General features: G+C 44.7%; 4 protein-coding genes across 9 annotated transcripts in view; all 4 read right to left on the bottom strand.

Moving 5' to 3' along the window:
* Positions 1–14,949, bottom strand: part of LOC121646583 (sorting nexin-19-like) — a 107,502-nt gene extending 92,553 nt beyond the window's left edge. For 5 of the 6 annotated variants that reach the window (XM_041995657.1, XM_041995661.1, XM_041995659.1 and 2 more), the window contains exons 1-4: positions 14,903–14,945; positions 13,642–13,910; positions 13,361–13,555; positions 1–683 (exon numbers count right to left, since the gene is read on the bottom strand). The exon at positions 1–683 is cut by the window's left edge and continues 523 nt beyond it. In XM_041995657.1, coding sequence (XP_041851591.1) covers positions 1–683; positions 13,361–13,555; positions 13,642–13,845 — 1,082 coding nt within the window. In that variant the 5' untranslated portion in view covers positions 13,846–13,910; positions 14,903–14,945. Of the gene's footprint in view, positions 684–13,360; positions 13,556–13,641; positions 13,911–14,902 lie in introns of all 6 variants that reach the window. The other variant, XM_041995658.1, reaches the window with a different exon arrangement.
* A 10,191-nt stretch (positions 14,950–25,140) lies between these two features.
* LOC121646052 lies at positions 25,141–26,940 on the bottom strand. Its single transcript, XM_041994930.1, has 4 exons — positions 26,299–26,940; positions 26,019–26,094; positions 25,633–25,815; positions 25,141–25,173 (listed from the first exon to the last, which is right to left on the bottom strand). Exons 1-4 carry the CDS (start codon positions 26,868–26,870, stop codon positions 25,141–25,143), a joined length of 864 nt encoding a protein of 287 aa, XP_041850864.1. The 5' UTR covers positions 26,871–26,940.
* Positions 26,941–27,366: 426 nt separating this feature from the next.
* LOC121646051 lies at positions 27,367–28,531 on the bottom strand. Its single transcript, XM_041994929.1, has 2 exons — positions 28,010–28,531; positions 27,367–27,916 (listed from the first exon to the last, which is right to left on the bottom strand). The coding sequence occupies exons 1-2, from the start codon at positions 28,255–28,257 to the stop codon at positions 27,367–27,369; spliced, it is 798 nt and encodes a 265-aa protein (XP_041850863.1). The 5' UTR covers positions 28,258–28,531.
* Positions 28,532–34,574: 6,043 nt separating this feature from the next.
* LOC121646062 (ATP-binding cassette sub-family G member 4-like) lies at positions 34,575–65,281 on the bottom strand. The gene is made up of 14 exons (XM_041994946.1): positions 65,032–65,281; positions 52,921–53,038; positions 52,702–52,834; positions 52,491–52,541; positions 50,190–50,335; positions 45,156–45,279; positions 44,956–45,070; positions 44,726–44,868; positions 43,378–43,476; positions 43,108–43,276; positions 42,872–42,972; positions 39,109–39,267; positions 38,899–39,017; positions 34,575–34,800 (listed from the first exon to the last, which is right to left on the bottom strand). The coding sequence occupies exons 1-14, from the start codon at positions 65,279–65,281 to the stop codon at positions 34,575–34,577; spliced, it is 1,953 nt and encodes a 650-aa protein (XP_041850880.1).
* Between the last annotated feature and the right edge of the window lie 6,267 nt (positions 65,282–71,548).

The raw sequence follows: 71,548 nt of genomic DNA, 5'->3' as shown, positions 1-71,548 counted from the left end.
GAGTCCAGGTCCAAGTTGTTGTCCTGGTAGAATGGGTTTGACTTGTTACCTCTCATGTAATGCCTTAAAAAGGGTCGAGTTGTCTCGTCTTCTTCAGGAAGACTGTGAGTAAACTCCACCTCCTCTGAGTCAGTAACATCGTAGGTAACGTGCTCATGCATGGCCAGGTCCGAGTCATTGATCGGCTCCGACTCGGCTCTCTGTAGAGGAGCCTCACTCCTCGTTTGAGGCGTATTTGTTGCGCATTGAGCCAGATAGGTCTCGGGTTCAGCAGGAGGAGGCTGGGAGGACATCAGTGGCTCTGCTGCGACTGTCTCCTGCTGAATGGCCGATTTATCTAATATTTCAATGATGAGGAGGTTCAACCAATCAGGATCAGAGAGTTTGGCAATGAGAGGGAGCAGGACGTTGCAGGTGATGAGCTCTCCAACAACAAACCGTCCGGTGCGGGTTTCTAAATAAGGCCAAGGCACCAAAATGTGAAGCAACAAATTAATGAGTGCTCTGACGTAGCTGACTTCCAGCACATGGCTCCGGGTGGCTCGGTGGGGTGTGGTGATGCTGGAGTATGCTCTCCACAGCTGCCCGCTCCCAGTGCAGGGCACTCCTGTCCCCTGCTGCTGGGCTCGGAGGAAGTCCTGCAGGTGGCCACCAAACAGGTTCAGGACCTTCTGCGTCAGTTCCTGCAGGAATTCAAAAGGTAGAAACACGTGCTTTAGTAAATATAAAATGTGCATTAAGCTGCTTTAAAACCAATATCGTTTTCCATTAGCTAATAATGGTGAAACACAGAAAGGATCAATAACTGTTGGTTATCTGGAAATTATCTCCAACTTCGCTGACTGAAAGATCGGAAGGATCAGGGGCAGTGTGTACGAAACATCGGATGATCACATTAATGAAGGACAAGACTTGATAGTAGTTCCCGAATCCATTATTTTACTGACAAAATCATTGTTGCATCTGAACTCATTTCACATCTCCATCGTATTCCAAAACATCTCTCTGGGATTCAAACAAGTCAGACTGGTGTCCCTCAGCAGCTGATGTGCCTCAGACCTGTGATGGAGGTGCTGTCCTCGTTTTCTCTGCCTCCTGACATGTGGATGGTGTGTCGTGATGCTGCAGCTTACTGCAGCAGTTTAAACTTTTTCCTTTTTTGTTGCCACTGGTTACCACCCACGGCTTCCTGTTTATTTCTTTTATTAGGCTAAATCATAAACACTGGACCAGGCTTCACAGTTCTCTGTACAGAGAACACAATATCAACACTGTCAAAAAGATCATCACATACACAGTGGTAAACTCCAGGTTTAGACCGAGACTGTAGCTGGTTGCCTATTAGAAGTTGTAAGTATTTATGTGCCCCACTTGGTTCATCACTCCACCCACAACTTCAGCGGATGAGTCTCTAACTGCAGTTACCTTCTCAGTAATTGTGAGAAAACTCTACAGGTCAATATCCAGCATATGCTCACTATCTGCTGGCGAGAAGAAGAATGCTGTCTGAACTAGCGGGCCAGGGCTCCAAAATGCAATGAAATGGTGGCATTTTGCGACTAAAATGTGAGACAGTTTGAGTGAATTTTTCATCAACTCTACAACGGTGACAATACATCTACCGATCTTTTTCTTGTAGGACTTATAATTTAACTTATTTAGTCGCTAACAAACTTCTGCTCCCCACTTCAGCCCAGTAGTTCAGTAATAACAAATTAGCTGCTGGTTTGCCTCAAACTAACTTCAATACGAGAAAAGGAGAGGAACACCAACGAAGAAGACGACAGCCAATGTGTATGTGAGCAGGGACGAGCGAGCACTGTGACTGGCTGATGTGTAGAAAGAGGCGGGTCTTGGAGGAATTTATTATTCCTCAGTGTTGCCAGCCTAGCGACTTTGTGGCTGTATTTAGCGAGTTTTCAGACCCTCTAGCGAGTTTTTCAGGTGTTATTGAAGACTTTTGGAGACGGAGGTGAATGAAGGGAGTTTATCTTTCCAACGAGGAGCGGTGCTGTGCAGACCCTCTCATACGAGGCTTGGTCTTCTCGCAGCAGCAGCAGCTGCATTCAGACGACGTTCACCTCTGTTTCATGACCAGGCTGGAAATGAAACGTAAAAGCTGCTGCTGGAGGATCCTGCCAGTTTACCATCACAGTAACGTCTGTTAATGAAGAGTGTTAATGAATGTGAATGTTTGCTTTGCAAGGTGATTTCAGTGTGCGTCCCTAAATTTTCTGCTTGCACTCCTAAAAATTTTAGTTAGGGGCCGCCGTGCTCCTCGTGAGAAAAGTTAGCCTGGAATCCTGCTGGGACGTGTTCAGCCATTCTGACAAGCAGCAGACCAGTTAACAAGCAGGCTGCATGACTTTCTGTGTTTCCCTAGTTATGTGTACGTTCCACAAACAATAATTTCTCCACAAACACAGATTCCTTCAACATTCCTGTACATTTAAAGTAAATACCAACACATATTGAATGCACGCCAAGCATGCTGGGAAGCTCCGCCCACTACCTTCAACACGCTACAAGTGTGTGTGTGTTACAACTGATTCCACCACATCACTTCGATATTGAGGGAAATAATTCTTCATTTTTGACGTTTCTGGTGTTTTTGCGGTTGTTTGGAGAAAAGGTGAAAACATGCAGCTTTACTCTTGTTTCCATATTAATTGATGGGAGGAGACGAGGCATCCTGGAGCACTCCAAGTCAGCTGGTAGGAATCACAGAAAGATGCTGAGGAAAAGAGACAGCATCACCCCCGTCTTCATGTCTCTGCATTGGCTTCCAGTAGAAGTAAGATCGGCTCATGTTTGGAAAGCCGTAGAAGGTGCAGGACCCATGACGTTTTTCAACTATTCTGCCACTAGATGTCTTAGATCTTCGGATTGTGTTGGTTCCCTCATCTAGAAGAGTGAGAAAAGGGGATCCTGCTGTTTTCCAAAGCTTTTGGAACACCTTCCTATTTCAGTCAGACTCCATCCATCCATCTTCTGCCACTTATCCAGAGTTGGGTCGCAGGACAGCTGCCTAAGCAGGGAAACCCAGACTTCCCTCTCCCGGCCACATTCACCAGCTCATCCGGAGGGATCCCGAGGCGTTCCCAGGCCAGCCGAGAGATGTAATCGGTCCAGCGTGTCCTGGGTCTTCCCCTCCCAGCGGGGTATGTCCAGAACACCTCACCAGGGAGGCGTCCAGGAGGCATCCTGACCAGATGCCCGAGCCACCTCATCTGGCTCCTCTCGATGTGGAGGAGCAGTGACTCTACTCTGAGCCCCTCCCGGATCACCGAGCTTCTCACCCTCTAAGGGAGAGCCCAGCCACCCTGCGGAGAAAACTCATTTTGGCGGCTTGTACTCGCGATCTTGTTCGTTTGGTCACTACCCACAGCTGGTGACCATAGGTGAGGGTAGGATCGTAGATCGACCGGTAAATCGAGAGCTTTGTCTTTTGGCTCAGCTCCTTCTTCACCACGATAGACTGAAGCAGAGTCCGCATCACTGCAGACGCCGCACCGATCCGCCTGTCGATCTCCAGCTCCATCCTTCCCTCACTCCTGAACAAGACCCCGAGATACGTGAACTCCTCCACTTGGGGCAGGACCCTATTACAGATCCAGAGAGAGCACTCCACCCTTTTCCGGCTGAGGACCATGGTCTCGGACTTGGACGTACTGATTCTCATCCCAGCCGCTTCACACTCGGCTCCAATGAGAGCTGAAGATCACGGCCTGATGAAGCCAACAGAACCACATCATCCACAAATAGCAGAGACCCAATCCTGAGGCCACCGAACCGGATCCCCTCAACACCTCGGCTGCGCCTAGAAATTCTGTCCATAAAAGTTATGAACAGAATCGGTGACAGAGGACAGCCTTGGCGGAGTCCAACCCGCACTAGAAACGATTCTGATTTACTGCCGGCAATGCGGACCAAGCTCTGACCCCGGTCGTACAGGAACTGCTGACTTGAGGCAGTCAGACTCAGCATCCATAAATATCTTTTTCTTTTTTAAACCCTTTGTTCTTAGTCTTTTAAAAACTTATTGTTTTCTATTGCTGTCATGACTTTTACTGTATTTGCTTTTATAAGTGATTTACTGATGTTTGTCTTTTGCTTCTGGAAACAGTAAAGGCACATCTCGGTTGTTTTTTTACATGTGCTGTATGGACAGATTGGTACATCTGAAAACGTAAACACTGTCCCAGCCTTGGCCGTGTACCATCATTCAGTATGAAAATGATGCCATCCTTTGCAGATGAGGCCCCTGGTGCAGACAGACTTCAGCTTCATGGAGTTTAGTTGTTATGGACCAACATTGCATGTATAAGGGCTGGTTTGAATGTTTTGGCTCATCAGAGCATTTGTGAGAACATTAAATAGTTTATGCCTGTAAACCTTACTGCTGATGCAGGTGGAGAAGAAGCTGAGAACAGAGGACAGCACATTAACTCTGGATTTATCTGATCTGTTGGTTCAGACATAATCTGTCATGATAATAATAATAATAATAACAATAATAACAAGAATAAAAATAATAATAACAATAATAACAACAACAACAATAATAAAAATAATAATAATAATAAAAATAAAAACAATAATAATAATAATAGTAGTAACAATAATAATATTAATAATAATAATAATGATAATAAAATAATAATAATTTATTTATAGATGCCTTTCCAACAACCTAAAAATGGAAGAGAACATTTGGGGACTTTTGTGATTTTTGTCCTGCCCAGCATCATAGCAGCAAAATGATAATCTGGTTTCTGTATCGTGCTGAACAAATTTGCTCTGCCAAGGGGAGGCCTATGGGTAAGGCTCCTCTTGATAATCTGATTCATTTATTTATTTATTTACTTTGAATCACAGAATCTATGTAATCTTGCTGGACCTGACCAGAGGGGACAGAAAAAGATGGAAAATAGCAAAAAGAGCAAAAGGGAAAGAAGAAAAGAGACAAAAAGATCACAGAAAGAAGCAACGACCCTTCAATCCACACCATCACCAGACAACAAACTGTTACACCTGTACATGAACACACCAGAAAATTTCCTACAACTTTTACAAAAGCAGAAACACACACATAGAAAAAACAGGGCTGCTAGTCATTAAGAGTTTTTAAATAATAACCAAATCAAAAAGACATAACAGCGACCAGATACTAACTCACAGGAAAAATAAAAAAAAATAATTATCTCTTAGTATTAAAACCCACTGGACAACTCAGTGACTGTGTCAGCATGAGAAACAAGGAGTGATCAGTGATGAAGAGTGATCAATGATGAGTGAGATCATACAAAATATATATACAAAATAACAAAATACAAATCATACAAATGCGACCACGCCTCCACGGAGGCCAGAGGCAGACCAGGGCCAGAGGCCCGGGCCCCCAGCAGCAGACCCAGAGCACCAACCCAAGTCACCCCACCACAAAGACGACACCAGCCCCCAAAGGCAGAGGGACCGCAAAATGCCTAGGAGGACCAGGCCCCCCCAGACAGCCACCCGGCGTAGGCCAGCACACACCCCGATGTTCCAGCCGCACACCCCGGGAACCAGGGTGCTGTCGGCCCCCTCCCCCCACTCCCCATCTGCACCCTATATAACCCCACACTCACACCCTCCCCCACGCCGCACCCACAATCACTCACCACCACACAGTCACGCCACACACAACCCACCCACCATGCCCCGTGGGGAACACCCCAGGCGGACCAGAGGACAGCGAGCCCCAAGCACCCCCCTTGACCCAACACCCACAGAGCCAGCAGCCCACCAGCGCAGCCACCCCGGGACCCGGCCCCGGGGACACCACCGCCCCCCGCCCGCCCCCGGCCACACACAGGGGGAACAGGGGTGTGAGAGGTCCCCAATACCCTATCCCTCCCCGCTCCTGACTGTTTAGGTAGAGTGCGTTGTGTGCAATTAAAATTGAGGGGCAGTGACTGCAATGAGCCGGGAGCCGGGCCACCTAAGTGGCCCCGCCCGACATGCACCGCATGCCATGCCCCCCAGGTGTTGTTTGTGTGTTGTGTTTCTTGTGTTTTGGTGTCTTGGTGCAATTAAAACTGAGAGGCGAGTCGCCACGGGGTGCATCCAAGGAGACCACTGAATGGTCTCCTCCGCTCCTCCCCGCATGGCTCCACGCCTCCCAACTCCCTACGTGTGTGTATGTGTGTGTGAGACAGAGAGAGCGGGAAGTAAGAGGGGTCCGGGGATGTACGTCCAGAGGGAAGCAAACTTCCCTCTGGATGATGAGCCTCTACTGGCATTAGGCACCCCCGCTCCCCAGAAGGCCCCCCAGGGCAAGACAGGCCAGACGAGGCCGCCCCCCACGACCGGGCCACTCAGGGACCACAGCCAGTGAGCCGTCACCAACCCTAGATAGTACCCACCCTCCCACATCCCTAATGGGGAATGAGAGGATGGGGACAGACCCACGGCCCACCACCCCCAGGCCCGCCCCAAAAGTGCACTTAACCCCGACCCAACCACACACAGAAACACATGCACACACCTGTTTCCTTGCACACTCCCGCTCATCCTAACTCATATATGCCCTCTCAGCCCCACCCACACAATATAAACACTCACACAGCATCCAACCCTCCCACTCTCACTCCCGAGACACACCCCCACTCATCCTAACACATGCATACACATGCACACAAACATACCCCCACATCCACACAAACATCATCCAAAGTACATACACACACAACATACAAGCATCCCTGTCTCACACCCCAGCACCTCCCCTTATAATCCCCCGAATCCCACTCAACCCTCCTTCAAACCCCTGCCCCCCCCCCTGCCCCCGGGCCATACCCTGGGTCCCAGGGCATCAACCAGACACCAGGACATGCACCAACCCACACCACGGCAGCACATCTGGGCAGGCCCAGACCCCCGGCACACACGGACCCCACCACCCCGGAGGGAGGAGTACCACCCCCGGGCACCAGAGCCCAGAACCCCCGCCCAGCCCGCCCCAGAATAGCCCGGCCGCCCAGCCCCACCAACCCAGGCGCCACCAGTGGCCTCACCCCCCGCCACGAGACGATTCCAACCGCTGGCCCCCACAGCCCCCAACGAGGCCAGAGCCACCCCCACCGCAGCCCGGTCCCGCACCACAGGCAACCACAAAGAACCCGCAACTACCAGTCTCTCCCGGCCATTTCCCAAACCCCCATAGCAATGAGGTCACAGTCCTCCACCTACACTAAGTGATGGAACTAAGCACAGGGGACCAGAGGGAATGAGATTCAGCTAAATAGTTCTTTGAGGAGGCAGACATTGTCTCACTACTGATGTGGTCAACTAAGAGATTCCTAAACTGCTGAATACACAGATTATTTTTGGTTTTCCAGTTCACAATGATAGTTTTCTTTACAATGCACAATGCTGTGTGTATCATGTGTGCAGAGTTAATTGCCATATTAATGTCACCCAAGTCACCTAGCAGACATAGTGCGGGGTTTGCAGGAATATTACATTTAAACCATGTTGACATGTCCACACATACCTGAAGCCAGAACCTGCGGACAGGTGGGCAGGACCACAAGGCATGGAGATAGTTGTCTGGTGTGTTTTCATTTCAGTGTGTGCAGATGTTTGATTGTGACAGACCCATCCTGAACATCCTTTGTCCTGTATAATGAGTTCTATGCAGAATTTTGAATTGTATTAGTTGCATATTTGAATTCTTAGTCATTTTAAAGGTGTTTAAACATATTTGTGACCATTTATCTTTATTAAAGTTACTGGATAAGTCACCCTCCCATTTTGAAGTTGGAAGACTGATTGAGTCTTCTAGTTTGGATAATAGTCTATGTGTTTTTGATAATAGCTTTGGGGCATTGAGATCCATGAATTCTGCCACCCTAATAGGTAGCTGTAAGTTTAATTGATTAATGGTATATTTTTTACATATAATAGATTTAAGCTGGTGATATTCTAAAAATGTTTTGCTACTGATTCCATATTGTGAAGTGAGAATATTAAATGATAAGAAGTTTCCATTTTCTATTATATGTTCTAACTGTTTTATTCCTTTATTTTTCCATTGAGTAAAATTGATAAGCTTTTTGTTTTGCAGGATGTCAGGGTTGTTCCAGAGGGGTGTAAACTTACATGGAAAAAGTGAGGATTTGGTTATTTTTAGAAAATCCCACCAAGCCACTAAAGAGGAACTGATATTAATACTTTTAAATCACTGATGTGTTTTGATGGTTGAGCTGATGAATGGCAGGTCAGAGATAAACAGATCCTCACATAATGCTTGCTCTACATCTAACCATGGTTCATCCAGACTGCTAGGTTTAAGCCATTTGGAGATATACTGCAGCTTGTTAGCTAAGAAAAAGTAATTAAAGTTGGGTAGCTCCAATCCGCTTCTATCTTTAGTCTGTTGTAAAGGTTTTAGACTGATACGTGATGGCTTATTTTTCCATAAAAATTTAGATATATGTGAGTCCAGTGACTTAAACCAGCTGGAGGATGGTTTAGTGGGTATCATTGAAAACAGGTAGTTTACTTTAGATAGAACCATCATTTTAACTGTGGCAACCCTCCCCATGAGTGATATGGGTAAGCGCCTCCACCGTGAGAGATCATCCTCTATTGCTTTAAGTAGCTGGACATAATTTAGCTTTGTTAGTTCTGATAACCTGGGGGAAATGTTTATGCCTAGATATCTAATGTTTCCAGACTGTATTGTAGTATTGGGTATGTTTTGTAGGTCACAGTTAATTGGCATAATAATAGTCTTAGACCAGTTAATAGAGTAGTCAGATATTGATGATAATGTGTTGATAAGTGTGATTGTCTGGGGGAGAGATGTCGTAAGATGTCGTAATACGAACAGTAATACGTCATCAGCATAAAGACTTATCCTATGTTCTACATTTTTGGCATGGATTCCTTTAATCTCTTTATTTTGTCTTATGGCAGCAGCTAGGGGTTCAATAAAAATAGCAAAGAGTGATGGAGAAAGCGGGCAGCCCTGTCTGGTTCCTCTCTGCAAACAGAAGCTTGGAGAGGTTTGATCATTGGTCTTCACACATTGGGTTGTTATATGATAATTTTATCTAATCTATGAAAGATGACCCAAACCCAAATTTGTTTAATGTTGCAAATAAAAATTTCCAGTTTACTCGGTCAAACGCTTTTTCTGCATCTAAAGAAATGACTGTGGATTCCAGGTTATGTAGAGTAGAATAATCTATGATGTTAATTAATCTACGCATGTTAGTAGAGGAATGTCTACCTTTAATAAAGCCTGTTTGGTCAGGATGTATTATTAGAGGGGTTATTTTTTCTATCCTTCTGGCCAAAGCTTTGCTAATTATTTTGAGATCTACATTTATTAATGAAATTGGACGGTAACTGGATGGAAGTGTCGGGTCTTTACCTGGTTTTAATAGTAGAGTAATATTGGCTAGGTTCATATTTGAAGGTATTTTTTGTTTTTCCTTTATTTCTAATATCATATTGTAGAAAGTGGGTGCCAGCATTGTCCAGAATTCTTTGCAGAATTCTGCTGGGTAACCATCTAGACCTAGACCATGTGGGCCTAGACCATCTGGACCTGGAGCTTTATTGTTGGACATATACTGGAGAGCTTCTTGGAGTTCGCCGACTGAAAGGGGGGAATCCAAGACCATTTTATTTTCATGTTTTAATTTTGGAAGATTGATGTTACTAAGAAATTTATCAATATTGTCATCTGTTGTAGTTAGTTGTGATGTATATAAAGTTTTATAGAATTCTTTGAAAGTGTTATTTATCTTGTCAGGGTCGTGGCTGATGTTTCCTTCTGGATCTCTGACAGAGGAGATGGTTGTTTTCTCCTTATTTGTTTTTAACTGATTAGCCAGGAACCTTCCAGATTTGTTGCCATGCTCAAAGTTCTCCAAGCGAAGTCTTTGCACCAAGAATTGCATCTTTTTATCTATTATTTCATTAAATTCAAGTTTAGCTTTCCTTATAGCCTTTAGTGTGTGTTCTTCTAGGGAGACATGGTAAGCTCCTCTAAGGATTTAATTCTGAGTTCTAACTCTGAAATTCTCAAAGTTTCCTTCTTTTTCTTATGAGAAGAAAAGGAAATTATTTTCCCTCTCATTACTGCTTTTCCTGCTTCCCAAAGAACACACGCTGAAGTTTCTGGCAAGTCGTTATTTTCTAGATATAAGGACCATTCTCTTTTAAAGTAGCTGATAAACTCAGGATCTTTGAGTAATGACGTATTAAATCTCCAGTTTCTAGTTGCTGGTTTATTGCTCTTACTTCTCAGAGTGAATGATACTGGTGCGTGATCACTAATGCTAATAGGATGGATTCTGATTTCTGACATGTCATTCATCAGCGAGCTGCTAGTTAAGAAATAATCTAATCTAGAATAGGAATGGTGGACTGAAGAGAAGAAGGTGTATTCTCTTAGTGTGGGATGGTGAGAGCGCCAAGCATCACACAGACCAAAATCCTTCATGTTTAACAGTTTCTGAGGATTTCCAGACTCAATGAGCTCCTGTGGTTCTATGTTTGTCCAGTATAATGTTAAAATCACCTCCTATAATTAATGTGTTATCTGAGTGACCATAGAGGCGAAGAGGGAGTGAAAGAAGGAGGATCATCTACATTTGGACCAGATATATTTGCAATACATAACTTAACATTTTAATAGATAATGTAATTATTATAAATCTGCCTTCTGGATCTATGATTGTATTATCTATGTCAAAATTTAACCTTCTATTAATAAGAGTTGCTGCTCCTCTCTGCCTAGAATTATAACAAGCTGAATACACGTGTGGAAACTGGGTTGTTGAGAGAAGATCTATTGTTGAGTTTGATAAATGAGTCTCTTGGAGTAATATTATATCTGCTTTCATTTCTTACAAACGATTAAAAATGTTTAACCTCTTTTCCCTTGTGCCAGCTCCACGCACATTCCAAGTGACAAATGTGAGTTCGTTCATGAACCAACCACAGAAATGAGGCTATATGCATATTACTGAAGCGTGTGTGCGTGCATCCCACTGCTTCTCCGCGTGCATGTGTATCTGCCAGCTGGTTGTGACAGGGATGTATGTGCGCTTGTGCTGTTCTGTGTGTGTTCCTGTGAATCATGAAAAGTGCTGATGTGTATATAATATAATGACAAGTGTTACCGTTAACCGTTAAAGGGTCGGAGAGAAGAAGTGTAAAGAGTGAAAAGAGCGACAGTGCCAAATGAAAAAAGTAATTTAAAAAACTCATCTGTGCTGAGAGCAGTGTAGTGGAGACGGGCAGTGGATTTACTGTTAACTAAATTATCTTTTATGGCAGTTTTATGGATATAACATGATCTAGTGAGAAAACAGGAAAATTAAAGCACATACCAAGTCAGTAGAGCCACGGAGTGATGTCCAGGTCGCGGTACAGCTGTCCATTAATAAATAATTTATCCACCGCGATGACAGCGCGAGCGCCTTCAGTGATAAATTTCCTCCTGATGGGAAACAGGACTCTCCGTCGGTCCAGAATCTCTCTTGGATATTGGTCGTTTACTCCAAAGTTGGTTCCCTTCAGTTCGTGGCCCTGGTTCTTCACCTGCTCCTTCTGTTTGAAGCTGACAAACTTCGCTACAATAGGTCTTGGTCTGCTGGACCCGGGTTTCCTCCCGCCGAGCCGATGGACTCTGTGAAAGGAGATGTTTTTCACCGTTTCCTCGGGGAGCTTCAGGTGGGTTTTGATGAAGTTTTTCACCGTGGTCTCAGGGTCCTCCTCCGTCTGCTCTGGATTCCCTGCAAATACCAGGTTCTCTCTCATGCTCCGTGCCTGCAGATCGATCACCGTTTCCTTCATCTTCTTATTTTCCTCCGAGAGACGGGTCAAGTCCTCGGTGAGGGATTTTACCGACTCTCTGAGACCGGCATTTTCTACAGCCAGAGTTTCCACCTGCTTCTGGCTGAATTCTAATGATTCATGTAGCGCCTGGAACTCCTTGTGGATAATTTCTACCAGGCTCAAACGCGCATCAAAACTACTGAGTTTCTTATCTATAGAGATCAGAACATCCATTGAGTCGTTCCCCGGTGGTGAAATAGCTCCAGGTGAATCCTCATTTCGCTGAGGAGTGGGCCAAAAATACCTGCTGAGAGGTGCAGAAGTCTCATCGAAAGTTACAGGAATTGTTGGATTGCAGTTGTTGCCTCAAAAGGTTGTACAATAAAATTTTAAGTTAAGGGGACCATCATTTTTGTACAGGCCTGTTTCATGACTTTGTTTTTTAAATAATTCTGTTGAAACATGGTTGAAAAGCAACGTCTGACTTTCCTTTTGTCAGATTCAAGTTATTTCTGTGACCATTGTGAGCTTTTCTGTCATTAACTGAAGGGAACCAACACTTTTGTCCGTGTGTATGTTTAATTAAGGCTGTTAAATGAATGCGTTTGTTCAGACAGATTCATCTGAGGAAGAAACGCAATATTTTCACATTTCACATCAAACCGTTTCACTGGTGCTACTGCAGAAAGCAGAATGTGTTAGTATCTCATTGGGAGAAGCTGGTTTCGGGCATGTAGGCGCTTTGTCACAGCGGTGAACAGAATCCACCAAAAACCACTTCATCCTTGTTTGTGAAGCTGCTGACAGTTTTCCAGCCTCCCATGCAGCGGACTGCAGGATGAGCCGTCTATCACATGACTTTGTTTCTGTCGCTGATCTGCCACTGTGGTTCACACATGATATTTAATGTGACAATCCTGATTATCATTCATGGTCCTGAATGCTGCAATTAATTGTGAAAGTAAGTAATGGTGACACTGCTAACTACAACATTATAATTTCCTTCCGGGGATAAAGAATTAGACTTTTATTGGTAAATTCATTTAGGGGTGAAAACTGCTGACACATCTTCTAAAACTCTCCCTTGAACGGCTTCAAGATGTGGACACACGTCACCCAGAACTGACGGTGACCTCGACTCCTGAGAGACGAAACACGGCGTTTCCATCTCGTCTGACAGCATTAAAAAAACGCTCCAGTTTGTGAGAAGAAAAATGTTTTTCAGCTAAACCACTCATGTCATCTCTGACAAGGAGTCAAACCTTTTCTCAGTTTCAGCCCATAAAAGCTCCCAGTCGTGAAATGTTCGTACAATATCATCCTGAATTATTATATCAGCACAACAGCAGGACTAGTTGTGGAAAAACTTCAGACTTTCATACAAACTAGAATTGATAATTAAAGTCCCTGTTCAAGAGAAATAAACAGAACGGCTTCCTCCAGACGAACATCTGACGTCCAGACTTGATGCTCTTCTTTACATTCACGTTTTAAAATTCCTACAATTTAAGCTTCCTACCTTCCTGTCGATGCGTTTCGCCCGAACTTTCAGCTCCATGGCCATGGAGATCATCGCGTCTTGGACTTCCATTTCAAAGCCACTTTCCGTGGATACGGTGCAGTACCAGGAGGTAACGAAGTCCCTGATGATCTTCTTCACCGTGTTGTGGATCTCCAGGTCTAAGTGAAGCTCATCATCTTTTGACTGTGGAGACTGAAATTTAGCAGGATGAGTGGAAAAGTTGATGCCAACGAGGTAAAACCTGTTTATATAACTAACAGTGTTTGAAGCACATGTACCTGTTCCAGGGTGATGAACCTCTCTAAGTGAAGCACGTTACTGGACTTCAGGATGGCCTGCGAGCCGAGCCAGCCACCCAGCACCACCAGCAGACTGGTGAACACGCACAGAAGCCAGATGTTGACCAGGAGGTGGAACAACACCAGCCATGCCAGCACCACGCCAAAGCCCAGCAAGCTCCTCTGTCCCAGCACCTCAGTCATGGTCCTGCAGGTTCAACCTCAACACTGCAAACAAGGCGGGATCCCGCGTGCAAGTTACACCACACCTTGTAAACAAAAATATTTTTAGATTAAAGATTTTGTAACATTCATAACAGGCTGAGAGGCCTTACGGTTGTCTGAGATCAATACTAAGTTACAGTATAATTATTTATTTGTGTCCTTATTTGCTTAAGAGAGGCAAAAATGGTCCATAAGGTCTCATTTAATCCAAACATGGAACCTGCCACACAAGACTTCAGCCAAAGCCCCAGAAACCAGCTCATGCCACAAGTTCATTAGACATCAAAACCGTTTTCAGTTAAATAATTTATTGCATAGGTGTTTTTATTAAGCAATCTATTTATTTTTCTGCTGAGGGTCTAATAAGAAATAGCTGATAAACGAGCCGTTAGCTCGTGAAATGTGGCTAGCAACATCGAGAGGCAATGAAAGCGCAGCTGCAGAGCCATGAAAACGATGCTGACACACGATGTCCCTGCTGTTTTTCTCTGCATGTCCATTCTGATCACCTTCTCCAGCCAGAGCCGGATAAAAACCCGCACCAAACACCGCCCAGAAATGCCGTAATTTAGCGTGTATTTGTTAAATAACGCAAATAACCCAACATAACAAGATTTATAAAGCTTGTCGAATATGTAACTCAAACAGAGGCTAATTCGGCTTTAGGGTTATTTAACCTGCAGGTCTACATTTCGTTGTATCGTGTATTCTATGGTTAAAATTCAATTCTACATTCCTTTAACATGCACTGACCAAAGAGCAATTGATGTGAACTCTGAGGAATCTAAGATTAAATATTACTGGCCTTATTCTTTTTGAAGCGCTACTAACACCTCGAAATAAAGATACTATTTATTTATGGGAGGTCTTATGAACGCAACCAGCCTGTATAAGCTATTATTGCCTAAAGCACCGAAGCACGCCGAGAAAAACATGCTTGCACGTGCGCAATTAGCAACACCGGTGGTGTTATTCGTAGATAGAATTTTAATGAAGCCGCCTTTAAAATGCAGTGAAAGGAGAGAAAATGTCAAACCTGTACGATCTGTCATGGCACTAAACGTCAACTCTTACGCCAGCGTAGGGATGTTATGCTCGAGCCGTCTGCTCGATCACGTGTCGAGCATGTGACACGGAAGTGTCGTCTCTGAGCATTGATTCAGCATGCCAAAAGTCACGTGATAGACCAAACGAGGCCTCGTTACGTCATCAGCGCGTATCGAGCAGCAAGCGGGATCTTTGAAGGGACCGGGCTTGTCAATCTCTCAGATTCCAAACGCTGAGGAGATCGCGGGTTTTTGAGGAGACTCTGTAGCGATTATGCGACATTACATTTTGAAAACAAATTTAGGAAAAGCATCACATCAGCATGAGCTTATATTGAATCACACTTAACTTTTAGAGATTTGGGGAAACAAACGTCTGCGCGAGACGCCGTTGCCAGAGTAACTGCTGAAGGAGCTCGGAGTATGAGAGAAGGACGGAGCAGGCGGTGCCTTCAACATCACAGGTAAGCTTTATTCCCCTTTCTTTATATAGATATTTTTTTAAATAGCCTTGCAAAGAGCAGACTTTAAAGTTAATCATAAACTTCAACCAGAGGCATCAGAGGAAACGTCTCAGTCTGCAGCTGCAGAGGAAAACTACAACCTGCAGGACCTTAGACACCAACAGGGCCGGTTCTAGGAATGCATACATGAGGGGGCAGGCATAAATTTGAAGGGGGCATTATGAGTACATACTTCAGCATTTTCTTGTTGTTGTTTTTTAAGTGTTTCTTTAACGGAACTGTGCTGTTAGTGGAGTCCAACTTCAAAGAAATGGATTGCACTTTGTCAGGCCTCTACTCTAAGACCTGTCCAGCTTGGGTGTCCCACCTGAAACCAAAGCTCCTGCTGGTATAGCTCTTAGAGTCACTGAGGCACGCAAACCCCCTGACCACAATAAGGTGGCAATCCCTCAGGGGGGGAACAGAAAATATCAATAACAAAATGAAGTAAGAAAAAAGAAAAGAATGATCCATTATCAAAGCTTTAACAACCAACAAAATAACAATTGCCCTATTGGACAGCCATTAGATGTCTAAGCATTTTGAATAAATTTGAAACTAATAACAATAAACTCAACTATCTGTGTGTTTGTTTCTGTCTGTATATAGACCATAATGATTAAAGAATCATAACTATCAAGCACAACAATAACAGAGCAAAAAATTAAACCCCCTACCAAAATAAGGCAGTGAACCTTCAGGGGGAAATAATGATAATAATAAATGAAAATGAGTAAAAACTAAATGATCCTTCATCAAAATTTAAGAACCAACAAGGCATACATGAAGCTCTGAGCTGAACTGCTGAAAGCAGCGGGAATGTAGAGTGAAACTTTCTGTTATTTTTTTCTTCAAACTAGCATGCTGAACTAAAGGCTGGGCGGAGCTTGAGGGGTCTCATATGCGCAGCTCGTTTTCCCTCAGTCTAGTACCGAGGAGGCAGTCACATCTATGGCCCGTGCGTGATTGATCACTGCTCCTACTAACAGGCGTAGACACGTTTAAATAGAACAGAAACAAACCCCAGTTGACAGAATAGATGCAATAAATACGTCTGTTATTATAAGTATTTATTCAGTATCGCTACAACACATTTAACAGAGCTTTACTCTATAAGTTTTACCGCTGGAGCTCAGCAGCCGCTCTCTCTACGAGGGGGAGAAATATGACACCGCAAGATCAGGCTGTATGTCAACTCATTTGCATACTAAACACTGATTGGTTGTTTTCTGTGGTGGTGGGAAGGACTTGTTGAAGACAGTACAATGGATCCTGTGAAGCTCCGACACACAGAGTTCAGTACAGAGGGGAGAGAGCGTTTGGAGAGATTTGCCCATTTCGGCGCATTTGATTGAGGGGGCAGAATGTTTGTTTGAGGGGGCACTGCCCCCTCTTGCCCCTGCGTAAAGCCGGCCTTGGACACCAAGCTGGTTTCTGATCACCATCAGCAGAGAATTTAATGATTTTAAACTTGGTTAATTACAATTTTGTTCTTGTGTTTCTTTCAGGTGCAACCTCTCCAAAGCTGGAGAGGTAGTGTACCAGAAGAGGAGCAGACTGAAGCCTGACAGAAAATACGTTTTTAAATAAAAATCTATGACACATCACAAAATTACCAAAGTTTTTTTTTCTCATAATACGTTTCAAGATTCAAAGTGTCTTTGTCATTTGCACAGTAAGGAAACAAGTTTAACTGAACAATGAAAATCTTACTTTGCCGTCCAACCTGAATGCCATAAAACATTATAAAATAAAAATAAACAATTTGAAAAAAAAACTAGATAGAAGATAAACAAAAAAACTGAGTAAATAATCTGTGTATATAAATGTGCAGTGAGCTATAAACTGTTGTTCCACATTTAACAATGATCAGCTATACAAAAGCAAACGACTCATGAGGTAGACGATAACACGCATTTGCAATTTCTATTATAAATAATAAGACACATAAAACAGTAAACAATTTTATTACAACTGTATAAAATAACTAACACAGTCACTATACCCGTTACACAAACACTTCTTCCCTCATGACTTCCCACTGAGTAACTACTATCATTACAGATTGGTTTACTTAAGTTACACCACAATTCTGTTACCTAAACAATTGTTACCTAATACCCCTCCTTGTTATTTATATGAACAACAGAAAATAAATATGCACTCGGATGGTAGAGTACGTATCGTTTATTGAACACGTATTCAAAGTTGAGATAGGGATGACAGATGTGAGGTGTCAGTGCTGTCCTTCTGATACATCAGACTCCCACAGCCAGCAGATGGAGCTCTTTGGCTTGGTCAAATGATTCAGAACACTAAGCCATTTTCAAGCATTTGGTTCAAAGTTGGCTCAATGATTCATGAGGCCTCGGTTTCACCATCTCTACGCCAGCGTTTACTTCCTCTTTTGTAACGTAAGCAAAAGAGGGGACGCATATGCATGACGTCCCTGACGTTTGCAAGCGCGGAAATGAGTATGGCAAGCCATAAGGGCCACTGGCGCGTTTGTAATAAAACGGCGAAACAAAACGCCGTTTTATGTGGCAAAAACAGTGTAAAATATAGTAAGATTTGTCTTTCTGAGTGTTTTTAAGAAGTTTAACATTCTTCATGATTTCCCCAGCATGTTGTTATTGAATGAACAAGAGAGGCCCTCTGTGATGTGGCTGCTCAGGAATTTAAAGCATACTACTTTCTCCAGATGCTCGCTATTGATATACAGTGTTGTGTTATTAGGGTCCGAGCCATACGAAGCATGGAACGGGCCCTATTGTTATTGAAATGTTGATTATTATTGTTCTTCTAAGAACTTTTAGCACAAATATGACCCCCTAAACACACAGAAAAAGTTGTGAAATTGGGCAAGCCCGGTAAAAATTTTGATAATCTACGGTCCGCAAAGACTTAAATGCAAAAATGGCTAAACAGCGCCACCTGGCAACGGGAAACCCACCGTCTTGGAGTTTACGTCCATTTTTTTCCACTTTACACGCATCGTATTTGAACAAACTAGTCTGGGGGGATTCGTGTGAGTGACTCCAAACTCGGTGGGAAGCTTCCTGACACCGAGGCAGAGGATGCTCTGAGAGACTGCTTTGACATCACTGACTGGGATGTACTGCTGAGACAACATGGTGAGGACATAGAGGAGCAGACTCACTGTCTGACGGACTACATCAACTTCACGCTGGACGTAGTCTCCCCCAATAAGACTGTCCGTTGTTATCCAAATAACAAACCTTGGATAACACAAGATGTCAAAGCTGCCCTCAACAGGAAGAAGGTGGCTTTCATGAACCATGACAATGAGGCAATGCAATCAGCACAGCGGGAGGTGAAACAATGCCTGAAGGTGGCGAGGGACACCTACAGAAGGAAGGTGGAGGATAAACTGAGTGAGAGTCGTATGAAAGAGGTCTGGGATGGTGTCAACACCATCACAGGCTTCAGATCAAAGGCCATAACAGCAGGGGGGACAGTGGAAGAAGCAAACAGGCTGAACATCTTCTTTAACCGCTTTGACCAGCCCACGGTCCCCCCTCCCCCACTGCAGTACACAACCTCCTTGACTTCATCCCCTGTGCAGCCCCCCTGCCAAGCTTTACCCCTCCCCCCATCTCAACACCCTCCACACATAACAGCAGAACAGGTGAGGGGAGAACTGAGGAAGCTCCACCCATGGAAAGCAGCAGGCCCTGACAGAGTGCCTCCTCGTCTGCTTAGGACCTGCGCTGCTGAACTGGGGGAACCACTCCAGCATGTCTTCAACCACAGTCTACAGCTGGGGCAGGGGCGTCGCCGGGCCTGGGCGTTCCCAGCTCTAGCCCCGAACATTTCACATCAAGCCCCGAATGTTTTTTCATCCCAGAAGGAATAAGTTTACATTCTATCAGCCGCCTTATGACATTAAAGAAGATGGTAGTTTTGCAATTTCCTGGCTTATGTGAATGCAACACAGGTACAATATGACCAATCACAGAGGAAATTTATGGAAGCAGGAATCATCCGTGTTGGCTAACTGCCCGGCGTTTTATCTCTAATCTGAACTCTGGTGTTATTTCGAGTGGTCATTATTAGCGGTCAAAAATGGACATCAGACGGTTTTTTATTTAAAGAAGAGAGAAACTCTTCAGTTGTGGTCGCTGCCGATGGGCTGTAAGACTTTGGCCAACACACGAAACGGGTAAACCTCAAATAATTTAAACCCTGTATGTTTTAAAAACAAAATGAACATTAGGCAGATCATTCGTGACAGTACTTGGTACTTCGAAGGTTAAGCTAGCTGTACTAAACCGTTAGTCCTGCCCTTTTCTGTTCTACACATTTGCATTAAATCCAGTGGTAAGGTTTACGTATTTCGCTGGTTTACCCGCTGCTGTGTGTGTGTGTGCGTGCACGCGTGCATGCGTTTGTGTTGTAGTAGATGGAAATGGCTTTCCCATTGGTGTTGGATGTTTGGTTTCTAGATGCTGTTTTAGTTTAAATATAGATAAATAAAGAACAGCTTTATTATAAATTTATTTACTGATGTTTTGGTTTATGTCCAGGTCACTGGCTGGTCAGTAGTTAAAAAGTTTTAAAGAGTGTTTTACATTTTATGTTGCTCACAATACATTTATATTTGGAATACAAAACCAGTCTTTCATGGTCTCACCTTTGTGTGTGTGTTTACTTTATGTATTAATGAGGTTGGTGGTTCTTGTATGTGTGTGTTGCTCCAGGACAGGGGTGTTCGAGACTGGGAGGAAAAATCAGAGTAGATTAAACTATGCTATACTATTGAAAAAGTAGTAATGGTAAAGATGGTAAACAGCAAGTGAAAGAAGGAAAGAAGGGAAACGCCCCTGAGCTGGGAAAAGTGCCTACCCTGTGGAAAACATCCTGTATTGTTTCAGTTCCAAAGAAAAACCGCCCTGGTGAGCTGAACGATTACAGACCGGTGGCACTTACATCCCAGCTGATGTAAATATTTTATACCTTAGATCTTTTATTTATTATTTATTTCTATACTGCTCTCTCTGCACTGACACTGGGGATGGCTTAATCTCGTTGTACATGTGTATAATGACAATAAAAGGCATTCTATTCTATTCTATTCTATTCTATGAAGACGATGGAACGGATCATCCTCAATCTCCTCATGCCCCAAGTGCAACAGGCCCAGGACCCCCTACAGTTTGCCTATCATGCAGGTGTGGGTGTGGAGGATGCTATTCTCTACCTCCTACACCGTGTCCAAGTTCATCTGGATAAGGGGAGGGGCACAGTGAGGATCCTCTTCTTGGATTTTTCAAGTGCCTTCAACACAATCCAGCCCCTGATGCTTCTGGACAAACTGAGGGAGATGCAGGTGGACCCCTGCTTGCTGTCCTGGATTGGTAACTACCTCACAGAGAGACCGCAGTACGTCAGGCTAAAGGACACCACATCTGACACTGTTATTAGCAGCTCAGGAGCAGCACAGGAGCACCCAGGGGATGGTGCTGGCCCCCCTCCTCTTCACACTCTACACCTCAGACTTCTGTCACAACTCAGAGCTGTGTCACATCCAGAAGTTTGCAGATGACACAGCCATCGTGGGGTGTATCAGGGATGATGGAGAGGATGAGTACAGGAATCTGGTCAGTGACTTTGTCACCTGGAGTCAGATGAACCATCTCCAGCTTAACACCTCAAAGACTAAGGAGCTGGTTATTGACTTCAGGAAGTCCAGCCCACAACCACGTCCAGTGACCATCAGGGACAACAAGGTGGAGATTGTAGACAACTACAGGTACCACGGGTTGTGGCTGGATAACAAGCTGGACTGGACATGCTGTCCAGATCACCTGTACAAGAAGGGCCAAAGCCGTCTGTACTTCCTGCGAAGACTGAGATCTTTTAACATCTGCAGGAAACTCCTGTGGATGTTCTATCAGTCTGTGGTGGCTAGTACGCTTTTTTATGCTGTTGTCTGCTGGGGGGTAATATGACAAAACAGTGTGCTAACAGGCTGGAAAAACACATCAGGCGGGCGGGCTCTGTGGTTGGCATGAAGCTGGACTCCCTGGTGACAGAGAGGAGAACACTAAAAAAACTACTGGCTATTGTGAATGATGCCAGTCATCCTCTGCACACTGTCATCAGTGCACAGAGAAGCCTGACCAGTAACAGGCTGCTCCTCCCCAAGAGTAGGACCAACCGGCTCAGAGACTCCTTTGTCCCCCGAGCCATCAAACTGTACAACTCTGCATTAGGCAGGAGGGGGAGAAGGAGGGGGGAGAGGGAGGTGTGCAGTCCGCCTGATACAACACATGCACAATAACCCATACAAACAGTTTTAATAACTTATACGTGCAATAGTGAACTGGGCATCTGTACCACCTCTACTGTGTGCAATGCTTGTTTATATTGTTTTAGTAACTTATCTTATTGTTATTTATTGCATTCTATTTGTGCTTTTCTTGCACCTTGTTGCCTCTATTTTGCTTTGTACCTGTATATATTGTGTCTTGTGCTTGTCCTGCTTTACTGTTGGTGTTGTATTGCTGCTGGTACCCAAATTTCCCTGAGGCTCTCCGAAGGGATTAATAAAGTATTTCTATTCTATTCTATTCCATTCTATTCTAAATTAGCTAAATAATCATTTTATTTTAATAAACCCGAAGTTTCCATATATAACACAAACTAACACTAGGTGTGGTTCTTTGTTTAGAACCAAATCAAACAAGCTTTCTTCTCACAAAGCACTGAAGACAATGTTTGAAATGATATAATTATGTACATTATTCTTTGGTTGTGTTAACCATGATAAAAACACAGCATATTCAAGCAGTAGATAAAAAAATATCAATAACAAAGTCTATTTTACTCTCTGCTGCTATCTGTAGACCCTTAGTGGCGCGAGTGTGGTAGAGGCACAGAGCTCGAAATAGAGCCAACAGAGAGGCAACATTGTGGGGACATGCCATGGGATGTGCCTTTTCCTGAAAGCGCGACTGACTCCCCCCTTTTCTTCGAGCGGGGGTAGGGTCACAGGTCCTGACGGGGAAACATTTCTTGATACAAGACTGTTCCACTAACACATTTCAGTTGCATCTAGTTGAGGCTAATCCAAGCGAGGCTTACATCAGTTTGTGTCAGCTGACGTCACACTCGGGATAGCTGCAGATGGTCGCCATGTTGGTTGCATCCTCGTTGGAAATGACTGTTCATCGTCTTTGCTGCATTATAATCTTTGATAAAATGGGAGTCTCGTGTTGTGTGAAAGACTGCCATACTAAGTCACACAATTAAAAAGGGTAGAAAAGTAGCCATGACGTTAGATTTGTTTGGTTTCCCGCTTTTAAAAGAGGCTGTGGACAGCAGGTTGAGGATGTAACAGAGGCGTCGGATGGCATGGTTGGAGCAGTGAGGGAAGGACATCACTTTCACCACCATCTCCCTTCATGCTGTTTGCTGTGGGCGTTTTCATAAAGGCAAGTAGGAGAGTTTTTGTTGTTTTTATTGTGGAAGTAATGTTAATGAATATACTTTATTTGGCTTTCTAAAGTCGCTATATTCACGTTGGTTAACTTCACTTGTAAAATAGAAACAAAGAGGGAGGGAAATAGAAATGAGTTCATCTGTTTGTGTTTGATCAGTGTTTATTTTATTTAATCATCTTTATATAAAATCGTCACAGAGTGAATGATTTTAGAGATCCAGGTAAATACCAAGAGTTCTCTGAGAGATCTGATGGGATGTTAACTGGTTGGATTAAGTGGTTAAGATTGTGAAATGTAATGGAAGCATCCAGTGTTAACTACTTTTTTAATAACAAACATGTGATTGCAGGTCAACCAGCTTAAGAAATGATGGCTGGCTCAGACTGGGCACCTTCCATGCTAAAGTAACCCTAACCACCAGTCATAACTTCACTAGCAGCAGGTGAGCTTACCTGTGCAGTGAGAGTGTGTGCGCAGTCCTGCGGTGGAAGTGTGAACAGATCTGCACCCAGACATTCCTGAAATGTCCGTGAGCTTCCAGAGTTTCTGAACTGTTCATATGTGTAAACACTGATACCATAAACGAGGTAGCTTATGTCCAGCGATGAGGTTGGAGGCAGTAATGTAGCATCGGAACTCCGTTCCTTAGCTTTGAAATTAGGATCTACGTTACTAATTGTTGACAATTTGACCAAATACCAATCCCGGGCCTCCTTGATATATTTGTCCCTGTACGGTGTCCTCTCATCATTCTTCTTTTTCTCCATACTGGCAACTGAGTAAACGGTTTTAAAAAGTAATACTAACTAAAATACTGCTCGTTGTGTTGCTTGTTTAAATCCAAGATGCAACCAACATGGCGTGGGGGGTGGGGGGTGGGGGGGCAGAGTCGGCAAGTTAGGTCACGTGTCTGACACAGATGATAGCCTGGATACGTGGGAGGTCCTGATGAATGGATGGTGGAAAAGAGGAGCTCCAGAAAAAGAGAGCAAGCCGAGAGCTGTCATTTTCTGTTGAGGCACCGACTCCTCTGGAGTCACATTTCTGCCTAGCTAAGCGATAGGCTAGTGAGAGTCTATCTTGATGATCTTGCACCCACCCACTCACACTGTGCCTCTCTGGGTCAGGGCCTACTCCCAACCCTACATCTACTGGAAGTCGCAAATGTCTACCAAACATAAGGTACGAAGGCGCGTAACCAGTAGTCCCGTGTGCAGTATTGTTATAGGCGTGAACCAACTCTGGTAAACACTCTGCCCAACGACTCTGCTTCTCTATCTCTAGGGTGCGGAGCATATTCAAGAGTGTCTGGTTAAACTGCTCCACGCTGCCGTTTCCCGTGGGGTGGTATGGTGTGGTACGGCTTTTAGCTATACCATAGGTCTCACAGAGCTGCTTCATTAATGCCGACTCAAAATTTGCCCCTTGGTCAGAATGAAAACGAGTAGGGCAACCGAATGGCTGAATCAGGTGAGTCCATAGTGCCCTAACTGTAGTCTGAGCGGTCTGATCACGGGTAGGAATCGCCCATGCAAAACGAGTAAACAAGTCAGTGGCTACAAGGATATTCTGATAGGCATCATCTGGCCGTCCTAGAGAGAAGTAATCTATACCTGTTACTTCAAGGGGGTAGGACACCGAAATGGGGTGCAGGGGAGCCCTAAGCTCCGACCCCCCTCTCGGCAGGCTGCAAGCGGCACAACCCTGATGAAGCTGCCGTACATTCCTCTCCATGCCTGGCCAATAGAAGTGTTGCCTTATTCGGGACAGTGTCCAATTAACACCAGCATGGGCAGCAGCTTCGTGAACCTTCCTCCAGACCTCTTGGCACCTCGAACTCGGACATACAACCTGGAGGCACTCTTCATATGTATGCTGATCAGTCACACTCTGGCATAGTATGTTATCTTTTATTCTCAGTCTTTTCCACTGCTGTAGCAGTTTCTGGGCTCTGGGGGGGCAATACTTGCCGTTCTGCCCTTTGTGGTGCCACCCCTGTTTCCACATACCTTTTTATTGCTTGGAAATCAGGGTCCTGTGCTTGTGCCTCTTGCCATTCTTTGCCAGCCCACGAGTCACTCCCTCCTTCAGGGCTCAGGATGACCGCTGCTGAGATGGTCTGCCCCTCTGTTACATCATTTTGCCTGGTGGAAACAGCAACTGGGAACCTAGAGAGAGCATCTGCATTTGCATTACTTTTACCTGGGCGATACTTTATGTCATAATCAAAGGATGCCAACTGTGCTACCCAGCGTTGTTCTACTGCACCCAGGCGAGCAGTCTGAAGATGGGCTACAGGATTGTTATCAGTATACACAGTAAATTTCACACCAGTCAGGTAGTCCTTAAACTTTTCAGTCACTGCCCACTTTAATGCCAAAAGTTCCAGCTTAAATGAACTGTAATTAGCATCATTCTGTTCCGTGGGATGCAGGCTACGGCTGGCATAGGCTATCACCCGCTCATATCCGCCTTGAACTTGGGCCAGCACAGCTCCAAGCCCTAGACTGCATCTGTATAAACTTTAAAAGGGAGTGCGTAGTCAGCATAAGCCAGAGCAAGAGACTGAGTCAGAGCAGTTTTTAAGGTGTTAAATGATGTCTGGCATTCAGGGGACCACTGTACCTTCCGGTTTTCAGACCGCTTGTCAACAGTTATTCCAGTCAACAGATGGTTTAATGGGCGTGCAATTTTGGCAAAATTGGGCACAAAACGCCTGTAGTAGCCTGCAAGCCCCAAAAAGGCTCGTACTTGCTTGATGGTTGTAGGTGTGTGCCAGTCCAAAACCGCTTGGATCTTATCCGGGTCTGGTTTCACCCCACTCTTATCCACCACATGGCCCAAAAACTTTACTTCAGGCTGTAAGAGCTTACACTTGTCGAGGTGCAGTTTTAGTCCATGCTGCCACAGCCTTCTAAACACCTCGTCCAAGTGCTGCAGATGAGAAGAAAAGTCAGCAGAGTAAATGATAATATCATCTAGATATACCAGCAAGAACTCGGTTAGGGGTCCACTCAGGCACTGCTGCATCAGCCGCTGAAAAGTAGCTGGCGTGTTACATAGTCCAAAAGGCATGCAGTCAAACTCATACAACCCCAGTGGTGTTGTGAAGGCTGTCTTTTCTCGGTCTTGTGGACCTGCCAATAACCACTGGCCAGGTCGAGAGTGGAGAACCATTCTGCTTGGGTCAGGCTGGTCAGAGTCTCTTCAATCCTAGGCAGGGGGAAAGCATCTTTATGCGTCACTGCGTTCAGTTTTCTATTGTCGACACAGAATCTCCAGCTCCCATCCTTTTTCTTAACTAGGACAATGGGCGCGGCCCATGGGCTACAACTCTCTCTAATGATCCCCTTTTCCAACATATCCGAAAGGAGAGATCTCATTTCTTTATACATCATAGAAGGGAGTGGACGGTACCTCTCTCTGATGGGTGCAGCGTCACCTGTGTGGATTTTATGCTGCACCAGGTCTGTGCGTCCAAAATCTTCATCATGTCGGGCAAACACTTCCTGCCACTTACACAGCAAGGCTCGCAGTTCTCCCTGTTGCTCTGCAGACAAATCAGGCCGGTTAGCAAAGCCACTCATCTCCTTTGAGAGTTCCTGGTTGTCTGAGCCAACAGAAACGTCCACCAGGGCAACTTCCACAACAGAGTCCTCCTTTAGGGAAAGCTGCAATTCTCGGGGTCCATGAACATCTGCTTCATCCACATGGTACAGCCTCCCAAGCTTCTGGTAGCGCCCTAGCCTCAGTTGATAAGCATGGGGGTTACAGACTCTCAGTGGGACTCTACCCTTCTTTACCACTGCAATGGTCCGTGCGACTCCAACACTGTTGGCGTCTGGAAGCGCTTCTACCAAGGAACAGTAGTCTGCACCTCCAGGGCCCACCTTAGCCCGGCCCCAGACCAACACTTCGCTTTTTGGGGGTAAAAGGACTTCCTGTCTACTGGCAAGGCGTACATACCCCAAAAGCCCATCTGCCGCCATGGTAGCCTCGACACGTTGGCAGGTAGCAAAAGCATCTCTCCACTCTGGACGGCTCGTCCATTGCTGTAGAGGGAAAGTGCATGTTTTGGGCTTTTTAAACAGCATCCCAGCAGGCGGTCACAACATTCATACCAATAATAAGAGGGTGCGTACAATGTTCATCTTCAACTATCACCACTCCTCTTCCTGGTATCTCTGGTGTCTTCTATCTTGAAATCTAATACTGCATAGTTAGTGTAGGGGATTCTAAGACCATTTGCTGCCGTTAACTGTAAATATACAGGGGTGTGCCCAAGCTTAGCCTGGTGATAATGTTCTTCAAATAGGCTTTGCCTCATTAGCGTAACTTGTGATCCTGTGTCTAACAATCCTGACAGTTTCACTCCTTCCACAATTACGCCAATAGTTGGGCAATGTCCTATGAACGCTTCAGTGACCCCTCCTACCTCTGGTGCACTCACAACCCCTGCCACATGGGCCTCAGCAGCAGGGAGGTCTAGTTTAAAGCAGCGGGGCTGACAGCTGACCCTTTACAAACCCTGGCCATGTGTCCAGCCTCCTTACAACGATGGCAAATGGGCCTACCTTGATCATCCCATTGGTTACTTTCCACCTGTGACCGCCGGCGGTATCTCCTTGTCTGTGTTTGGGGTACGGACACAGGTGCAGCGGGCTGGAGAAGTGGTTTGAGCTCTTTTAGCAACTCCTGTGCGAGGCTGCTCATCTGGGACTTCACATCCTCCAAAATCTCTTGCTTCAGGCTCTCCTTCCAGCTGGGCTGTTGGGGCGGCCTCGGGAATGACTGTGAGTTATTTACTGCTGTACATATTACCTCTGTCTGGTGGCGGCCATGCTCCACATCCAGCAGTAAGGCCTCTTTTCTCACTGCGGCAAAGTCTTCGTCTGGATGTCTGCGAGCATAGACTCTCAGAGCCTGGGCCAATGGCCCCTCTTGTAACCCCAGTAGTAGTTGGTCCCGGAGCGCCGTATCAGAGGGGGCATCACCTGGGTCGTGCCGCCGCAACCTGTGATACAACTCCCGCAACCTGAGAATGAATGTTTGGATGGGTTCATTAGGTTTTTGTGTAGAACTAAAAAACTGCAACCTTAAAATGGGCAGAGGGACGTGATCACCATACAGGGAGTCCAAAAATGCAAAAATCTTATTAACACGATCCTTCTCATCATCTTCCAAAACAATGACTTGCCGTTTAGCTTCTCCGGCTAAAGCTCCCAGAACAATATCAACTTTTTTAGCCTCCGTTAGTTCCTGGGAACCAAGCAACCCCTGAATTTGCTCCTTCCACTCACTGTAGCTTAAATCACCTCCTGGCCCTTTAAATTTTGGGAGCCAGGGAGCACCGGGGTACACAGGCATCATCATCATCCTCTTGAAGCTGTTTCCCCGCTCAACCAAACTGCTTTCAAACCCGTATCCTGCCGACAACGCCAAAAAAATTCCTATGTGACACGGGTGGAGAGCGAGCAGGGTGAACGGAGAGAAACAACGCCAAATGGTGGGTGAAAAGAACTTTTATTCTTCCAACCCACCAGAATTGTAACAGGAAACAAATTAAAATCAAGGAGGCTAAAGTCCTGGGAAAATAATAAACAAGGGTCGGAGGTCCAGGTAAAGCAGCGCAGTGCGGGTAGTTGTTACAGCTGTCACTCTCGCCGTGGACTTCTGGAAGAAGAAGGGAGATTTCTTCCAGTACTCTGTGTCTGTAACCTCTACCACAACAGGCTTCCCTTGACAAGGGTTGCTAAAGGTGCAGTCGATACTTACGCGCCAGGCAGAGCCTTCTGCTCTGCCCCTGCGTGTCTTTCACGTAGCAACCCCTTCCTTTTGTTGTGTGGCAGCTTCTCCACGGTACTCCAGCCCTCATCCACTTCTCGGTCTCCTGCGCACTGCTTCCAGCCTCCTTTACCCCCTGTTGCCAGTTACTTCTCCCTTCTGCTGTCACCAGATCCTCTTTATTTCCAGGTGCTGCCCTCTGGCTGGCTCACACTGGCTGCTGACAGGCCCATCAATTTGTCACAGGTGGGAGTCAGTTCTCCCCAATCAGTCTGTATGCCCAAACTGAGTGAACTGGCATCCGATTAAAACCAGATCAAAACCAAGTAAGAAACCATGCAATGAATAAAACCACACTAGAAAAAGCCATGCAATAAATACAAATAAAAACTGTATAAAAACACCAAATAAAAGGAAAACCTTTAAACATATAATAAAACAGAACGTTCACTTCAACCCTGTGACATATATTTAAACTAAAGCAGCATCTAGAAACCAAACACCCAACACTGGGAAAGCAGTTTCTATCTACTACAACACTGTGATGACTTCAAAAACCACCAAAAAAAAAGTCACGAGAGGCTGAAGTTGGGCCTTTTCTCTTTGTCCGACGCGCACATAAAAAATCCGCTGAGATCCAAAATTATACGTTTTATAACTTTATTGCAAAAGAATAAATTTAACTTAATACAACGTGTACTAACTTAATCCAAAGCGATTAATCACAGCGATTAACTAAGGTGGCAGTCAACAAAGAATACGGTGACCCACACACCCTCTCTCTACCAGACCAAAAACACACACATCACAGGCGTCTTAATTAAACTAGAGAACCACCGCCCAACCATGTGACCAACCTAAACCATAATCACTGTAATAAACTAATACAAAACAACCCAATAAACAGAAAATATAACATTTAACATTCTTAATATTTATGGCTCCCACAAACACAAGCGCGCGCACACACACACACACACAGCAGCGGGTAAACCAGCGAAATACGTAAACCTTACCACTGGATTTAATGCAAATGTGTAGAACAGAAAAGGGCAGGGCTAACGGTTTAGTACAGCTAGCTTAACCTTCGAAGTACCAAGTACTGTCACGAATGATCTGCCTAACGTTCATTTAATTTTAAGACTTACAGGGTTTAAATTATTTGTGGTTTACCTGTTTCATGTGTTGGCCAGAATCTTGCTGCCCATTGGCAGCGACCACAACTGAAGAGTTTCTCTCTTCTTTAAATAAAAAACTGTCTGATTACCATTTTTGACCGCTAATAATGACCACTCGAAATAACACCAGAGTTCAGATTAGGGATAAAACGCCGGGCTTTTAGCCAACACGGAGGATTCCCCGCTTCCATAAAATTCCTCAGTGATTGGTCATATCGTACCTGTGTTGCATTCACAAATGCCAGGAAATTACAAAACTACCATCTTCTTTAATGTCATAAGGTGGCTGAGAGAATGTAAACTTATTCCTTCTGGTATGAAAAAACATTCGGGGCTTGATGTGAAATGTTCGGGGCTAGAGCTGGGAACGCCCAGGCCAGGCGACGCCCCTGGTCAGCGCTGACCAAACACAGCACTGACATTTTGCACTTACCGGTAGGGGCGTCCAGCATTTGACAGCAATTCTTCTGCCCGCCTTAATTACAGAATGAATTTCCAACTCTTGTTTTTACTTTCCTTTGTTTCCTTCTAACATAACCCCGCCTGTAAACTATGTCGCATCCAACGCTGACGCAGGATCCTCCTCTGATGTGTTACAGTGTATGCTTATTTATTTGTTTCAAGGTACTTTGCCCTCCTGCATGCTGCCTAATGGCAGTGCTGCTCCGTTAATACATTTCTGGGACAATCCGTCCGACTAAATTCTTCCAAGACCAAAATAATGTTCACATACGTTTCTGCATGTCATATTTTATGCTATTAAATCCCTTTAAAGGCCTCATTTGTGCAACAGAGTATTGTGGCCTGCATATGTGTATATCTACCTCAGTAGACAATAGAAAACATCATCAATACCAGCTGATCTGCTGGGTGACCAGTTTACCAGCTGAGTAACCAGTTTATCAGCTTAGTTACCAGTTTACCAGCTGAGTGTCCAGTTTACACCTTATGTGACTTGTTTACCAACTGAGTTACCAATTTACCCCCTGAGTGACCAGTTTATCCACTAAAGGACCAGTTTAACTGCTAAGTGACCAGTTTACCCACTGAGTGACCAGTTTATATATATATACGTTAATAAATGAAAATACCCTGAATTAGTCAGATTGATGTTTATTTGAATATCACACAGTTTAAAAAGCTGTTTACAGTACTTTTAAAGTTCAAGCTGTTAAAACGTTTTAATTTAACATGGTTTAAATGTCAGTATGAGGGATATACTGACACCTTGTGGCACAGTTACAGATTACAACCAAATGGAGAAACTTAAACGTGGACATGAGAAATGTGGAAGGCCTGCTCACCGGCCAGTCTTTGGTAAATTTTCCCAGTCTGAGCTACTGTAGCGTTCCAGCTGTGCAAACATGACAGAGTGATGACCTCTGCTTTTAAGCTTATAAAAAGACAATGATTCATACATTGACACTATATTCATAAAAGTTAATGTATTTCTACCAGCAGGTCCTTCTAAATATTACAAACAGGAACTTTAATGAACATACACGTTGTCATAACAACAATAAAAAAAAGAGAAAAACAAAACAATTGATCCACCCAAAATAAAATATGAACCTTAAATTCTCTTTGGTTGCTCGCCAAGCGCCCATAACGTGCATACAAATGTATCCCATGTTGTCTTCAGATAGCACCAAACATGAGGGTGTGAGCATGTTTTGCAGGATTGCTGGATGTGGTGTGGATACCAAACAAATATGAACATACAGTAACTCACCTCTTCTTTCAGATATGTTTATATAACAGCGTATGCACTGAATAGTAAAGGTGGTACAGCACAGTGTAAAACAATGAAACTAAGATTTTAAAGATTTTAGATTATATGGTAGAGCTATAACACACTACATTTTCGGTAAGTTTCTCATATTATTAGATTAGTAAATTTTTCATATTTACTTTATAGCTATCAAAATGTTAGAAACAATTTAACTCAAACTGATTTCTTTCTATGCAGGAAGCAAACGCTTTGGACCCAAGTTCAGCCACATGGAAAGAATACAGAGAACAAAAAAAAAACAACAATTTGCTGTCATCCAGAATACAAACATAGTCATATGATTCTCTGGTGAGTTTTCTCTTTCTAAGGCACAAATGATCACACTTAAGCCTGGTACACAGAACAATTTTTGGGCTGTTTTTGTCCTAATTTTGCCTCTTCCCAACCTCGGACAGCAAACACCCGATTATCGTGAGATTTCCTTGTCCAATCATCATTTGGTCTGTTGTGTGTTATGAGCAAATTTGTCCTGATAATCCGCTCCAAAACGGGTCGTACCCGACAATCGGGAATTTTGAAAATGTTAAATATTATAGAGACGATTTCTGAGGAACACAGACGACTCGTGCATTTTGACTGCTTGGATGGTGAGGTTTATTCTACTTTTTTTTACTGGTTGTTGCTATGGTTCTTCTACATTTTTTACTGGTTGTTGCTATGGCTCTTCTACGTTTTTTACTGGTTGTTGCTATGGTTCTACGTTTTTTACTGGTTGTTGCTATGGTTCTTCTACGTCTTTTACTGGTTGTTGCTATGGTTCTTCTACATTTTCTACTGGTTGTTGCTATGGTTCTTCTATGTTTTTTACTGGTTGTTGCTATGGTTCTTCTACGTTTTTTACTGGTTGTTGCTATGGTTCTTCTACGTTTTTTACTGGTTGTTGCTATGGTTCTTCTACATTTTCTACTGGTTGTTGCTATGGTTCTTCTACGTTTTTTACTGGTTGTTGCTATGGTTCTTCTACATTTTTTACTGGTTGTTGCTATGGTTCTTCTACGTTTTTTACTGGTTGTTGCTATGGTTCTTCTACATTTTTTACTGGATGTTGCTTTGGTTCTTCTACATTTTTTACTGGTTGTTGCTATGGTTCTTCTACATTTTCTACTGGTTGTTGCTATGGTTCTTCTACGTTTTTTACTGGTTGTTGCTACGGTTCTGCAAGGTTTTTACTGGTTGTTGCTATGGTTCTTCTACATTTTCTACTGGTTGTTGCTATGGTTCTTCTACGTTTTTTACTGGTTGTTGCTATGGTTCTTCTACGTTTTTCACTGGTTGTTGCAACGGTTCTTCTACGTTTTTACTGGTTGTTGCAACGGTTCTTCTAGGTTTTTACTGGTTGTTGCTACGGTTCTTCAAGGTTTTTACTGGTTGTTGCTGTGGTTCTACCTTTTTTACTTGTTGTTGCTATGGTTCTTCTACGTTTTTTACTGGTTGTTGCTATGGTTCTTCTACATTTTTTACTAGTTGTTGCTATGGTTCTTCTACGTTTTTTACTGGTTGTTGCTATGGTTCTTCTACGTTTTTTACTGGTTGTTGCTATGGTTCTTCTACGTGTTTTTACTGGTTGTTGCTGTGGTTCTTCTACATTTTTTACTTGTTGCTATGGTTCTTCTACGTTTTTTACTGGTTGTTGCTATGGTTCTTCTACGTTTTTTACTGGTTGTTGCTATGGTTCTTCTACGTTTTTTTACTGGTTGTTGCTGTGGTTCTTCTACATTTTTTACTGGTTGTGGCTGTGGTTCTTCTACGTTTTTTACTGGTTGTTGCTGTGGTTCTTCTACGTTTTTTAATGGTTGTTGCTACGGTTCTTCTACGTTTTTTTACTGGTTGTTGCTACGGTTCTTCTACGTTTTTTACCGGTTGTTGCTATGGTTCTTCTACATTTTTTTTTACCAGTTGTTGCTGTGGTTCTTCTACGGTTTTTACTGGTTGTTGCTACGGTTCTTCTACGTTTTGTACTGGTTGTTGCTACGGTTCTTCTACGTTTTTTACCGGTTGTTGCTACGGTTCTTCTACGTTTTTTACTGGTTGTTGCTATGGTTCTTCTACATTTTTTACTGGTTGTTGCTATGGTTCTTCTACATTTTTTACTGGTTGTTGCTACGGTTCTTCTACGTTTTGTACTGGTTGTTGCTACGGTTCTTCTACGTTTTTTCCCGGTTGTCTCTATGGTTCTTCTACGTTTTTTACTGGTTGTTGCTACGGTTCTTCAAGGTTTTTACTGGTTGTTGCTGTGGTTCTTCTATGTTTTTTTTACTGGTTGTTGCTATGGTTCTTCTACGTTTTTTACTGGTTGTTGCTATGGTTCTTCTACGGTTTTTCCCGGTTGTTGCTATGGTTCTTCTTCTACGTTTCAACGTTTGTCTGGCTTGGAGGACTAGATTGTAGATGAGTTGTCGGCCAGCATCGTCATGTGTGTGCTGTTCCGTGATTACATTTTCGGAGCACATCACACACAGTACGATCATAACTGATTTTTTATCTTCACGTGTGAGGTCTTGACCAGATAAAAAAATCTTATATGTGTGCCAGGCTTTACTCTCCTGTGTCCTCCTCTCAGCTTTCAGGGAATTGTAAACACAGCTTGTATTTGTTTCTTTTTTTAAGGGGGCATTTTGTGGAACAAACTCTTGGACTCTAACAAAATGGCAGCGCAGTGTAAGCCTACACGTCCAGTAATGATACTGATTCGTATTTACTTAGCTATATATTAAAATGTACATGAACTGCTGCTGAATGTGGCTCAGTATTGTGCAGGCAGGTCTGGATGAGGTAAAACAGCATGACCCCTCACTGCTCTGCACCATCTCTCCAACCGCTACCAGCAGGAGGACAGAACCAGGATTTGGGTTTTGTCCATGTAGCAGCAATGAGTAAAGTGAAATGAGGCAAACTCCCACATGTGCACAGGAAGGAGTCCTTTAGGGACGGCCATGGAACTATCTCTCAGACTTGACCTTGTAGCGTAGGACAAGGTAAGTGGCCAGTCGTAGGGTGATAAAGAAAACACCCAGAACAATGAAATCGATGTAGAGCTTTGCATCTTCAACATCAAGAAGCTGCAGAACCTCTTCAGCTTGCTGGAACTTGCAAACCTTCCCTGGACACTCCAGCTCTGAGCGGTTCATCCCGTAGATGGACAGGATCACCCCTTCAAAGCCATACCTGAGGGAGAGACACAGCCACCAGAAACCGAAGCAAACACAGAAGTAGGACTGATTAAGGAACTTGTAACCAGGTCTTAGCCTCACAGTAGAGACTGTAATTTCAAAATGCAAAAAACAGCTGAATTCTCACTGTGAAGACCATTATATAATATAATATAATATAATATAATATAATATAATATAATAGTTTTTTCCTTTAGTGTTTTAAAATCCACAAACACCTGCATGTAAAAGCAGAATTTAATGCTCTTCAACTATTAAATATTCTGTAAAAAATCTTGTTTTGATGACCTCTGAACTCTGAAAACTTTATACTTTGGTGCCTCCCATTCACTTGGAGTGAAACTGTAACTTAAAATCCTGGCCCTGTTAAGAGTAATGACTTATTTTCCACAATATACACTATGCCTGCATGAAGAAACATAAACATATGTTGAAGATTAATGAAAATAATAACCCATATCCCTGGCATAAGAAATCTAATAAAATCTAAATCTGGCTCCTGTGCCTGAGACCCAGGTAAGAAATTAGTAATAATTACGTAAAATAAAAATGGTCAACACTTTCATCAATATATTCCACTGATGACAAAACACAGAATAAAAACAAATGAAAATTTTAATGGCTAAAAGTTGCAGAGTCACCACTTTCAGAGGATGTTATATGTATACTGTAATGGCTGCAGGGAGTCTCACTTAGACAATGATTAATCGCATCATTACTCGCAAAATGTCTCTTTCCTTTAAAAGAAGGCCTACAGCTATATAAAGAAAATGCAGTAAGTTTTGGTTTACAAACATGACATCAGGGGTCTCCAACCTGCAACTCTGGAGCTGCAAGTGTCTCTCTGGACCTTCCACAATGTCTCTAAATGCGTGGCTAAAATATTTTTTTAAAATCTATCTTTCTTGTCATTAGGTTGGAAACCATGGACTTTTTTTTCCTTTCTTTTACATCATTTTCCACAAATATCTACATTCCTTAGCAGAAAGTCTGTCTATCCTCTTTTTATATATATATATATAAAGGTTTTATGTTTTTCTTTATTTTAAAATCTTAAAAATGGAAATAAAAATGTGGTTCTTCAAAAATAACAAATATCCTATGGTGGCTCTTCATTAAAATATATATTAACTTGCCTTTTTGAAAAGTCTCGTAACATTTGCGTCTCTTAAGTAGTTTTATTTAGCTGGCTGAGGGAAAAATGGCTCTTTGGATTGAAAAGGCTGCAGACCCCTGCACTAAACACACAAACAGGTTTAGCAGCAATTTTCAGATAAAATATTTCTTCATATATAAAATCAAATATTTATGAGAAAGAAGGATGAAATGTTCAGGATTTACTAACTAAAAGGTAAAAAGTCAGCAGGATGAATTTAAAGCTGTGAAGCTGCTTCCTTCTAAACACAGAAGGAACAATATGTGATGAATATCAGCATCAGGTGAACAGACACAAAGCAGGATGAGAATCTCACAGCTTCTAGATGGTGAGGAGAGAGAAATATTCACAATATGCACAATAACTTCCATCCATGCACCTTCACTGCTTCATTATCCACATTTCTGGATATAAATTCTCTAAACTTTCATTCTTAGCTTGACTGTTTAGCTTCACCTCTGCACCTGCAGCCTCCGCTACCGGGAGTTAAGGGTTAACATCTCGTTTCCAGGTTTAATGTCAGGTCTGTAACTATAAACAGCCCTAGACTGTATATAAAAGATAGACGGAGCCTCTGTGACGTCACCAGTAGGTTTCTGAAAAGCAACAGTAAAGCTTGTTGGGCGGTTCCCACCGTCACCACCTTGGTAGCGTCACTCCTGCCGTCGCTCCTAGAAAATAGAAAAATGGGCAAAGGGGTGGAGCTGAGAGGGGGACTGTGAGCGTGGGGGTGGATGACTGACATCTATCAAACTCTGAGCTGCCTGTAGCTAAGAGGTAACCAAGCCAACTCGGATCGAATGTGAACTAACCAGCTAACGGAGGTAGGCGGGCTAAAGCTAAGGCACGCTGTTAGTCGACTAAAAACCGTGGTTGTGCTGCACTCTCCCTTCTTGGCGTGGATATTAGATACCTGTCAATCAAAAGAACACGTCCCTAATTATGACGAATTTCAAGATTAAACAACATCCAAACGGATGAGTTAGAAAAAAATTCACCCCCCTCACAGTTGTCATGAAGGTAAACTTGACCTTTTAATCCTAAAATGGATTTTTGTACCAGGTTTTAAACATGTTTATTTCTGCTGTGAAGTTGGTCTTTTTAACATGGGAGTCTATGGGGATTTGCTCTGTTTTGGAGCCCCTAGTGGATGAGGGGGGAACTGCAGATTTTTTGCACTTCCGCACAGGCTTCATATTTTACCGCTGGAGGTTGTCGCTTGATCTCAGCTAACAGCTCAGCAAACCATTTCTATGATTAACAAACACAGTTAGGCCAACAAACAATTACAAGACCGGAGGGGGGGGGGGGGGTATTTCACAAAGCTGGATGAAGGGAAAGCCTGGCTTATCTTGATAAGTCTGGCTCATTTAAGAGAGAGTTCTGTTCCATCAACGGGGCTTATTTGAATGTCCGCTGAGTAACTATGGTAACTGATGCACCAGGACTAGCCTGCTTGTGGGCAGGCTAATGTTTAGCTTAGCTTAGCTGTGACTCAGAGGTATGATACAGACTCCTTAAAGAAAGTTCCGCCTGGTAGAAACTTTAATTTTCAGCCTTCGCTACCGGGAGTTAAGGGTTAACATCTCGTTTCCGGGTGTAGCGTCAGGTCTGTAGATGTAACTATAAACGTGTGGTATCCACAGAAAGTCCAGAATCTCAGCTACCAGCTCAGTAAAACCATTTCTATCACCAACAAACACAGTTAAGACAACAAATTATTTAAAGAGCAGCTACACAAAGTCCGAAAAATATGTAAACACAAATGATGTCTCCCCGTGTCCACCCCACGGCATGAACACGAACAAACGGCTCCTCTACTGAAAACTCACATCTCACAGATTCCACAGCTGGAAGTTTCATGTTAATATGATTTATGCTTCACGTTTGTATTAGTCTGAAAGCATGTCTTACCTTTGCTGTCTTGCATAAATTAAAACCACATTTATTAAAAAAAATAATAAGAAGAAAGTTTCCCGTTCAAAAATTACGATGTTCTGTCCATCTGCATGTATTTTGACAAAGAGAAACGTCAGTTCTTTTTTTCTTCTTCCTGTTCCAGACAGAAAAAATTTTTCTTCATTTTAATAAACCCGCTCTCCCCGACTACGTCAGACGCACCGCTGCAGCAGGGAAGAGAGACATGGACGCCATGTTTCTGTCATCAAAACCAGCGGCCAGAAAAAAAATAAATAAATAAATAAATTAACGCGCGATTAACATATATATCTATCTATATATATATATATATATATCTATATATATATAGATATATATATATATTTTTTTTTAATTTAATTTAATATATTTATAAGCGTGAAGCATAAAGCTGGTCTTCTTCTGTCTCTGGTTCGGTGAATCTTGGTCATATTAAGATGAAACTTCCAGCTGTGGAATCTGTGAGATGTGAGCTTTCAGTAGAGGAGCCGTTTGTTCGTGTTCATGGGGAGACATCATCTGTGTTTATGTATTTTTCAGACTTTGTGTACCAGGGGGGTATTCCATGAAGTTAGATTAAGGGAAAGCTGGGTTTATCTCGATAAGCCAGGCTCGTTTAAGCCAGAGTTTCATTCCATCAACGTGGCTTATTTGAATGCCCGCTGGGTAACCATGGTAGCTGATGCACCAGAACTAGCCTGCTTGGGGGCAGGCTAACATTTAGCTTAGCTAAGCTGTGTCTCAGAGGTGTGATACAGACTCCCTAAAGAAAGGTCCACCTGGTAGAACGCTGCGCTCCCGCCCTCATTCTGGTATAAAATAAGAAACACCTGCTATCACATCACTACTTTGTCTGGAATAATCAAGAAAAAGTGGCCTGGGGCCAGTCAGGTTTTAGGGGTGGCATGTAATCGATGCAGCATGTAAACCAAAATATGTAAACTTGTTTATATGGATTTGCTGTTCTTTTTAAATGAAGCTTTACATCAAAGTACACACCTGACATAGGACATATAGGAGCTCCACTGCAGATACTTGGGGATTGTGTCAAAGTTCACAAAGAATCCAGAGAAAAGCAGCACTGGAATGGCCGTGACTGGTCCAACAAACGTGGCAACCTGTGAGAGGTTGCATGGAACAAGATGAATCTGTTTTATGTCTACACTATGAGCTAAGCAGTCCTATTCTGAAGACACCAACTGGTAGTACCTGCAGTGATGTGGAAGCAGCTCCAACCAGCAGGCCTAAGGACTGGGCTACCAGGGCAGTGCAGATGGACAGAGCAATGAAGAGCAGGTAGCGGGTGGCCTCAGGGGGCTGCTCTGTCATCCAGTACACGATGCTGCAGTACATGATGGGGCAGATCACCTATAACATCATTAAAGGTGCGAAATTCATCAGCATACATCACAACCACCCAAAGTAAACTGTTCTTTATTTTATTTTCCATCCATCTTCCACTATGAGGGGCCATTTGTGACATTATTCAGAATTACCCTCTCACACACATGAAATCTAAGTAATTCACACATTATACTAAAACTTCTCGTACACTATACTGAAATCATTCACATGCTATAGTGAAATTTCGGAAATCAACTTTCGCTAGTATGTATGAAAGAAATTTTACTAGTGTGGTTGTGAGACAAATTTCACTTGAAAGGGAAGTCATTTCAGTTGAAAGAAAGTCATGTAGTAGGAAACAGGAGCGCATTTTCAAACATTTTCAACTAGTCATCTTGTTTGCAGAAAGTAAGGCAAGGCAAGGCAGTTTATTTGTATAGCACATTTCATGTACAGGACAATTCAAAGTGTTTTACATAAATCAAAGACATTACAGATATTTAGAATAGTAAAAGACATCAACAAATAATCACAATAAAATAATAAATTACATTAAAATTATTAAAAGCAAGATAAATAAAAAAAAAGTTAACATGCAGATTTCATGCATAGTCACATGAGAAAAGAAATGTTTTTAACCTGGATTTAAAAATGTCTACATTTGGTGAAAGTTTAATCTCCACTGGCAGTTTGTTCCACTTGTTTGCAGCATAACAGCTAAATGCTACTTCCCCATGTTTAATCTGGACCCTGGTCTGGACTAGTTGACCAGAGTCTTTGGATCTAAGAGTTCTGTTAGGTTTATATTCTCTGAATATATCACATGGATTCTGGGCCTAAACCGCTCTGGGATTTTTAAACAATCAGAAGGGTTTTAAAATCTATTCTGTGACTGACTGAAAACCAGTGTAAAGGTTTAAAAACTGGTGTGATGTGTTCAGATCTCTTAGTCCTGGTTAAAACTCTAGCAGCAGCGTTCTGGATGAGCTGCAGATGTTTAATGCTCTTTTTAGGAAGTCCTGTTAAAAGACCATTACAGTAATCCAGCCTACTGGAGATGAATGCATGGATGAGTTTCTCCTGGTCTTTCTGGGAGATTAAACTTTTAATCCTATTGATGTTTCTGAGCTGGTAAAAAGCTGTCTTAGTGACAACTTTGATGTGGCTGCTGAAAGTCAGGTCTGAGTCTATCAACACTCCCAGGTTACAAACTTGGTTGGTGGTTTTAAGAGCCTGAGTCTCCAGGTGTTTGCCAATGCTGACCCTCTTCTCTTTGCTACCAAACAAAATAATCTCAGTTTTGTCTTCATTTAATTGTAGGAAATTCTCCTTCATCCAGGTGTTTATTTGCTCCAGACTCTGACACAATAACTCTATTGGAATGCAGTCATCTGGTGACAGAGACATAAAGTTGTGTATCATCTGCACAACTTTAATAATTAATACTATAGTTCTGTAATATTTGACCCAAAGGGAGCATATACAAGTTGAACAGAAGAGGTCCAAGGACTGACCCCTGGGGGACTCCACAAGTCATGGCCACTCGCTCAGATTCATAGCTGCCGATCGTAACAAAATAACTCCGGCCTTCTAAATAGGACCTGAACCAGTTAAGGACCGCTCCAGAAAGTCCAACTCAGTTTTCCAGCCTGTGAAACAGGATTCTGTGATCTACAGTATCAAACACAGCACTGAGATCCAACAGAACAAGGACTGATACTAGACCAGAACCAGTATTCAACCTAATGCCATTTAACACTTTGACCAGAGCTGTTTCAGTGCTGTGTAGCAGGTGTTGCGTCTGTTCAATGGCAGTGGGATTTTTCAGTCCTGCTGATGTGGTCATGAGTTTATGATCAATAAGTGAAGCAGCTGGCTTCTTCAATACTATACTAGCCTCAGCAGAGACTATAATAAGGGTTAGGTCTAATGTGACAGCAACAGGATAACTGACAGTAGCAAGTCTAAATGAGGACACACTAACTAGCCACCTAGCATAACTCTACCATTAAGATATGCAGTCCTGTCAAATAAAGACCTGGACAGCACTGCACCTGTTCTCCAGGATATCACCCATAGTGCTGTTGTGGAGGAAGTCTCTAAACCCGAATGCAGTGAGGGATGCCGTCAAGCTGAAGGAGTCCTGTTTGGTCTGTGGGACTCTTTAGGCAGCTGACAGGTATCGGTAGGCTAAGTGGAATGCGGCTTCAGTGGTTGCTGAGCCAAAAACTCGGACATGGGAGAGGCCGTGGAAAATGGCTTCTGGACAGCTTCAAGGAGATTCTGGTCCAGCATCTGGCAGCTAAAGAGGGGGGAGCAGTGCTCCATCAACACTGTGATCCTGGTGTGGGCTCTCCTATCTATTGGGTCAGAGGTTGCTTAAAAAGCTCCTTGGTGGCAGGGCTCTGGGGTGGACAAGATCTGTCTAGAGTTCCTTAAGGGTCTGGATTGTTTGTAGGACTATCTTGGTTGACACCCTTCTGCAGCATTGCGTGGACATTGGGGACAGTTCTCCTGGACTGGCAAACTAGGGTCAAAAATGGGGACTGGAAGTTGTGCTTCAACTACATGGGATCATACTCCTTAGCCTCTCTGGTAAGGTAAATTCAGGGGTCCTGGAGAAGAGGGTCCGTCAGATAGTCAAACGTCATATTAAGAAGGAACAGTGGTTTTTGTCCTAGTCGTGGTAAACTGGATTAACTCTACACCCTCTTCAGGATCTTAAAGAGGGCATGGGAGTTTGCCCAACCAGTCTACATGTGCTTTATGGACTTGGAGAAAGCATTTGACCACGTCCCCCGGTACTCCTGTGGGGGGTGCTCTGGGAGTATACCAGACCTCCTTGTATGAGCTGTGCAGATCCTGCACGATCGATGCCAAAACTTTGAACAGGTCCACATTGCACAATAAGTCAGATTCGTTTCCAGTGAGGGTTGGACCCCACCAAGGCCACTCTTTGTCACAGCTTCTGTTGACTTTTATTTAACTTTTATGGACTGAATTTTTAGAGGATCCAGTTTGGTGGCCTCAGGATTGAGTCTCTGCTCTTTGCAGATGATGTGGTTCTGTTGGCTTCATCGGGCCATGATCTTCAGCTCTCACTGGAGCAATTCGCAGCCGAGTGTGAAGCAATTGGGATGAGAATCAGCCGTTCCAAATCCAAGCCCATTTTCCTCAGAGGGAAAAGGGTGGAGTGTCCTCTCCAGGCCGGGAATGAGGTCCTGCCCTCAGTGGAGGAGTTCAAGTATCTCTGGGTCTTGTTCAGTAGTAAGGGAAGGATAGAGTGGGAGATCTACAGGAGGATCGGTGCAGCATCTGCAGTGATGTGGACTCTGCATTGGTCTATCAGGGTGAAGAAGAAGCTGAGCCTCACCTGAGGTCACCAGCTGGTGAGGTGTTCTGAGTACATCCCACAGGGTGGAGATCCAGAAGAAGGCCCAGGACACACTGGAGGGACTACATCTCTTGGCTTACCTGGTAACTCATCTGGATTCCCCCAGGAGAGCTTAGGCTACTACCCCCTTGACCCGACCCCCGGATAAGTGATGGAAAATGAATGGATGGATGGATGATAGTTATACCATGCTATGTGTAATATGTTGGTGGGGTTGTCATTGAGTCAGCTCACCTGGAAAGGGACATCAGCCATGGTTTTGGCCAGGTAGTAGGCTTTCAGGCTGTACCAGTAGTTGAGATGCTCCCTCAAGAACACAGACATCTCCAGAGGAACTGCCAGATGGAGCATTAAATGTTAACATAGAAGTCAATACCAACCCAGGAACAATAAGATAATGAAATTGACATGACTGATTATTGTCTTGACAATAAACTGGACAGAATATAACATCCTTAAATTTTACTCACAGGTTAATACGGTTGGCATGAGCGCCCCAAACATGAGGAAGAGCATAGAGAAGAAGAGAAATCCGGTGTTGTTAAAGACCTTGCTGGCATCATTGCCAATGTTCAGATAGAGCAAGCCTATCAACACACCTATGCAGATGTGGGAGATCAGTCTGAGTTGGGTCAAAACCTGAGAACACAGGAAAAAGCAGAAAAATATTTCAGGCTTGTGTATTTAACTTAGCTGATTTTTTTAAATCTCTGCTGTGAGTCAGTGTTGTTGTCACCGACCTGATCTCGACATATAGCTATCAGGGTTCTTTTGAAGAGGATGCAGAACTGTGTGAGTGTACTTGTGGCAAACGTATGGCTCTCTATGTGCCCAGCATCCTGTGGAAGATAGAAGGCCACATTATCATCATCATCATCATTAATGTTAATAGTCTCCGCCCCTCCCTCCACTCCTGTACCACCATCACACTAATGATCTTTGTTCTTCCAGTTTCATTTAGTTTTCCCCTCCCGAGTGTTGTGCTGTTTCCCTGCTTATCCTGTGATTGTTGCCACCTGTGTTTCTCCATCCTTCTTGTTCTCCTTTTAGCATTCTTTGTTAAAGTTCTTGTTTCATTTAAACAATTTGTGTCTTGGGCCCTCCTCTGTGCTCTTACACTCAAATATCTTGAAGCATTAAAGTGTAACTCCACCCACTGCTGAATTTGAAAAATGCCAGAAACTGCAGGGGTTGGAGTGGGAGGTGTGGGGTGATCATCGGGCGGAGAGTGGGCGGGGCTGGATAAACAGGCAGAAATGATTGACAGACAGCAGCTCAGCTCACTGGTAAGATCCACAAAGCAGCTACGCCACAGAGCGTCTTTGAGGTGGAAGACTTTCCATCAGTGTGAGCCGCTAGCGCTGTTGGCTGCCTGTCAGAAGCTCCAGCAGCTCTGGAAAGCTGTGGAGACTCGCGGCAGGTTGTGGCAGCTGCTGGAAGTTGCTGCTGTTACGATTTGAGCTGCTGTCTGTCGCCAGATGAGGATTATCATGTAAAGAATAAAGTCTGGTGTTACTTTTACACACTCAGAAGCACAAATCCGCCCCATTGCAGGAAGATTTCATCAGAAACTCCGTGAAAGAACACGTAGAATAGTCTGTAGAATAGAAGAACAGAAGTCTGAAACTAGCAGATCTACACCAGATAAGCTCACATCCAGCTCAATATGCATTGGTGGGCGTGGTTGTCTATGCCTGCAAGGCAAGGACCCGCCTACCTGCATCTGGAGGGAGGGGCTGTGGGGGTTTTAACATTTTCATGTGATGTAGATAACCTCGCTATGTCATGAAAAACATAACCTGGTTTTATCCTGAAGAGGGTGCTATGAGCCATTTTTTTCCCACAAAATCCAGTTTTTAAAATAAATTTGAAAATACTAATTTTATCGACAGTATATGTGGTTTTCATCACAATTAAGTAAAACTGTGTTGTTTACAGCTCAAAAAAACATATTTTTGGGTGCACTACTCCTTTAATGTATTCTCTCCATAAGAAGTGAACTAATGTTGCAGATATTTTTATTCTTACATGCCACAGCTCCATAACATCCCAAGAACATTTCAGGACTCTGTATGATCTCCATCTTACCATGGAACACTTTGTTGGACAGACTGATGTGCTGTTGGCATCACAATGGTTTTTCTTCTCTTCTAATGCACACATTCCACCTTGGACTGCCTCAAATAGCACAGGGTTAAGGTCTCCATATTCTCCTGATGCCACCTCAATGACTGAATCAGGGGCAACAAAGATCAGAAACAAGTACAATAAACCAACAATTCCTACTCAGTACAGACGGGGAATAAATATGAACCTACTGAAGTCAGCAGGGTTGTGATAAGTAGGACAGTAGAGGCCAAGAGTCTTCAGGTAGGGGATGAGGTAAGGGACTGAGCCTTTGTAGATGCACTGACCCTGACTGAGGATGTAAAGCTGTAGAAGAAAGAGACGTTCATGCTGACAAAAAAATTGACTTCATCCATCCATACATCCATCCATCCAGTTGGCAGATACACACCTTATCAAACATCTCAAACAACTTGGCGCTGGGTTGATGAATGGTGCAGATTATTGTCCGTCCTCCCAGTGCCAAAGAGCGCATTAAGGACACAACCTGGTAGCATGACACACTGTCTAAGCCACTGTATATTGAAAAGAAAACAATAAGACACTGGAATTTAAGTGAAATTTTCAAAATCTTGCTTTAGTATTCTAAAATTCTCTTTCAGCTCATGATTCAGATTTAAACTTATTGAATTTTAAAATCCATTCAGTTCTTGAGCTTAGTATCAGATATCTAACTCTCATGATAATGGGATTGTACAGGTAATCAATAATTCGTCTTTACCAAAACATTCCTGTGCAGTTGAATCTGCAGATAACCACAATGTTGGTGAATATGACGGCTTTCATGACAGAAACTGTAGACCTACACTCTTCGTCCACTTTATCAGCTCCACCTTTTCACCTGCTAAACACAAATGTCTAACCAACCAATCACATGACAGCATGTAGTCTTGTAGACTTGGTGAAGATGACTTGCTGAAGTTCAAACTGATCATCAGAATGAGGAAGAAAGGGGATTTCAGAGACTTTGAACATGGCATGGTTGTTGGTCTGAGTGTTTACTGGGATTTGCACCCACAACCATCTCCAGAGTTTCCAGAGAATGGTCTGAAGAAGAGAAAATATCCAGAGCAGCAGTTGTCTGGACCAGGATGCAGCAGAAGACACACCGGGTTCCTCCTGCCAGCTAAGAACAGGAAACTGAGGCTACAATTCACACACACTCACCAACACTGGACAATAGAAGATGGAGAAACGTTGCTGGTCTGATGAGTCTCCATTTCAGCTCCACATTCAGATGCTAGCCTCAGAATCTGCTGGAAACATCATGAAAACATGGATCCATCCTGTCTTGGATCAACGCTTCAGGCTGCTGCTGGTGTGATGGTGGGGGGAGATTTTCTTGGCCCACTTTGGGCCCCTTAGTACCAATGTAGCCTGGTTTAACCAGCACAGCCTACCTGAGTATTGTTGCTGACCATGTCCATCCCTCTATGACCACAGAACAGCATCTTTTCCCTGTGCTGCCACCTTACTGTGGTGGAGGAGTTTGCACGTCCTGATGATCCTAGTGGCTATGTTGTCAAGGTTCATAGCACCCCCATGACGACGATAAACCATGGACCCAGGTTTCCCTTACCTGGACGTGGGTTACTGGGGCCCCCCTCCGGAGCCAGGCCTGGAGGTGGAGCACAGAGGTGAGCGCTTGGCGGCCGGGCATTTGCCTATGGGCCCCGACAGGTTTGGCTCGAAAGGGTGACATGGGCCCGGGGTGCAGTGTGCAGTTGGGTGCAGTGTGAGCTGGGCGGCAGCCAAAGGCAGGGACCCTGGTGGTCTGATCCTCTGCTGCAGAAGCTAGCTCTAGGGGCGTGGAATGTCACCTCTCTGGTGAGGAAGGAGCCTGAGCTGGTGCGCGAGGTTGAGCGGTTCCTGCTAGATATAGTTGGACCGACCTCAACACACGGCTTGGGCTCTGGTACCACTGTCCTCGAGAGGGGATGGACCCTCTTCCATTCTGGAGTTGCTCCTGGTGAGGCGCCAAGCAGGTGTGGGCATACTCATTGCCCCCCCACTTGGTGCCGGGGAATGACTTCCAGATGGCTTAGAGAAGATTCTGGTCCACCATCTTGCAGCTCAGGGGGTGAAAGCAGTGCTCCATCAACACTGTGCAAAGCGGGGATGGTGAGCTGCTGATCTCTACTCAGGATGTTGTGAGGCAGTGGAAGGAATACTTTGAAGACCTCCTGAAATCCCAACAACACGTCTGGAGACCCTGCTGTTGGTTCTAGCATCTCTGAGGCTCAGGTCGCTGAGGTGGTTGAAAAGCTCCTCAATGGCAGGGTCCCGGGGGTGGATGATGTCAGCCCAGAGTTCCTTAAGGCTCTGGATGTAATAGGGCTGTCTTGGCTGATATGCCTCTGCAACATTGTGTGGACATCGGGGACAGTTCGTCCTGGACTGGCAGACTAGGGTGGTGGTCCCCCTCTTCAAAAAGGGGGGCCGGAGGGTGTGCTCCAACTACAGGGGGATCACACTCCTCAGCCTCCCCAGTAAGGTCGATTCAGGGGTGCTTGAGAGGAGGGTCCATCAGATAGTCGAACCTCGGATTGAGGAGGAGCAGTGTGGTTTTCGTCCCGGTCGTGGAACAGTGGACCAGCTCTACACCCTCTTCAGGGTCTTTGAGGGGGCATGGGAGTTTGCCCAACCAAAATACATGTGCTTTGTGGACTTGGAGAAGGCATTCGATCGTGTCCCCCGGGACTCCTGTAGGGGGTACTCTGGGATTATGGAGTGCCGGACCCGCTTGTATGAGCTGTCCGGTCCCTGTACGACCGGTGTCAGAGCTTGGTCCGCCTTGCCGGCAGTAAATCAGAATCATTTCCAGTGCGGGTTGGACTCCACCGAGGCTGCCCTTTGTCACCAATTCTGACTTTTATGGACAGAATTTCTAGGTGCAGCCGAGGTGTTGAGGGGATCCAGTTTGGTGCTCTTTACGGATGATGTGGTTCTGTTGGCTTCATCGGGCCGTGATCTTCAGCTCTCACTGGAGCGATTCGCAGCAGAGTGTGAAGCTGCTGGGATGAGAATCAGCACCTCCAAATCCGAGACCATGGTCCTCAGCCGGAAAAGGGTGGAGCGCTCTCTCCGGTTCTGCAATAGGGTCCTGCCCCAAGTGGAGGAGTTCACGTATCTCGGGGTCTTGTTCACGAGTGAAGGAAGGATGGAGCGGGAGATCGACAGGTGGATCGGTGCGGCGTCTGCAGTGATGCGGACTCTGTACGGTGTTGACGGAGCACTGCTTTCCCCTCCCAAACCACCAGATTATGGACCAGAATTTCCTTGAAGCCGTCCGTAACTCATTTTCCATGGCCTCTCCAAACTCCTCCCATGCCCGAGTTTTTGCCTTAGCGACCGCCGAAGCCGCGCTCCGCTTAGCCGATACCCATGAGCTGCCTTTGGAGTCCCACAGGCCAAAAAGGCCCTATAGGACTCCTTCTTCAGCTTGACGGCATCCCATACTGCCGGTGTCCACCAACGAGTTTGGGGGTTACCGCCACAACAGGCACCAACGACCTTACGGCCACAGGAGCGGCTGGCCGCCTCAACAATAGAGGCACGGAACACTGCCCACTCGGACTCAATGTCCTCCGCCTCACCCAGGACATGGTTGAAGCTGTGCTGGAGATGGGAGTTGAAACTCTTTCTGACAGGGGACTCTCTCTACATTACTTGAAGATATTACACCACAACTTCAGTGTTTTTATTATATCACATGTGCATATTTTCTTTTTTCTATCATTGAAATTTCGTTGTGCTGCTACTCTTTATTCTGACTGAGAATTTCAATAAAAACTTTTATGAAAAAGTAAAACTCTCAAGCTTCTTCTCTTGTTAACAATCATGTTTCTATTCAGTGTTTATCTCCACAAGATTTTCTAATGTAATTAAAATTTAATGTAATTTTCATTATTAAACTGATGCTGGTTATTTATGTGCTTAAGAGGCAACGAAAAGACAAAATACTTCAAAAATGCCTTTGACACACTTTATTATTCAATTTTAAGTCATGTACAAAAACAAAAATAAATTGCACACAAATAATATAAAAAAAAACTTCAAACTGTCTGACTGTACACACACATCATCTTCATCATGTGTCTCATCCTCTGATCAGCTGATCTCCATCTTCTCCAGCCTCTCTGGTCTGTATCTGACCGCTTTCCTCTCCAGTATCAGGAGTTCTCTTCATGGTCTGTAGATCTCCAGGGTCTGCATCCTGGTGGACTCCATGGTCTGTAGATCTCCAGGGTCTGCATCCTGGTGGACTCCATGGTCTGTAGATCTCCAGGGTCTGCATCCTGGTGGACTCCATCTCTGCTGCTGCAGCGTCTCTTTCCTCAGCTGATCCGTCTTCTTCGTCTTGCAGACCTGCAGCATTTGTGGGTGGAACTGATGTGTCCTAGAAGTAGGGATGGTGTCCAGTCTGAGCCTCCATCATTTCGTAAGCTGGTTGACCTGCAATCACATGTTAGTTACTAAAAACTAGTTAACACTGGATGCTTCCATTACATTTCACAATCTGAGCCACTTAATCCAACCAGACCATCAGGTCTCAGAGCACTCTCCGTATTTACCTGCATCTTTAAAATCATTCATTCTGTTATGTTTTATATAAAGATGATTAAATAAAATAAACTCTGATCAAACACAAACAGATTAACTCATTTCTATTTCCCTCCCTCTTTGCCTCTATTTTACAAGTGAAGCCAATGTGAATAACAACGACTTTAAAAAGCCAAATAAAGTATATTCATTAACATTACTTACACAATAAAAACAACAAAAACTCTTCTACTTGCCTTTATGAAAATGCAGAGAGCAAACAGCATGAAGGGAGATGGTGGTGAAAGTGATGTCCTTCCCTCACCGCTGCGACCCGCCTCGTTACATCCTCAACCTGCTGTTCATAGCCTCTTTTAAAAGTGGGAAACCGAAAAAAGTCTAAGGTTGTGGCTACTTTTCTACTTTTTTTTAATCATGTTACTTAGTATGGCAGTCTTTCACACAACACGAGACTCCCATTTTATCAAAGATTATAATGCAGCAAAGACGATGAACAGTCATTTACAATGAGGATGCAACCAACATGGCGACCTACTGCAGCTATCCCGAGTGTGACGTCAGCTGACACAGACCGATTACCGGATGGTCCTTTGATTATAATATTTATTGCACCATATGTGCAGCTGCCACAAACTCATTTATGCATCCAGATGTGATATCTGGGCTGATGACACATCTGGACCCATAAAGGGAATCTGCTTTTTGGTTTCCCTCATGCTTATTAGTATTGTCTTATTTATGGACACACCAGCAGTTATTTACTGATTTTTTTTTTCAACAAGGTCCTTTTACATAATGACAATGCAACATCTAAACAAGTCTGAATCTAAAAGTAAACCTAAAACGATCAACCCGGTCTCACCTGGTGGGCTCATCAAAGAACATGACTGGAGGGTTATTGACCAGTTCCAACGCAATGGCCAGACGTTTACATTGACCACCTGACAGAGAGCTGGTCCGAGTGTGAGCACAGTCCATGAGTCCAAGAGCAGTCAGGATCTCGTTCACCTAAGCAGGAAACATGACATACAAGGTGCCAGCAGAGAGTATAAAAAACTCATCAGCCAGCAGATAAGGGTTGTTTAAAGATAATAGCAAAATTAAAAGTGAAAATGGCAAAAGGTGGAAAAATCATGTTGATTAAAGTTGTAAAAGATTGAGATATTCACTGATGTCAGTATAAGGGCTGCTTAGTAAAGGCAGTGGGTAATGTGATGATGCCTGGGGGATCACCTGAGCTTGTGCTAGGGGATCACCTGATCTCGGGCTGGGGGATCAGCTGAGTTTGGGCTGGGGGGTCTCCTGAGCCCATGCTGGGGATCACCTGAGCTCGGGATGGGGGATCACCTGAGCTCGGGCTGGGGGATCTCCTGAGTTGGGCTGGGGGATCTCCTGAGCTCGTGCTGGGGGATCTCCTGAGCTTGTGCTGGAGGATTACCTGAGCTCGATTTCTGGTCCGGTTGGTGGTTTTTAGGTCCGAGTCCATCACTACGCCCAGATTTCTGGCCCGATTGATATTTTTTAGGTCCGAGTCCATCACTACGCCCAGATTTCTGGCCCGGTTGGTGGTTTTTTAGGTCTGAGTCCGTCACTAGACCCATATTTCTGGCCTGGTTGGTGGCTTTTAGGTCTAAGTCCATCACTACACCCAGATTTCTGGCCTGGTTGGTGGTTTTTAGGTCTGAGTCCATCCCTGCACCCAGATTTCAGGCCTGGTTGGTCGTTTTTAGGTCTGAGTCCTTCTCTATACTCAGATTTCTGGCCCGGTTGGTTGTTTTTAGGTGTATAGACTGAAGCTTTTTAATAATTTCTATTTGGCTCCAAAGACCATCACCTCAGTTTTTTTTTTTTTTGTTTGTTTAACTGGAGAAAGTTCAGACACATCCAGTCATTAAGTCATTAATCTCCTCAATGTATTTACCAAGAGCCTGTACGGGGCCTCGGTCTCCTGGTGACATTGTAATATATACCTGTGTGTCATCTGCATAGCTATGGTAACTAATGTTGTTCTTTATGATCTGTGCCAGTGGGAGCATGTAGATGTTAAACAGAAGAGGCCCCAGGATGGAACCTTGGGGAACTCCACATGTAATTCTTGTCTGCTCAGATGTAAAATTACCTATTGACACAAAGTACTTTCTATTCTCTAAATAGGATTTAAACCAGTGCAGCGCCAGAAAGGCCCACCCAGTTCTCCAGTCGGGAGTAATATATTATGGTTGACTGTATCAAATGCAGCACTGAGGTCCCGTAAGACTAAGACTGACATTTTTCATCTCTGTGCGTGGGTTCGTCTTCCTCCCACACTCCAAAGACATGCATGCTAGGTTGATATGAGTCTTTAAATTTTCTCTAGGGTTGACTGAATCGGTCTGACTGAAAGTTAGTCTCTTTGTGTTGGTTCTGTGATGGACCAGGAACAGCTGGGATAGGCTCCGCTCCTTTGTGACTCTGCTTTTAAATATTTTACTTTGAGAAAATGTGCATGGTCGCTTTCGGCTTCTGTACTGTTCCACTGCTGCTCCACAGCAGCAAAGAGATCATATACCCTCCAAAGAGTTTGTGCTGTTTGGGTTGATCTTATTCAATTTTCTAACCCAGAAAAGGAAAATAAACAAACTTACAACAAAATGAATCAGGAAGTTCTGCAGACTTTGGTTAAATGTTGGCAAGAGCAACAGAGAAAAGGTGTAAAGAGAAACTGACTTTCTTCTCAAGAACCAGAAGAGTCAGACATCTTCCAAATGTGCCAGCCGCCAACAGAAACCAAAAAGTAGAAACGTCTTCCAAATGAACTTCACATACTGTACAGTATGAAAATTTTCCGGAAAATTTACATAACCTCAAAAGAGGAACATTAGAGTCTTGTTGCTGTAGCTCAGGAGGAAGAGCAGATGTCTTCCAGCCGGAAGGTCGGTGGATTGATTGCAGACTTGCCCTGACTGATGCCTGGTGTCCTCCTGAACCCTGCATTGCCGGATTGTGTGTGATTGGGTGAATGGGACAAACAGTGTAAAGTACTTTAAGTAGTCAAGCTGACTGGAAAAGCACAGTATAAGTACAGTCCATTTACTATTTGTACCTGTTAAATTACTACATTACATTTAAAATATTACTATATTTACCAACTGTATTTTGAATGGATGTAAATAGTTTTGCTCACCAGTTCTTTTTTCACATCCATAGTTTCATTTAGCTTTAAATTGGCTGAAACCTGCAAAGAAAATAAAAGATATTATTATTTAAAGTAAAAGTTTATTATTATTATTATTATTATTATTATCATCTTTTAATTGGTTAACAGCACATACCAATGATTCTGGAGAGAGAATAAACATAACTATCAATATCAGAGATGTTCAGAAAAAGCTCACCATCATGGCCTCCCTGGCGGTGAGGTGTGGAAGCAGAATGTCCTCCTGCATGATGTAGCAGGACATTTTTCTGAATGTCCTCAGGTCCCTGGGTTTCCCATTTACCAGGATCTGACCCTTCATCCCTGCTTCCCTGAGCACCATGAATGACACAAAGACCGACAAATTAAACACAAACATCCTCCACCACATTATCAGGTCAACTTTTCTCTCTCTCACCTGTATCCAGCTAGGATGTTCATTAAAGTGGACTTTCCGGCCCCTGAAGGGCCCATGATTCCTATCAGTTCTCTATTGCAGAACCTTCCAGAAAGGCACTTCAATAAAGCTTTAAAACCTGGAAACAGAAGTTTGGGCCTTCAAATGACTTTACAAGACAAAAAAAGGGATAATTATTATCTTTTTACATATTATTATTATTATTATTATTTTTTATTTATCCATCCATCCATTTTCTGCCGCTTATCTGGTGTCTGGTCTCGGGGCAGCTGCCTAAGCAGGGAAACCCAGACTTCCCTCTCCCCAGCCACATTCACCAGCTCATCCCGAGGCGAGGTGTTCCCAGACCAGCCAAGAGATTTTGGCTCAGCTCCTTCTTCACCACGACAGACCGATGCAGAGTCCGCATCACTGCAGATGCTGCACCGATCCGCCTGTCCATCTCCCGCTCCATCCTTCCTTCACTCGTGAACAAGACCCTGAGATACGTGAACTCCTCCACTTGGGGCAGGACCCTATTGCAGACCTGGAGAGCGAGCTCCACCCTTTTCCGGCTGAGGACCATGGTCTTGGACTTGGAGCATAATTATTTATTTATTTATTTATTTAGAGCTTTACAACACTAAAGGTGACCAAAGTGCTTTCCAATTTAACCAATACAAACAATAAAATTATGAGATGAGAAGTACATCAATAAAATACAATACAGTATTTCTAAGTATTAAAAGCCAGTCTGAACAGATATGTAATATAAGTTAAAAATATTTTACATATCGCTGCTGTCGGGCAAAAACCTCCTATGTCCAAAATTCGCGATTTTTGTTTTCCTTCATAAATCAGTGCAATTGGTCACCCTCTATGTCTGTTTGTTGTTTTACAAATATTTAACCAAAGATATATGATTAAAACACAATACAAAGTTTGATGACATTATGTCCAGTTATGACAAAACCATTCCGTTTTTTTCATTTTTTTGAAAAATGACAGTTTTGGAGATAGGAGGTTTTTGCCCGACAGCAGCGATATGCTCATAAAGAAACTATTGTTTGAGGTAATCTGTTCAACAAGTAAATACACTAAATTAATAGTAAATATGAGCTCTATAACAGGAAATAGGATTGAGAACAATCAGGAAAACATATAGTTCCTAAAAAAAAAAAAAAAACAAGATGCATACTTGTCATCACAATGTGCATGCCAAAAACCAAAAGAGGATTTTTTTTACCACTTTATTGAATCAAATCACATTTCCTTTAGTTTATGTCGGTTTATGTCAGTCAGGTGTAGCCCTGATGAGCGAACCAGTCTAAGCGGCAGGTAAAGCACCTGTATGTTCCTCTCCAGGAAGTTTTGGGAAGCGGAGGTTAGTTAACCTTCTTTGGTTTTCCAACATCAAAACAACCTGTTTTATCCCACATCATAAATGAAGTTTAGGCTGCTTAATGGGTTGTTCATGTTTTAAGTAAATGCTTAAAATGGTAAATAAAAGAATGACAGCATTAGCTTCTATAACTGCATTGATCCTTTGTGTCCAACCCCTCCCTCTCTTTCCTGAATCCTGCATGAGGGAAATTAGCTAAATAAAAAAGGGTTTTTGAGGCTGTTTCACAAAGTCCAACTTATATCAAAGAGCAAAGTATCTAAAGTCAGAGGTTTCTTGTTAGTCTGTATGGTGCAGATCAACCACAAGGCTGAAGGCAGGTGTAACGCTGTGTCCATGTTATGATTCCAGACCAAACGTGTTTGAGGAAAAATGGCTGAAAAGTTCATTAGTGACAGCGCGATGTGAATAAAGCTCAGTAACAACTTGTCTTCAATCAGTACCACATGATAAAGCAGGACATGGTGACTTAAATAGCTTTCAGGATTTCTACAAAAAAGGAAAAATGACAGTCTGAGAGACAAGCAGGTTCTTCTGGTTGTGACGTGTAATTATTAAGTGAAATATTAAAATTCACCAAGTCCTGACTAAAAAAAAACACTCAGAGACTAGACATCGCCACATTGTGTGGCCACTAACTTACCTGCTTTTACAAACTGACACACTACAAATCAGACTGGGAGAAATGGGATCATCTGTACATGAACTTTATGAAAAATAAACAGAGCTATGGCTGATGTTTGGATACACGACCCTGAAAATCCAGTACAGATCTGAGGCCCAACACAGGTTTGTCCGCACTGGTGTGTATAGTACTTTTTATTATTTATTTCCTTTTGTTAGCTTGTGTGGCCACTTATTTAATTTCATTTATTTTTTAAACTCTAAGCTGCACAAGAATTCTAATGTACCCAGACCAAGTGTGTACAGGTATTTTCCTGAATGTTGGAATAACTTCATCTGAAGGGAATTTGGGGGAGGAGCATAAACACAGCAGAGAGGGATTAACAGACACCAGAGTTTTCTCCCCAACCATCTCTAAACACCTATCTTATGACTAAATGCTGTTCATTAAAGTCCAAGTTACACACTTTGACAGTCTGATGAGAACTATCATCAAAGATAATACACTGCTCAAAAAAACAAAGGGAAAACTAAAATAACATCCTAGATCTGAATGAATGAAGCATTCTTATTAAACACTTTGTTCTTTACATAGTTGAATGTGCTGACAACAAAACCACACAAAAAATATCAATGGAAATCAAATTTATTAACCCATGGAGGTCTGGATTTGGAGTCACACTCAACATTAAAGTGGAAAAACAAACTACAGGCTGATCCACCTTTGATGTAATGTCCTTAAAATAAGTCAGAATGGGGCTCAGTAGTGTGTGTGGCCTCCACGTGCCTGTAGGACCTCCCTACAACGCCTGGACATGCTCCTGATGAGGTGGCGGATGGTCTCCTGAGGGATCTCCTCCCAGACCTGGACTAAAGCATCCGCCAACTCCTGGACAGTCTGTGGTCAACGTTGGTGGATGGAGACATGATGTCCCAGATGTTCTCAGCTGGATTCAGGTCTGGGGAACGGGCGGCCAGTCCATACCATCAATGCTTCGTCTGGCAGGAATTGCTGACACACTCCAGCCACATGAGGTCTAGCATTGTCTTGCATTAGGAGGAACCCAGGACCAACCGCACCAGTATGTGGTCTCACAAGGGGTCAGAGGATCTCATCTCGGTACCTAATGGCAGTCAGGATACCTCTGGCGAGCGCATGGAGGGCTGTGCGGCCCCCCAAAGAAATGCCACCCCCCACCATTACTGACCCACTGCCAAACCGGTCATGTTGGAGGACTTTGAAGGCAGCAGAACGTTCTCCACGTCGTCTCCAGACTCTGTCACGTCTGTCTCATGTGCTCAGTGTGAACCTGCTTTCATCTGTGAAGAACACAGGGCGCCAGTGGTGAAGTTGCCAATCTTGGTGTTTTCTCTGGTAAATGCCAAACGTCCTGCACGGTGTTGGGCTGTAAACACAACCCCCACCTGTGGACGTCGGCCCTCGTACCTCCCTCATGGAGTCTGTTTCTGACAGTTTGAGCTACACATTTGTGGCCTGCTGGAGGTCATGTTGCAGGGCTCTGGCTTGATGAGCCATCCTGGATGAGCAGCACTACCTGAGCCACTTGTGTGGGTTGTAGACTCCGTCTCATGCTACCACTAGAGTGAAAGCACCGCCAGCATTCAAAAGTGACCAAAACATCAGCCAGAAAGCAGAACTGAGACGTGGTCTGTGGTCACCACCTGCAGAACCTCCTTTATTGGGGGTGTTTTTGTCTATAATTTCCACCTGTTGTCTGTTCCATTTACACAACAGCATGTGAAACTGATGGTCAGTCAGTGTTTCTTCCTAAGTGGACAGCTTGATTTTACACAAGTGTGACTGACTTGGAGTTACACTGTGTTGTTTAAGTGTCCCTTTATTTTTTTGTGCAGTGTAGTTCTTTGGTTATATCTTCTCTTCATCGGCTTCCTGTTAAATCCAGAATAGAATTTAAATTTCTTCTCCTGACATATAAAGTTCTTAGTGACCCAGATCCACTGGATCTTAAAGCTCTCAGAGCTCCAGATTTTCCCATCAGAGCTTCACTCTCAGACTGAAGGTTTACTGCTGGCTCCTGGAGGTTTTAGAAGTTGAACTGGAACAGAACCTCCAGTTAGTAGACCCCTCTCTGTGGAACCGGTTCCCAGTTTGGTTTCAGTAACAGGGCGTCTGAAAATCCCTTTTTCATTGAAAGGTTCTGTCAAGGGTTCTTCAAGGGTTCTCTGTAAGAATTAGGGTTCATATACGAACCCTTTTAATGCAGGGAACCCTTTTTTTGTGAGAAAATGCTCTTCAAGGCCTGGTGAAAGTATGGGTGTTAGGAGATCATCACCCTCAAATATATATATGTTTTTAAAAATATTTTTAATGTATGTGTCTGGAATGCTTTCATTAATCTATTTTACTGATTCTAACAAAGTCTGAAATGTCATGTCTTGTCATAGACTAGTTAAATGTATTGCATTTAGCAGAACAGTGTTCAAAGACTGGCTTTTGAACCCCGATCTCCATGATAGACAACTGTCAGGTGAAGGCTGACTTCCAGCACCATTTTTACAATAGAGCCAATCAGCAGCCACAGTGTAGATGACACAGGATGCACAATGAAGCTCGCCCAGGAGGCAAAATTTTAGGTTTGCTTCTGCCAGTTAGCCTGCAATTTAGCTGCTCTCGTAGCCCAGATTTTATTTTAACATAAACTTTTTAGTATTGATTTATTAGCATTTTATGTTTTATATAAAACGTGTCTCATTTCTAAAATAAGTTGTTTCTAATATTTTCTACACCGTGCAGTATAATAATGATTAGCAAAGAACATGTTACGTTTCTGTCAGAGGGGGCGGGGCTACTTTCAAAATTCAACATATCTGGACCACAAAGACTCATGGGAAATGCAGATTCAGCTGAAATGTAACCCTTTTCAATTGCTGTGCTGTAAATTGGAGTTCTGTGCTTTCATTTCTGTGCAATGTTAACAATTAGACAACTGCATTATGGGTAAAAAGGGGATGGTCACTGATATAGCATAACCTGTTGTTTCCTTTTCAGTTCTGCAGTTAGCAGTTCTGGACCCTCAATCTGTCGCAAACTCTCTCTGAGGGATCTCGATGAAACCTTTAGGATATAAAAGGGTTCCCCCAGTAAGGGTTATTGGTGGAACCACCACATCATTACAGGGTCCAGTGTAGAACCTGTCATAGGGGGTTCTGGGTAGAACGTTCTACTTATGGTTCTGGGTGTAACCCTTTATGAAAGGTTCTAGTCAGAACCCTCTGAAAAGGTTTCAGTTAAAGCCCTTACAAAGGGTTCCAACTGGCACCAATAAGGGTTCTCCTATGAGGACAAGCCAAAAAACCTTAAATGGTTATAGGCAGCACTATTTTTTTCTAAGACTGTAGTAACAGCTCTGGGGTTACTGTGCATAGGATCCTTACTAAAAAAGTACATGCGCCCAAAACCCAAAGTTTGGTTTAATAAGAAATATTCAGATTTATAAAACCGGGTGTATGCACAAGTGGAAGCAATTCCCCTTTATAAATTATACTCTTCCTGAAAGTTCGCGCAGGTGAAATTGGCTCATATCCCGCCCCCTACACTCCCACATTCTACCACCAGTGGTCAATGCAAAATACCTTATGTATATAAATATACCAGCTGATCTGTGGCATTTTACGCTTAATCATGGCAACCGCAAAGACATGAAAACGCAATTTCCTAGTCAGGATTTAGATTATTCCTTCTCCGGAGTCTTCTGGAGCCACCTGATGCCTGCATCATTCCTGTCGACGCCTCTGATGAGGTTCCCCGGCCTCACCCCATTACCCTCACCTCGCCAGTGTGGGGTGAATATCAGGAACCTGAGGACGTTTCCTTGGACACCTTCCTCCCTGGACCAACAGTCTGCATTGGCTACAGCCAGGTTTGGCCTGGTGAACGCTAGATCCCTGGCGAACAATACTTTTATTCTGCGGGATTTGCTCACCTCTGGTCTGGATTTCCTCTGCATGACAGAGACGTGGGCATCTCCTGGTGAGTGCAGCACTTTCGTAGAACTTTTGCCAGCTGGATGTTCTTATTTAAGCTCCCCACAGATGTCCGGTCTTGGAGGGGTGTCTGGGGCCACACGAACACAGACAAACTCTTGACCCCATTCTCTCGTATGGTTTGTCTGTATCTAATATAGAAATCTGTAACATTTCTATTTCAGACTACATGCTAACAGTGTTTGATGCTGGACCCTCTTGTACTGCAGTTAAATCTTGCATCCCGCCACGGCGCTGCAGGATTTTTAACTTCTCCACTGCCAGTCTGTTCTTCAGATTCAGTTTTATTGAGGGTTGTGAATGATATTCTCCTGGCTACTGATGCTGGAGATGATGTGGTCCTGCTTGACTTACCAGCCGCATTTGACTCAGTGAACCACAGGATCCTGTTGTTATGGCTCCAGAACTTGGTAGGGATCCAAGGTACTGCATTAGACTGGTTCAGGTCTTATTTGGCAGGTAGAACCATGTGTGTCAGTATAGCTGGCTTTGAGTCTGTTATGCTCCTATGGAGTTCCACAGGGCTTCGTTTTGGGGTCCCTCCTGTTCCTGCTGTATCTGCTTCCTTTAGGGTCCATCCGGAGAAAGCATGGCATATCTTTCCATCTGTATGCCAGTGATAGCCAGATATATCTGCCCCTAAAGAAGAAAGATGCCTTTTTTTCTTATGTCCCGTATGTCGTGCCTCTATTACATCAAGGAGTGGATGCCCTGAGTTTCCTGAATCTTAATGAGAAAAAAATCGTAGGCTATAGTGTTTGGGCCGAATGGCTCCAGTGGCTCCTTCCCAGTTGATCTGGGCCTCTTGTCTAGCTTTTTAAAACCAACTGTCACTAATCTGGGTTTTAAATTGGACAGTGACTGTAAACTAGATTGCTAGATTGAAGCTTTTTTAACCTTCGTCAACTCGCTAAGGCAAAATAATTTTTATCCGCTCCGCACTTTGAGACAGTGATTCCTGCCTTCATCACTTCCTGGCTGGATTACTGTAACACTCTTTATCTTGGAGTCAGCTAGTCATCTCTCTCATGTCTCCAACTTGTCCAAAACACAGCTGCTCGTCTACTAGTTGGACCTCGTAAAAGAGACCACATTACGCCTGTGTTAGCACCACTTCCCTGGCTGCCTGTTCATTTAGAGTTCATTTAAAGATTCTTTTATTTGTTTTTAAATCCTTAAATGATCTGGTCCTGCTGTACCTCTATGAGCTGCTTTTCCCATATTCGCCAGCCGGGCACCTCAGAGCTGATCAGCTGCTTATGGAGGTACTGAGGTTTAGGTGGAAGCTCAGAGGGGATAGAGCCTTTCCATATGCTGCACCTAAAATGTGGAAGTCTTTGCTGCTACCGGTCAGAGACGCCCCATCACAGTCCATTTTTAAAACCTGCCTGAAGACCCATTTTTATGACCCAACAATCTAGCGTGAGACTCTTGTTTTCTTATTTTTATTTCTTGTTTTTAGTGTTTTATGCTATTGTTTCCGTTTTTACTTTCCGTTTTAATTTACTTTTAAATTTATTGCTTCTGTGCTGTGTTCAGCACTCTGTTCCACTGATGTTGAGTTAAAGTGCTCTACAAACCCTGGGTTGATGTGGCCAGCGGTGGTTTTGCCTGGGGCGGGGCTCTGCTGGGGGGAATGGGTGGCCCTTGGGCCTGTGGGGTGCCTGCCCTTTGTGTGGCCTGTGCCGTGACGCCCGGCACCCACTGGGCCTGCTCACCGTCACCCTGTGCACCGCGGTGCCCCTGCCCCGTCGCGCCGGGGGGCTCCAGTCTAGGGGGCCCCGCTGCTCTGTCTGCTTTGGCTGTCCTGGGCTTGGTGCTCTGTGGACCTGCTGGGCCTTTGGGGCCTCGGGCTCCCCCCGTCCCCTGCTGATGCTTCGGGGTGGGGCGTGATCAAGGCCCCCTTGCAAGCACACATTTCTTCCTTGTTGCATGGCCACACGCACGTTCACACGTGCATGCTCACAAACGTGCTCATCTCTCCATCTGCTTCTGACTAGATGTTGCTGATGTTTGTGTGTTGGTATGTTTCTCTGCAGGTACGTTTGATGACTACTATACTTTTTCATATCATCATTATCCTATTTTTTTTATGTATCATGTAGTACTGTGGTAGTTTATATGGTTTTTTTAGGTGTGTTTTAGGAAGCCTAGACAACTGTTATTTACACATTTTAATCTTGTCCTTTTCTCCCTTTTTTTTTCCTTCGGCACTGACATATAAAGGCTAAAGAAAAAAAGATTACAATAAAAATAATAAAAATATCAAAAGCAGTCGTGTGTATAACATGTCTCCCTTTGTAGAGCAAATCTGTCAAGCAAAATATGGCACACAGACCACCGTTCTGTATGTTAGGATGCTGGCCAGGACAGGTTAAAAAAAAGTGCTCTACAAACAAAAGTGAGTTGAGCCTTGATCCTTGTTGAATGTCAGTGAGGGGGTATCAGGGTCCTCATGGCGCGACGGAGGGAGGCCAGGTGGAAGAGAGATGACATTCCTAAGTGTAGGGTTGTGCAGGACACTAAACGTCATAATTATTCTACACACCTTTTTGGGATCGTACAGCAGTCTGCCCTCCGATGCATTCGAATACCTCCGCCAGTTTTTGAGGAGGCCAATGGATTGCTCCACAACAGCACCTACACAAGTGTGGACATTAGTGCCTCCTCAGGATGAAGGACTCATGTGTTGACCCAGGCCACCAGGCCACTACATTTGTCAGAACCATTGAATGAACTGTTCATTCTTACAGTTCACAGAGACAACTTCTTTCTCACTCGGAGCCCTTATAGCAATGAGGGCAGTCAATCTGCTGAGTACATTTGGGAAACCGGACATTGCTGCAAACTACCTTTTGATGTTGGCCTGGTCTCCCATAGTGAAGGAAACTTAATGTATAGAGTCATCTTTATAATAACACCATCCAAAACGGCTGGTATTATTGGTCAGAGATGGTGGAGATATAGTCCAGACCTATAGATGATATGAAACACATATCAGCCTACCTGTCAGCTAATTCTCACAGGAAAGAGCCAGTTGTCAGAAATCCGATAGTGGTCAACAGCTGCAGATGCATCAGGATTGCACGGTTCTGGCGGGTCGGCTGATCTAACACTGGACCCAGTTCAGCACATAGCTCTAAGAGCTGTTCTAGGGTATCTAAATCAGCATTTCAGCCCAGGGCTAGGGTTAACCCAGTCATCATCACTAAAATTTCTCTCCATCCTGATCCTGCCATTAATCTTCCAGCAGTGCCAGTGCATCCAGTGTGAAGCCTTGAGTGTCATTGCAGTATTTATATGTTTACTCAGTAACTGCACTAATTACTACACACCTTCTCACAATTAATGTACCAATAAGTGCCATCGCTACATAATTTGAAGATGTACATATGAAGACTCTGGGCTGTAATTCTTGTGGACTGAATGGCTTCATTCAGGAACACATCTCCATCAAGGCCTCAGTGTTTATGATTACGAGGGTCTACAAGTCTGATATGAATGGTTAAATTTACAAATAGTAAATGGTCTGTATTTGTATTGCACTTTTATCCAAAGTGCTTTACATGCACGTCAAATTCACACTGATGACAGAAGCTGCCATGCAAGGCGCTCAACCACGACCCATCAGGAGCAATTAGGGGTTTGGTGTCTTGCTCATGGACACCTCGACATGAGTTCGACAGGCCATGGATCGAACCAGCAACCCTCAGGCTACAAGACGACCACTATGCCCACTCACAAGATGAATGTGGCTTAAATTCACCATTTCACCAGCTGTGCTGCCAGTTTCTCTGTCTCCAGAATGTTTGTGCACAAGGTTCAGAATTTGCGTACATGTGTGCATAAGTTTCTTTTATAAATTACAACCTTTGCGCAGTAAATGACATATGCCACTATCTAGCCCCATTTTGGGCGTATGTAGCATTTATGAATGAGGCTCCAGGTCTTTAGCTTAAACTGACAAATGCTCTGTCCCTCTCCTCTGGTTAATTTTGTTGATGTGCTTAATTTAGAAAACCAGTAGATGAGAATGGAAATTTATTCAGATTAGTAAACATGTTCTTAAAAACATCCAAAATCCATCTGGACCCACAGAGAAATTTTTAAAACTAATAATGCAGTTTATGTAATTTATTTACTAAATGCCAAGACCAATATGTATGCTGCACTTTAATGCAAGATCACCACCTGTCCTGCAGGTTTTAGACGTTTCCCTGCAGCAACACACCTGATCCATGACAGGCTTGCTGTCAAGTTCATTCATAAATCAGCAACAGCTGCACTTTTCTAATAAACAGACCCAATAAAACCGTGTTGATTACAGTGGGTCCCAGTTTGCTCCCAGCTAAATGTCATCATGGTAAACCACCAGTTTATAAAAACTGTGTTCAGTAAATATCTCCTTCTTCTGAATACATTCAGTAAATACCAGTCTGATGGAGACTGTTTTAGTAGCTACAAGCTAACACTTACATCGCAGATGACACTCAGCTTTTCTTTTCTTTCCCACCTGATGACACAACGTCTCAATGTGAATATCAGCATGTTGCTGATATCTCCGCATGGATGAAGGATTGCCACCTTCAGCTAAATCTGTCCAAGACTGAGCTTATTGTCTTTCCAGCCAATCCTTCTTTACCGCCACAGATAAGTGTGCAGCTTGACTCAATCACACTAGTGCCTACATCTTCTACCAGGAATCTTGATGTCATGGTAGACAACCAGCTGACCTTTAAGGACCATGTTGCCTCGATTTCCCGGTCTTGCCGATTTGCTCTCTACAACATCAGGAGGATCAGACCCTACCTGACTGAACACACGGTCCAGCTCCTGGTCCAGGCTCTGGTCATTTCACGCATTGACTACTGCAACTCCTCACTGGCTGGCCTGCCTGCATGCTCAGTTAAACCTCTGCAGATGATCCAGAACGCAGCAGCACGTCTGGTCTTCAACCAGCCCAAAAGAGCTCATGTCACTCCGCTGCTAATCGCTCTCCACTGGCTTCCAGTTGCAGCGCATCAGATTCAAAGCTCTGCTTCTGGCTTACAAAACAATAACCCCCCAACGGCTCCGGTCTACCTCCACTCCTTAATCCAGAGCTACACTCCATCTCCACAGTTACGCTCTGCCAGTAAAAGATGCCTAGTGCTCCCACCACAAGGTGGCGCCACATCAGTAGCTAGACTCTTCTCCTCTGTTGTTCCCCGGTGGTGGAACGATCTACCAAACTCCGTCCGATCCGCAGAGTCCTTATCCACTTTTAAAAGCAAGCTAAAGACTCAGTTGTTGAAGGAGCATTTCCACACTTAGCTTAACTCTTCTACTCAGAATGAGTTAGAAAGATTTGTCCAGCTCTTTGGCTCAACCAAGTACTGAAGAAGCTGCTTCACTTATACCCAAGATGATGTTGTTTGTTGAAATCGTGATGTTTGTATTTAAACAAAATGACTTAAAAAAAAAAAAAAGATATGCATTGCCTCTAGCACTATATGCAGCACCTGGTCCACCTGGACTCTAGCAGTCTGACTACCATTTAATGATGACGTCCATCTTGTTTGAATTCTTGCTTGTGTTGTTCTTACTCTCAGATGTAAGTGGCTTTGGATAAAAGCGTCTGCTAAATGACTGTAGAATCGCAGTGGCGCTACACTCGTTAACACAGATGCTAACATTAGCTTTTATATTATTGTGACTCACCTCTCCAGGTGTGTTTAAGGTGGTTGTGGTGGATCCAAAGTCTTGAATGTTTATACCACAGATGTTGCAGTTTGCAACAGAGGTGTTAGCGCTGCTATTGTTTTGATTGAGTGTACATGTGGACGCATCTGTGTTTGTGTGGTATTACATCAGTGTTACGTCTGAAAAAATGACAGCAGACAGGAGATCAGACAGCTCAAGAAAATCATTTAAAAAAAATTTGCGAATCTCGAGTCCAAGTCGTGTCTGAAGTCACTTAAAAAGTGACCTAATCTCTGACTTAGACCAATACTTTTTACATTGTACATGCTTTCATTACGCGGATGTTTGCCATATTAAGGCAAATATTTAAAATATTTTACTAAAAGATGGTGCTTTACCTCTTCTCCTCCAGCATGGCCCTTCTTGGATCGTGTAGGAGACGTTGATGAACTCCAGATCCACAGCTGAGCGTTTGGGTAGGTGGGAGAAACACTGTGCATCGGTCATTTGGTTCGCTACCTTCTTCAGGTGGGCTAACATGGATGGGTCCTGCTGATGCTGAGCTAACGACTGGCTGCCTCCATTACACATGACAGCCTCCTCCATGAGAATACTCACAGAATCCAGTTCCAATGCCTTGTTGTCCATTTCAGCTCTGAGAAAAATGAGCAGGAAAGAAAAAGGTAGAGGTCAGTCATTATTCATCCTCTGACATTTTATTTCACACCACACTGGGGGATTTGGTGCTAAGGAAGCACATTTTGAAGGTTGCTTGATAAAAGTTCTTCATTTGACCTTGAAATGATGAAACAAGGAAGATGAGCTGGAAAGCAGCTCTGCTGCTACCTAAAAAGGAAGATCATCAACATTGTCATATTCTTAGTGACTCTTGGTGACTTTTCTTGTTACTGACACAGCAGCTGAAAATATTGGTGAGACTTCCTGTGTTTGGGTATTCTAATAAAAAAAAGATGCTAAATAATACCATAAAAACCCCGACATGAAACATTTCTATCTTTATTAAGTTCAGGTTCTTATTCCACACAATATGAGACCAAAGCAACTTCCTCTGGTTTTTGGCTTAAAATGCAAAATCTAGGAAGTAAGAATGGGTTGTCTAGTTTATCTTCTTTGTACTGTTGATTTCACTCAGAGCTCGTTCAGTTTACTGCTTCAGCTTTCAGGGAACTGATCTAAGAGGGTGTTTGTAGTTGATATAAAATGCACAGTGTGTAAGAACTTCTGTAATCTAGTGGTAAAGATGGGTATAGAAACTTCTTTAATACCAAGCACAGATGTGAATGTACGGTGGCCATCAGTGGCCAAAATTCTTCTGAGTAGATCCAGTGGCCTCAGATGCAGCGATGACTGCACTACAAGTAACTACGGCTCAATCCCAATGAAGTCACACTCACAGCCGTAGAGGGCCCTTTGACTGAAGGGGGGTGGTTTAAGTAAGATGGGGAGGAACGGGATGCCCTCTTCTTTTTTTTTTTTTTTTTTTTTTTTTTTTTTAACCTGTCTTGTCCAGCATCGTTGCAAACAGAATGATTGTCTGGCTGCTGTCTGGTGCTGGGCAATTTTACTCTATCAAGCAGGGATTTATACTACATGTATAAAGTCCCTCTTGATGAAAAACTTTATTAAATCAGACTCTTAATGCTGGACTCGACCGGAGGGGACAGAGAGAGAGAGAGAGAAAAGAAAGTAGAGAGAAGAGGGAGGGGAGAGAGAGGGACAGAAAGGGTGTGGGGAGTGCGGGTGGGGACTTGAAACATCATACAGAAGACCATGTAATCCATACTACTTACAACATATATAGCTACGATCATCCTAGCCAGTAGGCCATTACACAACTAGTTGATAATAGTAACAATAATAATAATAAGAGTAAGAGTAATAATAATAATAAGAACAGAAATAATTAAAAAAAAGAAACAAAATATGATAATAGATATAAGTGAAACTGCTGTATTCAAGAACACGCGCAGAGAAACCTGTGTGGATGTGTTGGAGAACTCGGCCACACGGCGACGCAAAGACTGTGTGGAGACGTTCAGGAAGGAGTGACCATGCAGAGTGATCATGCAGATGCCACCTCACTTGAACAGAGGCCAGAGTCAGGCCAGCGGTCCCGAGACCCAGGCCACCAGCCCCCCCGCAGGCAACAGACCCCGACCGGTCCACAGAGACGACCACTCGCCCGCCCAGGAAGGCAGCAGCAGGAGACCCCAGCAGGAGCCGCCCCGCGGACCCAGGGCACCGGCCCCGGCGGGCCGAGGCCAGCAGTCCCCGACCCCCCCGGGCACCGGCCGCCCGGGACAGACGGGGCAGAGGGCCCGGGCCCAGGAGCGCAGGGACACCCCCCTCCCCCACAGGCCGAGGGCCAGCACGCCACCCGGGGGGACCCGGCCCGCCCAGACGGCCACCACCAGAGGCCAGCCCCACACCCCAGCGCCCAGCCGCACACCCCGAGAACCAGTCCTGCCCCCCCCCCAGACCAACACACACACACACACATACACACACTCTCCTTCCACTCCTCCATTTATCCTCCCACGCATACACCATTCAACCCTCACATACTCTGTCCTCCCACACACACACACCATCCTTCCACCATCCATCCTTCCACACACACACCATCCTTCCTCCCACACACTCACCATCCTTCCACCATACACTCTCCCACACCTATCCCATCCTCCCACACACACATCATCCCTCCACCACTCATCCTCCCACACATACACCATCCTCCCTCTCACACACCATTCATCCACCTTCACACCTCCCATACACACACACACACACACCTTCCTTCCACTACCCATCCTCCCACACATACATCATTCTCCTACACCAAACATCCACCTTCACGTACCCCATCCTCCCACACACACACACCACCCCTCCATCACCCACTCTCCCAAACATACACCACTCCCCCACACACACACCATCCTCCCTCCCATACACCATCCATCCTCCCGCACACACACCATCCTTCCACCATCCATCCTCCCACACACTCCCCCATCCCTGCACCATACATTCTCCCACACATACCCCATCCTCCCACACATACATCATCCCTCCACCATTCATCCTCCCACACCCACACCACCCCCCCTTCCACACACCACGCATCCACCTCCACACACCCCACCCTCCCACACACCATCCCTCCACCACCCATCCCCCCACACCCACACCACTCTCCCACCCACACACCACCCCCCCCCCCCCCAACACACACACACACAAACACCATCCCCCCACCACCATCCTCCCGCCACCCCACGCCACGGGGGGACAGCCCCAGCCAGGAGGCGAGGAGACACGAGCCAGGCCCCCAACCCCCCCACCCCCCCCCCCGCCCCCCACTCCCCACCCCCAAAACAGCACCTTCCCCCCAGGGCCAGCAGCCAAAACCCCCCGGGACAGCCCACCTACGCCCCGGGCCAACGCGACAGGCCACCCGGCCCGCCCCGCCCCCGGGCCATCCATGGAGACAGGGGCGCTTGAAGACCCCATCCCCCCTCCCTCCCCCACTAGTGATGGAATATATTATGTGCTGTTTGCAATTAAAAAAAAGAGGGTTAAAATTGGGGGGCAGTAACTGCATTGAGGAGGGGGTGGGGCCACCTGAGCAGTCCCACCCACCTGACCTCGCATGTTCCACCCCCCAAAACGTGTTTGTATGTTGCAAATGTTATTTGTGCTCAGTGACTAAGTGGAATTAAAAGCTGGGAGGCATGCTGCCGCTCGGCGAAGCAACAGGGCCACTATGATGACCCCCCTGCCCCGCCCAGCGCAACAAGCACACCTCCCACAGCCCTACCTGTGTATGTAGTGAAGAGTGGGGGAGGGGAGGGGTCAGGAGATGTAGGTCCAGAGGGGAGTAAGCCTCCCCCCTGGAAGACGACCCGCCAGTGGCTTAGGGCGCCCCCGTCCCCCGCCCGCCCCGAAGGGCGTCACAGGCCCGGAGCAGGCACCCCAACCCAGGCACGCCACGAACCCCCCCAGGGGCCAGCCACCAGCCCAAGGGGCCACTTTCCTCTTTCTGAGTGGGAGGGGGGCGAGGCAAAGGAAGGGAACCCCAGGCCCACGCCCCCAACACCCGGCCAGGGCGCCCCCCAGAGGACACGTCCTAACCCCCTGCAAACGCACACACTTTTTTTTTTTTTTTTTTTACCCCAGCCACTCACACACCCTCTCACACACCTCTATACACCAACACCTCAATACGTGCACATACCTCCACACACACACTTCACGCACATACCTATAGACACACACACCGGTGCCCACATACACACACACTCTCATACCCCTCCATACACATACACCACTACACACGCACTCACATACATACCTGCATATACACACAAGCACCTCCATACATACTCACGCCTCCACCCACTCCTTCACTCCTCCACACACACCTCGACCTCCACGTGCACACACTCATATATACACACCTTCACACACACCCACATACACATCCCACATAGACCTCCACACACACACCCGCACACCACTCACACACACATACACGCACACACCTAGACCTTCATACACACCCACACACACATACAGCACACACATCCCTCTACACCCACCCACACACCCGCATACCTACAGACACACACACACACACACACACACCTATATACAAACACACCCCCACCCAGGTTCCGGGGCTGCGACCAAGCACCAGGGCACGGACCAACCCCCGGCACGGCACATCCGGATGGGCCCAGCCCCCCCCAGCAGCGGCAGACCCCCCACCCCCAGGAGAGGGGGGAGACCCGACACCCCAGAGCCCGGGGCCCCCACCTGGCCCACCCCGGGCCCGACCGGCCACCCGGCCAGGGGCCGACGGACACCGACCCAGGCACCCCGGCAGCCACCCCTCTTCTCTAAGCACTCGTCGCCATGGCAACACAAATACCCCCTGCATTTCTTTTTTCAGTGAAACGGCCAGAGTATAAATTGTGGAGCTGCACCAGCTGCCTGGTTTTTTCCGTTGTCCCTGAAACATCGTAAATTCAGCAACCATTACAATGACAGGAGCCACATTACACTTCACGTACTTTTAAGTGATTCCATAAGTCTTTCAACCCATCACCATTTGACATTTCAAACTAATTAATTCAAACTAATTTTTTCTTTTTTTTTTTTTTCACCTGTTTTGTCCAGCATCGTTGCAAACAGAATGAATGTCTGGCTGCCGTCTGGTGCCGGGCAATTTTACTCTATCAAGCAGGGATTTATACTACATGTTTAAAGTCCCTCTTGATGATATGAAAAACTTTATTAAATCAAACTCTTAATGCTGGACTCGACCAGAGGGGACAGAGAGAGAGAGAGAGAAAAGAAGGGAGAGAGAAGAGGGAGGGGAGGGAGAGGGACAGAAAAGGTGTGGGGAGTGCCGGTGGGGACTTCATACATCATACAAAAGACCATGTAATCCATACTACTTACAACATATATAGTTAAGATCATCCTAGCCAGTAGGTCATTACACAACTAGTTGATAATAGTAACAATAATAATAATCACAATAATAATAATAATAATAATAATAATAGTAATAATAATAATAATAAGAGTAATAATAATAATAATAATAACAGAAATAATAATAAAATTTTAAGAATAATTATAAAAATAGAGAGAAAAGGTATATTGAAGAAAAAAATATGATAATAGATATAAGTGAAACTGCTGTATTCAAGAACACGCGCAGAGAAACCTGTGTGGATGTGCTCGAGGACTCGGCTACACGGCGACGCAGAGACTGTGTCAACATACCGAATATACGGAGTGGAGACGTTCAGGAAGGAGTGACCATGCAGAGTGATCATGCAGATGCCACCTCACCTGAACAGAGGCCAGAGTCAGGCCAGCGGTCCCGAGACCCAGGCCACCAGCCCCCCCGTAGGCAACAGACCCCGACCGGTCCACAGAGACGACCACTCGTCCGCCCAGGAAGACAGCAGCAGGAGACCCCAGCAGGAGCCCCCCCGCGGACACAGGGCACCGGCCCCGGCAGGCCGAGGCCAGCAGTCCCCGACCCCCCCCGAGCACCGGGCGCCCGGGACAGACGGGGCAGAGGGCCCGGGCCCAGGAGCGCAGGGACACCCCCCACCCCCACAGGCCGAGGGCCAGCATGCCACCCGGGGGGACCCGGCCCGCCCAGACGGCCACCGCCAGAGGCCAGCCCCACACCCCAGTGCCCAGCCGCACACCCCGAGAACTACTCCTGCCCCCCCCCAGACCAACACACACACAAACAAACACACACACACACACTCTCCTTCCACTCCTCCATTCATCCTCCCACGCATACACCATCCTCCCTCTCATACACCATACATCCACCTTCACATACCCCATCCTCCCACACACACACACACTATCCTTCCACTACCCATCCTCCCACACATACACCATTCTCCCACACATACACCATCCTCCCTCTTCTACACCATACATCCACCTTCACATACCCCATTCTCCCACACACACACACACTATCCTTCCACTACCCATCCTCCCACACATACACCATTCTCCTACCCATACACCATCCTCCCTCTCATACACCATCCATCCTCCCACACACACACCATCCTTCCACCATCCATCCTCCCACACATACCCCATCCTCCCACACATACATCATCCTTCCACCATTCATCCTCCCACACATACCCCATCCTCCCACACACACACACACTATCCTTCCACTACCCATCCTCACACCATTCTCCTACCCATACACCATCCTCCCTCACATACACCTTCCTCCCACACAAACACCATCCTTTCACCATCATCCTCCCGCCACCTTATGTCCCGGGGGGACAGCCTCAGCCAGGAGGCGAGGAGACATGAGCCAGGCCC

Source organism: Melanotaenia boesemani, chromosome 9 (assembly GCF_017639745.1).
Source record: "Melanotaenia boesemani isolate fMelBoe1 chromosome 9, fMelBoe1.pri, whole genome shotgun sequence".
In the NCBI taxonomy this organism is placed as follows: domain Eukaryota; kingdom Metazoa; phylum Chordata; class Actinopteri; order Atheriniformes; family Melanotaeniidae; genus Melanotaenia; species Melanotaenia boesemani.
This window is presented reverse-complemented; position numbering and strand designations above follow the sequence as displayed.

What these genes read in the sequence shown, in the direction of transcription:
- LOC121646052 (XM_041994930.1), bottom strand. Translation starts at nt 26,870, where the DNA reads ATGGCGGCAGATGGGCTTTTGGGGTATGTACGCCTTGCCAGTAGACAG. An exon ending in TGGCCAGTGGTTATTGGCAG is followed by an intron (nt 25,816 to 26,018) that starts GTCCACAAGACC and finishes TCTCATCTGCAG; the next exon opens with CACTTGGACGAGGTGTTTAG. An exon ending in CACCTACAACCATCAAGCAA is followed by an intron (nt 25,174 to 25,632) that starts GTACGAGCCTTT and finishes ACAATCCTGTAG; the next exon opens with CCCATCTTCAGACTGCTCGC.
- LOC121646051 (XM_041994929.1), bottom strand. Translation starts at nt 28,257, where the DNA reads ATGATGATGATGCCTGTGTACCCCGGTGCTCCCTGGCTCCCAAAATTT. An exon ending in TTTGCATTTTTGGACTCCCT is followed by an intron (nt 27,917 to 28,009) that starts GTATGGTGATCA and finishes ATTCATTCTCAG; the next exon opens with GTTGCGGGAGTTGTATCACA.
- LOC121646062 (XM_041994946.1), bottom strand. Translation starts at nt 65,281, where the DNA reads ATGGACAACAAGGCATTGGAACTGGATTCTGTGAGTATTCTCATGGAG. An exon ending in AACATCCTAGCTGGATACAG is followed by an intron (nt 52,835 to 52,920) that starts GTGAGAGAGAGA and finishes CATGGTGCTCAG; the next exon opens with GGAAGCAGGGATGAAGGGTC. An exon ending in GTCCAACAAAGTGTTCCATG is followed by an intron (nt 43,477 to 44,725) that starts GTAAGATGGAGA and finishes TATCTTCCACAG; the next exon opens with GATGCTGGGCACATAGAGAG.